This window comes from Spermophilus citellus (genome assembly GCF_964194105.1).
Source record: "Spermophilus citellus genome assembly, chromosome: 9".
Lineage (NCBI taxonomy): Eukaryota > Metazoa > Chordata > Mammalia > Rodentia > Sciuridae > Spermophilus > Spermophilus citellus.
The window spans coordinates 18,803,963-18,876,051 of record NC_138191.1 but is presented as its reverse complement, the minus strand read 5'-3'; the positions used below and the strand labels follow the sequence as shown (position 1 = coordinate 18,876,051).

Below are 72,089 nucleotides of genomic sequence, written 5' to 3'. Positions count from 1 at the left end.
GAACTCCAAATAGGATAAATCCCAAGGCCATGTCCAGATACATTGTAATCCAACTGCTGAAAACTAAGATGAAGAGAACCTTTGAAAGCATCCAGAAAGATACACAAAGGAGAACAATTCAAATGACTGTGGATTTCTTGTCAGAAATCAGGACCATGAAATTATGAATAAGTGGAAAAGGTTTTGTTTTCCAATTTTGCTCATCAAATTGGAAAGCAAAACGTTTAAAGTTACTATCTGGTGTTAGGATATGAGAAAATTAGTGAGAGGAAAAAAAAGAAAAACATTGGTGAAGGATAATTAAGCATAATATCTCAAAATCTTAAATCAACACACTTTTCATTCCTCAATTCGACATCTAGAAATTTATCCTACAGAAATATCTGTTCGTGTGCCAAAGGATGTATTGTGGCATTGTGTGTGATGGCAAATAAGGATATTAATTAACAAAATATTATAAATTAATACAGATGAAGTAATGCTTAAATAAATTAGACAACATCACATGTGGGGTATAATGTACTTTTTAAAACAATTATGTTGGAACCAAGTCTACTGGCATGGGCAGAAGTGAGGATGTACTGTAAAACAATAAAATGAAACTTGTTCAACAGTACACATACACATAAAGCAGGTTTTATAACTGTGTGTGAGATTATAATTGACTAGAAAAAGAACTGAGAAAATAAAGCCCAAACATCAGAGTTGCTCTTGAGGAGTCTGAGGGAAGGTTACTTGTTACTCTATCTTTACGTGCATATGTTTTACAAAGCCCATTATCCTGCAGTGTTCTGGTCCTTGACATTCACCAGTCATTCACTGCTTTCTAAGAATTTAACATTTTATTCACTTCTCTTAAGGAAATCTAATCATCTCGTTTAGCACTCCCTAGTCTATGAGTTATTTATTGCTGCATAACAAATTTCTTCAAATTTTACCAGCTCAAAAGAACCAAACTGTTTTATCTCATATATCCTCTGAGGATTGGGAAGCCAGGGTGACAAGGCTGGGTGCTCTGGTCAGGGTCTTTAATGAACTTGCTGTCAATATGTTGGCCAGTGCGATAGTCCTCTGCAGGCCTGACCTGGGTTGGAAGACCCATGTACAAGTCCCTCTCGTAGCTGTTGGAAAGATCTCCTGCTGGCTCATTGCCAGAGGCTTTGGTTCCTCCCTGCACAGGTCTCTCTATAGGATGCTCCCAGGGCAGCTGCCTTCCCTTCATTTGATTGGTCAAGGAAAGACAGAGAGAGCAACCAAGATGGAGCTGCAATGAGTTTTGTACCTAATCTGCACTTGAACTAGCATCACATCTTGTTATAATCTACTGTTCACAGAAATTACCCTTGGTACAATGTGGGAGGGGAATACAAAAAAGTGTGAATGCCAGAAGACAGGGGTCATTGAGGCCATCTTAAAGATACTGCGATAGCTCATTTTTCCTCACTCTCTTTCTCTTGTCCCCTTAATTCACAGACATTAGTTCACAGAACTTTTAAAGTACATTTCTCTTCTGATGCCATCACTGGTCCATTTAGGGGTTTGGGTGTATCTATTCTTTCATCAAAGGAAAACTTCTGAACTAAAAAACTCCAGTATATGGAGCCCCCATCTTTTCCTGTGAACAAGAGAATTCTGATTTTCCTAGAATGTGATGATTAAGGAGAGTTGGAAAACTGCAAGTATGAAAGAATTGATCAAGGAGAAAAAAATCGTACATAGAACCAAACTCCTCAGTGAGAATCTCTATCATGAGGGGACATATCATCTGCTTCCATCCTGCAGCCCAATCTTTAATCCTCACAAGTCAGGACAGTCATCTCTTTTCCCAAGTGGAAATTCCCATCAGCCACAGAATGAGGAGGTAGAAATGCTTGCCACCTTAGAAATCAACAATAAGGGCCACTAAGATCCTCTGTTACTGAGAAAATATTAGAAGACAGTAGATAAAAGCTGGAAGTTAAAGGCTCCCCATGTCTCTGCACTAAAACCATATGCAGTCCTCCAAGACAGAGCACATCGGAGAATATGTAAGAAAATTTCCTGATGTGTGCAAAAGATATGTATTGTAAACCTGCGAGTATAATTAAATGGGGTTACACTGTGTAGCTGAGGTTCAGCCAAACATTTCATTAAGTCTTTCATAATATGCTTGTGTTAATAGGGAGAAATAAAAGTAAGAGCTGATTCATCACAGGTTGAGTAATCTTTATGCAAAGAGTGTTGATTAAATCATCGTTAACGTGAAACAAGTACCATGCCTCGGGGCTTTGAATTTGGCCCTGTCTCATTCAACACTTTTATGAACTATTTGGACAAAGACAAAGAAAATGTGCTTATTATATTTTGAAGTGTTACAGAGTTAGACTGGAGATCAAAGACATCGAATAATAAAATCAGAATTTCTGAAGGTCTCCAACAGGCTGAAATGACAGGTCAGAACCCTTGAAAATGAGTAGGAAGCAGCATATAATCCTGTCCAAGTAAAAATAGGACAGACTGGTACAACACAGTTAATGGAGAAAAGCTTCAAGTGAACCACGTATTTAATATGAGTCAGCAGTTTGCCAAGTCTGCCAAAAAAAGGTAGTGCAAAAAAAATCATTCTGCATTGTAAAGAATACAGTGCTGAGAACCAGGGAGATCTGGTCCAATTAACACCATGCTGGAAATATGTGGATTCTTGGAACGATTGAGAGATTCCTCTTTGACCGTTTATATGTACACTTTAACTCCAATATCATACCGTTCTCTGTTGGTAGCGTTGTTCTTAATGACTAGTCTAGTAATTCTATCCAAAAAGAAAAAAGAAAAGAGTTTGTTTTATTCCTTTAAGAAATATTTGTTAGGAAAAATAGATTTGGCAGATAATCTGCTAGAATCCAGAAACATAAAGATGCTTGGAACACAGACCCTGAGGATTAGAATCTAGGACATAGAGAGACTAGGGCCTGAATATTTGTATCCCTCCCAAATCTATGTTAAAACCTAATCCCTAATGTAGGAGTACAAGGGATTGGGTATTTGGGAGGTGGTTAGTTCTGAGAGCTATGCCCTCATTGGTGGGATTAGCGCTCTTATAAAGGAGGCCTGAGGGAGATCCTTCATTTCTTTTGCAGTGAAAAGACTCAGCAAGAAGGTGCCATCTATGAAGCAGAAAGTAAGGCCTAACCAGACTAAACTCTCCTGCTACCTTGACCTTAGACTTCCAGCCTCCAGAACTGTTTGGAGTGAAATCAGTTGTTTGTGAATTACCTACACTAAGGAGTTTTGTTCTTACAACCTGAATGAATTAGGATGGGGGTATGGAAGGTGGGGCAGGCAGAATTCTGAGATGACCTTCCAAGATTCTCATTCATATACCTTCTTCCAGGTCTTCAGCCAACATTAACACCTTCCCTTCTGTGAAGGGATTTTTATCAATGTGATTAAAGTTCTAGATCAGTTAAACTTAAGAAGATTATCCAGATGGGCCTCACCCAATCACATAAACTTTTTAAAAGGAGAGAGTTTTCTCGAGCTGGTGGCAGAAGTCGGAGGTTGAAAGCATTAAAGGATTCCATGTACCATTGCTGGCTTGAAGCAGGAAAAAGCCACCCAGAAAGGAAGACAGATACCTCTAGGAGCTGAGAATAATCACTAGCTGATAACTTTCAAAGAAACAGAGACCTTAGACCTACAACTAGAAGGAAATGAATCTGCAAATAACGAGAATGAGTTTGGAAGAAGACCTCCAAGCCCCAGATGAGATCAGTAGCCCCAGCCAATCTAGGCATTTCAATCTAGTGAAACCTTGAGCCGGGTATCTGGCTACACCATTTGCCATAATTAGGTGCCTTTTTGATACATTTTATTTGATGGTCTGTTATACACAAAAGAGTTTAAGTGACTTGTCCAATGTCATACAGTTTATCAAACAATCTAGATTTTACAAAAGTCTTTGCTTAACACAGCACTGAAGTTTCTACCTCTTCCACCCTTGCTGGCCAAAACTGAAAGCCTTTAAATAATGAGCTAAGGAAGTTGGCTTCTCCAGCCCCCACTCACCTGTCATACATGGCCTAAGGTCTCAGACATGCTGCATGTGATGCTACAAATAATCATTAGCATATACTGAGTGCTTACTATGTGTCCAGCACTATTCAAAGTATGTTGTATGATTAATGCTTCTAACCTGCAAAATGACACTGATGGAAACTACTACCACTACCATCCCCCCCATTTCATAGATGAAAAGACCATGCTAGCACTGAAAGTTTGAAGATCATGTGTATGGTCATACAACTAAGTGGTAGAACTGAGATGAGAACACCAGTAACCCAGAGCCTGGGCCTGTGCCACTGAGTTTTGAACATCTTCTGTTTTCTGGGTACTAGACTAGGTCCTCTGCTTATAGTTTCTCTAATCTTCACAGTATTCCTGTAAAAGATTTATGTTCCCAATTTTACCACCCAGGAACTTGAATGTTGAAGATATTAAATAAACTAGCTAAAGATCTTGCCTAGTAGGTATAAATGTCCAGTTTCTACCAGGTTTAGGCCATTCTGTAAAGTAACTTGCATTTCCGTGCACATGTTTTTTTCCTATAGCTCTAACCAGGTTTCCTATTCTATCCTCCCAAGACCTGTCTGAGATCTACAGCCCAGGTCTGTGTTCTAAGCAAGGTAGAGGGAGGAGACAGAAAGAAGAAGGTGGTGGCTGCCAGCTGCTGCTCCAAATAAAATATATCCCCATTTACAAAGGCACCGGGGACTGGTTGCCTAGCAACATCTTTCCGCCTCCCCAACCTGCTCCACTCCATCCCTACCCACTGCACATTATGCACACCCTTTGGCCTGCAAATGCCCTCTGGAGACATCCCCCTCAAGGCTGCCTTTGTTCATGTTAACCTGATTTGCTGGGCAAACACTTGCAGCTTGCAACTTGCAGGGGAGTCCAGGAAGCACACAATTTGTGCCACAGATGGCCCTGGGACGGGCGAAACAGAGCTATCCTCCCTGCATGGCCCATCCCTTGGCACTCACAGGGTAGCTAGCACTGCAGGAAGGAGGGGGTCTCATTTCAGGCTCTTTGTCATATCCCCAAAGGTTTAAAAAAAGAGTTTTGTTTTTTCACATATGTCAGGTCCTTTAAATAGTTCTTTGAAATAAAAGTTTGATTGGGATAGAATTAAAGCAGGCTGTCTGGATTTCTTTTTTCATCTTATCTCCCATGTTTGAAGTTAGAGCCTCTTAAATTTAAACTTATCTTCAGTTCAACCAGTCTAAAAGGCCTTGGGGCTATTCTTGTCCTAGAGTCTTAAAGAGAAGCAGGACGAGGTAGAGAATATGCTGTTCTCGGAGCTCTTCAAACACAAATGAAAAGTTGCAACAATAGTAGAGTCCCAAAAAGTCCAGAAGCTTCCAAATTCATGGTAAGAAGGGGATGCTAAACTGGGAGTCAGGGCTGCATTATTGCTTCCATGGGCTCTGGGCACCTGGGTCTCTATGAGCCCTTTTTCCATAAAAAGAAAGATAAAATATTAAAAAATGATATTTTATGACTAGCTGGTATAAAGACAAATATAATCCAGCTGGATTCATTTATACACACACACACATACACACACACACACACACACACAGAGTTATATATATAATTATGATATATACTCATGTATATATATATATATAGTTATGCTATACTTATATTTTACTGATTTTAAAAGAGATTAAAATATTTTTATGTCTCCTGAACGTAGTGTAGGCCCAAGCCACTGTTCCCACAGTGCCCAGTGACTAAGTGGCCCTGTTGAGAGCAGGTCAACACATGGCGACTATTGCTAAGGCTGGGTTCTCAGCTGCATGCCCGGAGCTGTGTGGTAGGAAAAGATGTAAGTGCTGCCTGCCCTCAAAGGCTTCCAGCCTAACTGGAGAGAAAAACAAATTTGATGGCCCCCCTCACCGAACCATTGAAACTCAAGTTGGCAATCACTAAGGAAGCCCTTAAGACCCCTTTCTGGCCTGTTTGTATTTCCATGTAAATAAATAATACATTTGCTTTAAAAGCAAAACTTATGGAGGAAAGTCCAGAGAGATGAGAAGTGACACTAGACAGTGTGGTGATAGATTAGTGGGAATGGGCTTCCCCTCCGGTGGAATGGGCTGGCTGAGAAATAAAAGTCAAGAGAAATAAAACATCGAAAAAAACACAGAACACAGAGAGTACGTCACGAGGGGGTAAAATTGCTACGTGTGCAGTCTAGGGGAGAAATAAAGAATGTCCACGTACTTCTGCCCCTTTCAACGTTTTATTCTCTCAAATTACTCAATGCAGTTTCACTCTATAGGTTCTTAATCAAGAAAACGACAATCCTTAATGCCAGGCACTGCAATAGACATAATCAATTCACAGCAAACAATTCTAGATTAATTCTAAGCACTGCAAACACACTTAATCATGACAGGCTCATGACAGACATTCCCTCTGCAGGCTAAGTTCAAAAGTCTTAAGCCTTAGGCTTTGAGTCCAGCAGATGCACACTCACTCAGACCGCAGTGACCAGGTCCCGAACCAAGGCAGGCTTTTCCTGGTGTGGAGTGGACGACTGGTTGAGGAGAGGGTCCTAGGGAGAAGTTGCGGCTCTCACCAAGGTCCAGAGGAGGCGGTAGAGTTGGAGAGTGATGAGGATCACGCAGAGGCTCAGGAAACGATGACAAGTGATGGGATGTCAGGTCCTCATCAGGCTCTGCAGCTGGAGGGCATCCTTGTTTCGGTTGGCTGAATCTCTGCTCATTTGCTCTATTATTTATACTAAACTTTGGGGTTTTTTTTTCACCCCCCTTTCAATCCTTATCAGCTACCACCGATTTCTAAGTGACATCATTTACCCTGGGGTCAGAAACATCTGGTCTGGTGGTCTCCACCCTGATCTTCTCCACTTTTCCTCTTATCAGGCGAGGACAGCCTGCCAGGGGCTTCACTCTGCTTATCAGGGTGAGGGGAGGAACTTGTCTGTGGCTACACTGGAGGGCTCTGTGGGTGTGCCTGGTGAGACTGCAGGTTTGTTTCATTAGGCTCAGGCCTAAGGCCATCCTCACAGTGTAGTTTCAAAAGTGGGTAGGAGGACGCGCAAGTTGATCAGCCCGATAGAGCTTCTGGACAAAATGGAGCCCACACCTGCTTAATTTATATCGGGAAACGTCAAAGAGATTCTATAGAATGTTCTTTTCCAAAAAAGGTTAAAGGTGGGCAGTTCGGTTCCTAACGGGTTAGGCCCATCTGGGAGATCCGTGCCTATCTCTCTCTGGCTTTTATGCTGAGGGAAGATTCTCATGAATTTCACATAGGGCTTCCCTCCGTGGAGCCCAGTGGGAGGTCACTGGGGGCATGCCCTCAAAAGAGATTGTGGAGCCCCAACAGTCCTCTCTCCCTCTGCTCCTTGTTCAAGATATGATCACTTGCTTGCTTCCAACCTGTACCCTTGTCATTGCCATCCACCAGATACCATAAGGTGATGTGGTCAAGAAGCAGCTCTCAGGAAGCCTATGCTCTGTCACTGGGACTCACGGAGCCTCCAAAACTATGACCTAAATAAACCTAAGTCAGCTGCCTCCGGTATTTACTGTGGTAACATAAAGCCAATTAATACAGCCGAAGACTAGGATGCTGTAGCAAATACTGACATCCCAAGGCTCCTTATGTAAACACCTGCAACTCCCTGGGTTTTTCCAGCTTCAAGAATAGGCTTAGCCTATATATAAGACAAGCAGGGATTTTCAGAGAGTTAATGCCCCAGAAGCAATCCTCAACCGTGATGGATAGGGAGTTAACATATAAATAACCCAGCTTCCTTATTCTTCATGAGGAATAACTCTGAGGCAGAGTCTATGAAATCTTACAGAATTTCCCTGTGATATTGGCCTTCTATGGTCCTGGGAGAGATCATAGTCATCCTGGCTATACCTTCTTTGAATGAGAGTCTTCTTTGGATGAAGGGACTATGTAGCTAGCTCCAAGACCACGGGCATCTTAATGGAAGGACTGACATTTCTTCACTTTCCTTTGTCCAGTACTGGGAATTGAACTCAGGGCCTCACACGAGCTAGGCAAATGCTCACTCATTGAGCTACTTCCTCAGCCAATTTGACTATATGGTAAGACAGGGTCTTGCTCAATTGCCATCTGGCCTTAAATTTGTAGTCCTTCTGCCTCAGCCTCCTGAGTAACTGGGATTACAAACACGCATCACCAGGCCCAGCTAAGGCTAACATTCTTAATAGATGATTATCAACTTTGTTATGATTCAAATTAGCCCACTGATGTGGGTTAACTAGGTGATAAGGTAGAGTGTGGTTGGAGGAGGAGGTGGGTCACTGGAAGTGTGACTTTGGGGTTTATATTTTGTCCCTGGTGAGTGGAGCTCTCTCTCTCTGCTTCCTGATTCCCATGTCCTGAGCCGCTTTTATCCTCCACAACCTTCTGCCATGAGATTCTGCCTCGTCTTAGGCTCAGAGCAATGGAGTCAGTTGTCTATGACTGAGAACCTCTGAAATTGTGAGCACCAAATAGACTTTTCCTCTTTTAAAATCGTTCTTATCAAGCCTTTTGGTCACAACAACCAAAAAAAGCTGACTAAAACATGTCTTTCTGATGGATTTACCTTTTTTTTCATCTTAAAATGTCCTTCTTTAATCACAGAGAAAATTAAAAAATACTTAGATATGAACCAAACTGAAAATATAGCATTCCAAAACTTTCAGGGGCATAGCGAAACCAGTGCCAAGGAAAATATATGTAGCTGTAAAAGCTTACAAGGAAAAACAAGAAATATATTAAATCAGCAACCTGACTTTAAAAATTTAAGGAAATAAACAAACAAAACCCCAAATCTAGCAGAAAAAAGAAAATGGAAATAATTAAGATTAGAGCAGAAAACAACAAAATAAAGTCTAGAAAAAACAAGAGGCAAAAATTATGAAAATGAAAATTGTTTCTCTAAAAGGGTCAACAAATAGATAAACCCTTAACTAAGTGGACCAAGAAAAAAGAGAGAAGCAGCCAGGCACAGTGGCACATGCCTATAATCCCAGCAGCTCTGGAGGCTAAGGCAGGAGGATCTCAAGTTCAAAGCCAGCCTCAGCAAAAGCAAGGTGCTAAGCAACTCAGTGAGACCCTGTCTCTAAATAAAATACAAAATAGGGCTGGGGATGTGGCTCAGTGGTTGAGTGGCCCTGAGTTCAATCCCTAGTACCACCCCTACCATCACCACAAAAAGAAAGAAAAAAGAGAGATACTACAATTACTAACACAAAAAATGAAAATAGGGAAATCACTACCAATTCTACAGAAACAAAAAGAGTTAAAAGAAAGTACTACGAGTAAATGTGTTCTAACAAATTGGTTAACCTTGATGAAATGGACAAATTCCAAAAAACAAAATCTATTGTCTCAGATCATGTATGCCTCTATAACCAAATATCTGAGACTGGGAATTTATGAAGTACAGAAATTTAATTCCTCACCATTCTGGAGACTGGAAAGTCCAACATGAAGGCAATAGCAGGTTCCATTTCTCTTAAGACCACTGGTCCTCTACTTCTGTGATGTCACCACGAGCAACGTCTTCACATGGTGGAAGTTACAAAAGGACAAAAAGGGAATGAACACTTGAGTTCTCACATGGCAAAAGAGAAGAGCATAAGGAGATGAAAGGGATAAGCTCTCTCTTTCAAGCTCTTTTATAAGATGCTGACCCCACCCCAGAGGCATAGCCCTCATGACCTAATCATCTCCTAAATCCCCCTCTTAGTACTGATCCATTGAGTATTTAAGTTTTAGGAAGGACACAAACACTTAATGATAGTGCCTACCAAGACTACATCACAAAAAAAAAAAAAAAAAGAGCCAGTCAGCACAGATCTACTACTAGTAAGGATGTTCAATTCATACTCAATTTTTTTCCAAAGAAAAGCCCTGGACTGCATGGTGAATTCTATCAAACATTTAAAGAACTAGTACCAATCCTCAAACTCTCCCAAGAAATGGAAGAAGAAAGGCTATTTCTTGAACTCATTCTTATGAGGCCATCATTACCCTGATATGAAAACCTGACAGACACTATAAGAAAACTGTAGACCAATGTCCCTGATGAATACTGATGCAAAAACTCTCAATAAAACTGAATTCATTGGGTTATTTGGTTTTTGATGTTTAGCTTTTTGAGTTCTTTATATACCCTAGAGATTAGTGCTCTATCTGATGGGTGAGGGGTAAAACTTTGCTCCCAAGATATAGGCTCTCTATTCACCTCTCAGATTGTTTCTTTTGCTGAGAAGAACCTTTTTAGTTTGAGTCTACCTCATTTATTGATTCTTGATTTTAATTCTTGTGCTATAGGAGTCTTATTAAGGAAGTTGGGGCCTAATCCCACATGATGGAGATTAGGGTCTACTTTTTCTTCTATTAGACATAGGATCTCTGGTTTCATTCCTAGGACCTTGATCCACCTTGAATTGAGTTTTGTGCATGGTGAGACATAGGGGTTTAATTTAGAATAGTGAATTTAGAATAGATGAACTCTTGATAGGGCAGAGGGGTGGGAGGGGTAGGGAGGGTGCAGGGGTTTAGAAATGATGGTGGAATGTGATGAACATCATTATCCAAAGTACATGTACGAAGACAAAAATTGGTGTGAATATACTTTGTATACAACCAGAGATATGAAAAATTGTGCTCTATATGTGTAATATGAATTGTAATGCATTCCACTGTCATATATAAATAAAAAAGAAAAAAATGCAAAACAAAATAAACTTGTGATAAATTAAAAAGAACTGAATTCCTCTGCATATTAAAATCAGATTATATACCATGTCCAAGTGGGATTTGTTTCTGGAATGCAAGGATGGTTCAGCATATGAAAACCAATCAATGTAATAATACCACATTGGCAGAATGAAAGGGGGAAAGCATGCAATGATTTTAATTAGGGCAGAAAAAGCATTAGACAAAATTCATGAAAAAAATACTCAAAAACCTAGGAATTGGAGGAGAGGACCTGAACATAATAAAAACCATATATGAAAACCCTACTCAGTGAAAATCACACTCAATGAAAGACTGAAAGCTCTTCCTCTAAAATCAGGAACAAGACAAAGATATTCACTTTTTGCCAGTTCTTTTCAATATATTACTTAAAGTTCTACAATTGCTCTTCATATTCCTAATTGCTCTTATAGTCAGAGCAATTAGGTAAGGGAAAAACAATGAAAGGCATCCAAACTGAGAAGGAAGGAGTAAAATAATATCTTTTCACAAATTACATGATCTCATATGTAGAAAACCCTAAAGATGTAAATAATGTTAGAGTTAATGAGAAAATTCAACAAGCAAGATACAAAGTTAATGCACACAAAAAATCCATTTGCCTTTCTGTACACAAACAATTAACATTATGAAAAGGAAATCACAAAACAATTCCATTTATAATAACACCACAAAGAATAAAATAGTTATGATTCACTTAAGCAAGGAGATAAAAGACTGGTACAATGAAAACTGCAAAACATGGCTTAAAATTTTAAAGTAGACATAAATAAATAAAAACACAGCCCATGTTCATGGATTGAAAGATATACTCTTAAAATGTCAATACTACCCAAAGCAATGTACGGATTCGGTGTAATTTCCATCAAAGTCCCGATGATTTTTTTTTCAATATTGGGAATTGAAACAAAGCATACAATGGGAGATGATGTGGCAGTTCCTCAAAAGACTAAAAATAGAATTTCTGTATGATTCAGCAATTCCACCTCTGGAATTAAAAAATGGTTTTTAATTAAAAGAAATAAACCATTCCAGTGACCATTAGCTATTCTTTGAATGATATTGTTATGGTTTCTCAAACTTATGAATGAGACAATAAAAGAAAGTTTAGAGGTGAAATGATTGGGTTATGAGAACCTTAACCCAATTAGTGAATTAATCCCCCAATAGGAATTAACTGAATTATAACTGTATGGAGTGAGACCTCTGAATCCACGAGCCCCCAAAATAAACTTTTTCCCTCTGTGTTGTTTTGCCAGGTATTTTGGTCACAGCATTGAAATACCTGACTAAAACACATGGTTTTAGGTTTTTTTATTATCCTGGACTTCCTCCTCTGCATGACTTAAAGATGTTGGAATCACTGTAAATCAGTATTAAATAATTAATCTAATGCTACTCTATTGCTAACTTCTCTACATAAATTATCTAAATGACCCTTAATAGAAACTGGGAGATAAGTGTGTAAATGAGGAGACCAAGGCACAAGGAAATTAAAGAACTTGATGGGATTTGGACAATGCAAGCCCAAATGATCTGATTCAGGAGCCTCATTTTTTAGTCGTCTCTTAAAACTATGACTCCTATTTCACTAAGTTGAAGCAAAATCTGATTTAATAATGTAATAGAAAACAAAATTGCATGAATGGTAATGTGCAAAATTATTTTTCTACAATTATCTGTCTCTCTTTCTGCCTGAATGTATGTATAAAGAAATACCCAGAATGTATTTCCCAAGGGCTGATCCTTCTTATTTATGGTGGTGGGTTTGGAGGATTTTGTTTTGTTTTCTTTACCTTTTTGTGGGGTCTTCTCCTAACTTTTTATGTTGTTTGGATTTTTATGGTGAATATGTATTATATTTGGTTTTTCTTCCTTCCAATGGCTTTATCAAGGTATAATTTATATACCATAAACTTCACTCAAGTGTATGCTTCAGTGAATTTCAGTGTATTCACAGAAATTTGCAATTATCACTACAATCTAATTTTAGGAGTAGAATAACTTAGTCATATGGTCTGTACTAATCTTTTTTAAAAAAACTGCTAGACTGTTTTTTCAAAGGGGTTGCACCATTTTATATTTCCAATCAGCAATGTGTCAACATTTCTCCACATTCTTACCAATACCTGTTTATGTCCTTTTTTATTATAGTTACTCTAGTGGGTGTAATTATGGCTTTGATTTGCATTTCTAATGACTAATGACACTGAGAATCTTTTGACATGTTTATTGGCTATCGGTATATCTTTTTTTCAAAATATATTATTTTTATAACAATCAAAATGATTAATTTTTAAAAAGATTTTTTTGACATTGATCATTGGGCATAATCACCCAGATGACATCTGCCCAGCACAGAGTACAATATGTCAGGTTGCCTGTGACATGCACTTGCCTATCTGCAAAGGCAGCCAGGACGCTGGGCCAACTGTCTCCGTAGACACATTACACCATTGACTCAAATGAAGCCTGTGATCCACTCAATACCCCAGATCCTGTTCACACCAACTATTGTGAAGCTGGTTTCTCTCATTATTTTTTAGACAAGTGATTTTATTGAAACTAAACACTGAAATTTATATTTATCCCTGTTGAATTTTATCTGGTCAGTTTAAATCCAATATTGTCCCCTATAAAAATAATATTTTATTTCAATTCTATCATCTCACTTTACCTATCTGGCATGTAAAAAATCCCTTATCTGGGGATGTAAAAATATCCAAAAAGGTGGATTTCTGATGATTACATTTTCTGAATCAAATTCCTACTTTTCCATAAGCAACTCAAGGACTCAGTTATGAGAAATAATTTTGTTAGAAGTAAACTTAGCTAGATACAATGACACATGTGCATAATCTCAGGTACTGTGGCAGGAAGATCACAAGTTTGAGGCCAATCAGGGCAACTTAGCCAGGCCCTGTCTCAAAATGAAAAGTGAAAGGGTCTAGAGATGTAGCTCCAAGGCAGAGTGCTTGCCTAACACATGTGAAACCCCAGTAATGGGCAAAATTTTTATATTAAAAGCAACCGTAAAGGGGCTGGGATGTAGCTTAAGCTCAGTGGTGGAGCTCTTGCCTAGCATGTGAAAGGCCCCGGGTTTGATCCTAAGCAACCCCCCCCCAAAAAAAAAAAGAAAGAAAAAAAAATATGACAGACCTATGAAACTCTATATTTTTATTTTTCATGATTATCATAGGGACATATCTTTGCTTTATGAGAAGCTTCTAAATGAGCTTTGTTAAAAATGACCATTTTTAACAGAGACTGAAAGAGATATAAAGTACATAAAATATATTTTAAAAGAAAGTATATAAAATGTCACTGATATGCAGATAGGTCCGATGTGGGGTTTTCTTTCACATTTTGATTCTAATTTCATTCTCAGTGGAAACTTTTTCTTGAAATTCTGGGTGACTTTTCACCATTAGGTACTACATTGTGTCACCCATTCATATCCGACTTCCTCCTGGAGACCAGTCCAATCCTTCCCCTTCTCTAAACTCCCTAGCAGATCCCTCTTATGTGTGAAACCCTCTCTGTTTCGTTTTCTCCAATTGCCTTCCATCCTCAATTCCCACTTCCCTCCCTTCTCTAGTCCAAGCCTAGAGCATTTAATCTTTCTAGTCCAACTTGCCTGTGTTCGTCTAGGTAAACAGGAATCCATTAGAAAGTGTTTAGGTGTCTGTGTTTTAAAATATTTAAATAATATTAGGCTGTATGTTATTAGATTTCCTACTTTAATGGGCCAATGTTATATTTTTGAGAGATATTCAGGTGTAATATGTAAATCTAATTTGGTATCTATCTGCTGCATGCTATTCTATTAAATGCACACCAAAGTACTTACTTACATGCTTCAAGGTGCACAGTCATCCTGAAAAACCTTTTTATGAGCATCCTTGTAAATTTCCTACATTTACACTGTTCTCTGTGCTGGTCAGAGATAAATACCCATAAAGAGAAATTTGCAGATTTGACTCACAGTTTCTCTGAGGCATGAAGAAGAAAATTGCTAAGTTATAGGCTCATGTATGCATAATTTCTATAAAAATTGCGATGTTGCTCCCCAGAAGAGCAGTAGTGTTTTACCCTCCCATAGTAGTAGTGCCAAGACTTTGTTTCAAATTATTCTCCCTGGCGCTTGGTGTTGTGTGACTTCATGGCTTTGCCAATCTGACAGAGGTGAAACACCATCTCAACAGTGCTCTACCAGCTCCTTTGTGACAACTGGTCAAGTTGAACATCTGTCTCCTCATATGACTATGGGAACTGTCTGTACATGTCCATTGTCCTTTTTTTTTCAATTATTTTTCTGTCTTTTTATTGCTGACTGGCATTAATCCCCCGTGCATAGTGGCTGTTAAAATCTTAAAGGCTTCAGACATTGCAAATATCTTCCAGACTGACACCAATCACTTGCCACTGTTAACCTTGTCTAGGATGTCTCATATCCAACTGTGTCTTTCATTTTTTATTATTGTGAAATTAATCCATTTACCTCTTGACAGCAGAAGCTTAGGGCTTTATTTAATAATTCCCTTACCACCAAAAGACAGATAGATATTCCCTACCTTATCCTCTGCTAGTTTTATAGTTTTCTTTTCACACTTTGTCATTAATCCATTTCGATTTTTTAATGGGTTAAGATAGGGATTCCACTGTATTTTCTGTATATAATAAGACTTTTCTCCACAGTATTTTCTACTTTGTCTATCCATTTGCTCCAGACTTGTTGAGTTATTCCTACCATATACTTGCTTTTCATAAATGTATAGTTTGTTTTGGGGACTTTCCATTCTTTTCACTGGTTTACCTGCTTGTTCTGCACCTAAACTTTGCAACTGCATATTTTTCTCAAATGTGTCATTTTTTAGTAGAGTGACCCCATCCTTATGTTCTTTTTTAGTTACTTAAGATTCTTGACTCTTTCATATAAAAGTTAAAATCAGTTTATTATAATTCTAGCAATTCTTGCTGATTTTCATTGGGATTATAATGATACGACATCAGTGCAATGCTAAATTGTTTCAGATATTTATTGAGGCCTTTCATTTTTCCTTTAATAAAACAACAGAGAAGATTTTTTTTTCAATAAAGTTCTGATACATTCTTTATCAATATAATATCAGATACCTTGTTGCTTTTGAAAATTACATATAAATAAAAAACATTCACATCTTTTATAACCATGTGTTTTATAAATTAATATTACATTTTCTAACATGGTCTTATAAATTAATATTTCATTTTCTATTTGTACTCCTGTGGTCTCTTTAGAGTTGCATTTGAAGAGAGGGGACCCACACCTCAGGGATTTACCCTATCGTATGCAACCATATTTAATACCTATATCCAGTCAATATCTTTATACTTATGCTTCATTTGTGACCAGTGGCCATCTTATGGTTTGGATCTGGAATGTTCCCCAAATTCTCATGTGTTGAGGCATGAAGTGGGGCTTTAAAAATGATTGGATCATGGGGGCTCTCAATTCATTCATCATTGGATTCATCCATTTGGTGGATTAATAATTTGAATCGACTACTAAAAAGTAGTGGTAACCGTAAGCAAGTAGGGCAAGATTAGAGGAAGCAGAGAGCAGGGGTTGTGCCCTTGGGAACTCTAGTTGTCCCCAGCCCTTTCTTCTGTTTCTTTCTCTGTCTCCACACTCCCCCTCTCTCCTGGCTGCCAAGAGCTGAGCGGCCTTCCCCTGCCGTGCCCTTCTGCCACGATTTTCCTCCTTAGCTCAGGCCCAAAGCAATGGCACCAACCAACCATGAACTGAAACCTCCAAAACTTCAGACCAAAATAAATCTCTCCTCCTCTGAGTTGTTCTTGTCAGGTATTTGAGTTACAGAAAAAACAAACAAACAAACAAACAAAACCGACCCACACAGGCTCCAGAGAGATCAGCATCTTCACTGAGATAGCTACTTGCACATTATGTTTTACATTACTTTCCTTGAGATGTAGCTCTGTGCTACGTGCGCACATACAGAAACAGAGAGCTGCTGTCTGCAGGGCCCTTGCTAAACTGGAATCTGAAGACGTGAGTGTAGTCCTTGCTCTACTTCTGACTTTGAACCAGTCCATAATCCCTCTGAGTACCACCTTACCCTTCATGAACGTTGACTAAGAAGTTGTCACAACAATTCAAAGAGGAAATAAATGTGTCTTGCACAGAATTTGGCATGTGGAGCCAATGCCTGCTATTGCAAGCTAAAGGCAATGAATACTTAAATCAGCAATGGCAAGAAAGGATCAAAGACAGAAAAGGATTATGAGCTTCAAAACCTCTTTCCAATGATTTATAATTATTACCAAATTTACTCCAGCCAAGAACATTAGAGATAACTATGTCTCCACATATCACGTGCATTCATCAGTCACTGCTGAAAGGAGAGGCCCCGCAACTTGAAGACTGTCACTGGCCCTGGGCTTCCTGAAGCAGTCCAAGGAACATTTTTTTTCTGGGAATCTGTTCTTTTGGGTGAAGGAGGAAGCTGCTGTGGGTGGTGAGATACTCTTCCTCTGCAAAGGGATAATTTCAGCAGAATCCCAAATAGTACAATCAAGTTAGCTGTATTGAAATGCAAATTTTGTGCATATTAAAAAGTACCTTTACAGCAGCCCCTCCTGATCTTAGGGGGATACATTCCAAGACCCTCAGAGAATGCTTGAAGCACAGATAGTATTGAAATATATATATATATATATATATATATATATATATATATATATATATATATTTGTTTTTACCTATATATGCATATTTACAATAAATTTTAATTTATAAATTAGGAATAGTTAGGTAATCATAATAACTAATAATAAATGCAACAATAACAACAATAGACTATAATAAAAGTTATTCAAAATTTACGAATTGTTTATTTTGCATTTAATATTTTTGCACTGCAATTGACCACAGGAAACTGAAATCTCAGAAAGTGAACCCTCAGATGACGGGGTGCTGCTGTGGTTGAAACAAGTAAGAATCCGTCTTATTTCCAGCTACAATGGAGATACTAGAATGAAAGATAATTTCACAGTGAGGATGGATTTGAAAGAGGCAGGATCTCATAAGCATTCTGTAGAAACCCCTATAAACCTTTCCCAGGGATCTATAGCTAAAAGGAGAGAGGGAATCATTGAAATTGTGATGAGGAGTGTAGCAGAAAGAGAAGGAGCAGGGAAAATTTGAAGAATAGGCGCTCAATACCTATGTGGGAAGACTCAAGCTCAAAGACTGGGCACCTCTGCAAAAGCGGCCCTCGGGGGGAACAAGGGAAGTATGAAAGAGGTTTAGATAGGGCAAAGGGGAGGGAGAAGAAGAGAGCGGGCATGGGGGAGGAAAGATGGTGAAACGAGATGGACATCATTATCCTAGGTACAAGTGTGAAGACACGAATGGTGTGATTCTACTTTGCGTATAACCAGAGAAATGAAAAATTCTGCTGTAATATGAATGCATTCTCCTGTCATGTATAACAAATCAGAACAAATTAATTAATTAATTAATTAATTAATTAATTAATTAATTAATTAATTAATTTTAAATGAAAGGGGAAAAAAAGCAGCCTTCCTGACCTTCCTAGCAAAATAGTATCCCCCACCCCAGGTCACTCCGTCATACCACCCTGCTTTAGGTCTCCTTTGAGCTACTCATTATCTTGCTTGTTTGTCTCTTTGTTATTTTTCATGTCATTCACTAGGCTGGAAACATTATGTTGAAAACTCCATAGGAACAGGGATGTGATCCGTCTTGTTCATGTAGCTTGATCAGTGCCAGAAAGAATGGACACTCAATAAATGTCACTTGAATGAATGAAGAGAGTCCAGGTCTAACAGAAATGGAGCAGTAGATGGGCATGGTGGCACACGCCCGTAATCCCAGAAGCTCTGGAAGCTGAGGCAGGAGAATCACAGGTTCAAAAGTCAGCCTCAGCAACAGTGAGGTGCTAAGCAACTCCGTGAGACCCTGTCTCTAAATAAAATACAAAATAGGGCTGAGGATGTGGCTCAGTGGTTGAGTGCCCCTGAGTTCAGTTCAATCCCCAGTAACCCACCCACCCCCCAAAAAGAAAAAGAAATAGTGTAGTAACTATTTCTTGTTTCCTCACGTCACATGAGGGCACTAATGGACCTTAGTGGTAGAAGGAAAATGAGGATGGAAAGTTGCCATAAAGCAATTTGGTGGAACAAGCAACTTCTCAGGTAAGTGCCACCCCAAGGAGCACTCTTGAGCCTATCTGCCAGCAATAAGAAAGATGAACACACATTGTCCCTGTTCTGACTTAACCCCTGTGTCCCTGTGGATCTATACATTCCTGGTTTATCTTGAGATAATTGTCAGGGAGTAATACAAGATATAGAGCCCGTGGCAATGACCTTGAATGAAGGAGTAATACAGCAAGTTACAAAGTTCTTAAAAGAAAGTTTGAGGTGATCTCATTCTCCTGAGCTTCTCTATTCTCTGATCATTGCACATAGTGGGTGGTGTCATGGGGGAATGATTTGGATAAAGAAATAATCAATTATTCTGGTTTTCTTTGTTTGTACCCCTCTCACTTTATTTTTTGAGAGAAAGAATAATGGAATGGGATTGGAAAGGTGGCAGACCTCTAATGAAATCACTTTTTTTTTTTAACAAAATGATAACACTAGAACCATAAGGCAAACCAGTAGGGGGTGTTAAAGATAAAATTCCCACTCAGAAGTCAATGGAAATGTAGTTACAGGCAATTATGGTGTGTTCTCTGTTTCCCTTGTAAGAGAATTGACCTTTAAAAATAAAATTGCTCTTGATTGTTTTTAAAATCTCATTATCTGTGCTTCAGAGATTGTTTCCAACTGTTGCCCATATATTTTTAAAATCTCCAAATGTCCTGTCGTAAATCACAGTAAGATTTCTTGGATTATTAACTTCCCCATGTATTTTAAATATTCATATTATATATTTCACAATGAACAGACATATGATATTATCTAAAAATTAAATACTATACAGTCATGAAGTAGTACATTTAAAGAACATTTTGTGACATGCAGAAAAAATTCCTTATATAATCTTATATATATAAAAACAGGATATAAAACTTCACATTGAGAATGCTCTTCATTTGTGTTTCATTACATTTAAAATAATGATTATGGGATAATGAGTGCAAATATAGGTGAGTTTTATTTCCTACTTTATGTTCTATAACAGTTTCTTTTTTCTTTTTTTATTTGTAGATGGACACAATACCTTTACCTTATTCGTTTATTTTCATGTGGTGCCATGGAACGAACCTAGCACCCTATGCATGCTGAGCCACAACACCAGTCCCTATAACAGTTTCTTTGTAATTCCTGAATCCTCTTTAACAAATATCACTCTTAAAATCAGAGGAAAATTTACAAAAAAAAAAAAACACTATCAGCTATCTGTTCAATGCAATTTAATTTGTCTTTAAGGTATCTTTTTGAGGTAGACAGGGAAATTGATTTTACTCTTGTATTTTAAGGTCAAAATAATGAGATCATGACTATAATCACATAGCTCATGGCAAAGAATTGGAATCTGAAAGGGAAACCAACCTCTTAGATTAATGGGGCCTCTTCCCCACCCCAGTTATGAGTCCCTGGGAGCCACGCACAGAGCTGATCTCTGCCCTGGTGACTGGCTCTCCAGCACTGACTTCCTCTTTGCACTGCTGTATTTGGAGGAGGCCCAGAACCTGAGTCAGTTCTCTAACTTTCTGCCTAGGGAAGCTGAGAATCTCAAAATGTATCTCTGGTTTTCACAATTTTCAAATAATTGAATCCATCCAGCTGAGATCATTTCAGGTACAAATGCTATTATTGCAAAGGGCACCATTAACATGTTTCTGAATTGCTAGAAGCCCAACTTAAGAATCAGCATGCCCAAGTCCCCTTGCTCACTTCTTGAGAACAAGGACTATATCCATTCTTTTCCAGATTCCTAAACAAATTCTCAGTACAAAGACTTATGTTTGTCACGGAATCTTCATCAACAGCCATTAACTTACTAGTCATCAGCCTTAGGACAATTGAGGCTACTAGTTCAAATCCAGAATTGGTCCACAGTGTATGCAAAAAGCAACATATCACTACCAGGTGAAACGATTTGTTCATCAAATGAGGGATCTCTAAATTTCCATTTAGAGAATCAAAAAAAAAAATCTTGTAACTTACTTGAAAGTGGCTGTTCTAATTGTTTTCAAATGACAAATGATAACCATTTCTTTCTTTTGGTCCCTGCTCTTGACAAACAAACAAAAATGTTGGTTACCTGGTTTCATACATAGAAATTTGACTTTAATTTGTACCAAGAGGAACCCAGGCATCAGTATTCTTTGAAAAATCTCGTTTGACAATTCTAATGCTCTGCTAGGTTTGAGAACTACTGATTTAAACTGTGAATCTTTGCCTCTATGACATATTTAGTATCTGTGACTTATCCGATGCCAAGTCTTTGGTCAAGAATGCAACATCCAATTATAACACAGATCCCACGGGTAAGATCGTTTTAGGATTTTCCATGTGGCTTCCAGAAATGTACTACAGTGAGAATCAAGTATTGTTGGATATTTTATATTTTTCCAATATCCAAATACCCACAAAAGAAGTACATACCATAAACCTATTTTCTAGATGTTCACAGAGGCTATTGGAACAACACCCTCAGAAAATCACAATATAGGTCTTCTACAAAAACCAAACCTTTTGCTCTCCATGGGATTCTATGAGAAGGATCCTTTAAAAAGCAAATGAGGCTAACACAGGAATCTCTGATACCTGTGTTGGAAAAGGAAGTTTTGCTGGTAAGCCTACAACAGCCCTTGTCCCCAGGATACTAGGACATACCGGTCCCTCCAGCCTCCCTGCATCCCTGACCAGGAACTGAATCTAGAATCAATACTCTGCCTCCATCTGCCCATGACCCCAGCTCTATTCCAAAGCATAAGGACCTATTTTTCTGATTTCCTGCACACTGAGTATGGATTACAGTGTGAGAAGATGAAGTCCTATCTGTTCAGAGCTCAGAGAAGAAAACATTTTGCATAAAGGCAGAGATGTGGTTAGCCAGATGCTGCAGCAGAGAGAGAAACAGGAGTAGGCAAAGGAACAGGGAGACTTGAGACACTGTCCATTTGGCAAGAACGAGGAGAGTAAATAGACAATAATATCTCATGGGCTTAGAATGTGATTGATTCTAGATCAATATCAAAAGAGCCTTATTGGACAGAAATTCGTTTTGAGAAGGAAATTCATGAACTTGAATGCTTGAGAACAGGATACTGTGGATAAAATAATATGGCATCTTTTCAAATTTGAGCAAGTGCCCCTTTATTGGATTAAGAAAAGAGATCATGAGGCAGAGGGAACATAAGGGAGCCTTCTGGGAGATGGTACTGGCCACGTGAGGCTCTCTGGCTACATCTGACTCCTTACTTTCTGCTTCCTGCATGTTAAGCTGGATATAAAATATCCAGCTCCATATCCAGGCCCTGTCTAAACTACTGCCCTCTACCTTCTCTTCAGGATTCTCTTCCTATTGTCTCCTCTTGTTCTCCCTGGCTCTGGTTGGAGAGCCTTGAAGTAGAACTGAGTGATGTCATCCAATAGCCTAAGGAGCCCCCACTCAGATGTGATGTGGGGGCCAGGGAACTGTCCTTGGAGAGAAAAGAGTCTTCCCAGAAAAGTAGTGAGGAGTCATCCTGAGTCCAGAAATCCTGCAAAATATTTTTAACTTAATTTCACCTTCACCTTAATTTCTCTGGTTGAAAAAAGAAAGCTGCTTCCTTGAATTATCACATATTGAAAACAGTAGTGTGTGTGTGTGTGTGTGTGTGTGTGTGTGTGTGTGTGCGCGCCTTTAAAATGCAGCCGTCTTAAGAAATGAGTAAAGTGAGGTTTTTAAGATGGGCTTATATAAGAATCCAGGGTATCATGGAAAATTATATTTAAGAGAACTGATCCTTTAAATTACATGTTTTGGATTTACTCCCTCCCCCTTTTTAAGAAGCAAAACATTTTGGTTCTTGAAGTTGACTCTTTGTAGTTGCCCTAAAGCTAAGAAAACATCATGGTGCAGTGGAAAGAGAAGGAGCTGTGGCTCTTGATTTGACATTAAGCAGCAGCTCTGTGACCCTAGAAAGCACTTGTACCCTCTCAGCCTCAATCCAATCCTGTAAGAAGAGGTTGGGCCAGGTTATTTCTGTTGCAGAATTCTTACTTCATAAGCTCAGTGCCCTTTCTAAAACCCAAAGTGCCTGTAAGCTAGAGTTTTATCCAAAGCTCAGCTTCCCTCCTAATTCAAGAATCAAATGCTGTCTGCATAAATCTCCTAATTGCACTCAGTTCTATTGTAGACATTTCAGATATGTAAGAAATGGACTCAAGAGAAGCACAAGAACTTGCTCAAGACCACCCAAGTTCAAAGCAGGTCTGTTTCTTGCTTTATCTTGTCCTAAGCAATAGGGCATCAGCTCTGACATCAGCTCTGTGAAGGTAAGTGAAAGATGCACTTAGCCCAGACAGGTCTGGCTGGAGAGCTATTTGCAGAGCTCCTGACTCCTGTTCTCTTGGTACATGGGAGTCTGAGGTGACTGAAACCCTCACATGCTGTTTATGCTGTACAAACATGCCTCCCATTGGGGAGCCGGAGTGACTGACAGTACCAATAGCAGCAGAGAACAGGAGGGCCTGATATTTCCCGCCAGGCTGCTCACCCTTGCCTCCATTATTTGAGTAACTGGAAACAGCCTCCTGCATCCTCGAAGAGAGCCAGGTGATTTAAGTCACACATATTTCTGTGACATGGATGTCTAAACAGGAAGCCAAAGAGAATTGGCCTTTCAGATTTTATGTTTTTTTTAAGACATGTGGCTAGAAATGAACAAGACCAACAATTCCTGCTGTAATTCTCAGTTTCTGCAGCCTGAGAAATCCAGCATGCATGGAGGTAACCTGATACAAAGTGGCTTTCACTACTTAGAAATTAAGGTTTCTCCACTGCTCATGGAATGCGAGCCTGTGTTTAGAAGTCAATGCAGGACCTTAGCTGACACTTCCATACCTGCCAAGAGCCACTGATGTGAACCAGGTGGCCTGCTTCAAGCAGAATTCAATTACCCAGATGGCAACTGTTTCTTAATTCAAAACTTTAACAGCACTTTTTTTTCCCATTATGAAAAATGAGAGAGAGAGAGAGAGAGAGAGAGAGAGAGAGAGAGAGAGAGAGAGAGAGAGAAGAGAAGAGAAGAGAAGAGAAGAGAAGAGAAGAGAAGAGAAGAGAAGAGAAGAGAAGACAAGACATTGAGTTTGAGCACTTCTGGTTTATGAGATTACAGCCATGGGAGGAAAGCATGTCCCTGGCCTCCCCCAGCTCTCTGCAGCTCCGGTCCCAAGCACAATGCCTGCTTGGATGCCTGTCTTATTCCTGGAACAGAAGTGACGGGCCTGAAATTCAGCCTCCTCTTGGGTCTGTTCTTCGGAAGCTAGAATAACTCTCCCTCTCTAATTAGCGATTGCATTAGCAGATGGTATCTTTTTTTTTTTTAAGTGAAAAGGAAAAATGAGAAAAGGTTTTAAAGGTTTTAAATTGCATTTGGAAACAATGCTTTCTTTTTCCTGGGAAGGTTCAGCATCAGCCCCTGAACTGCAGATCCTGGATTTTCAAGACTTCTTATTCTGCAGGTGAAAATCTCTGAGCTGGACTCCAGCTGCCATGTTGTAGTGGGCCTATTTCCCTGCTTCTCTCCTATGGTTTGGTATTCACAGGACCAGTTCAGACAGGTAGAGTGTTCAATGACCTCTACCTCCCAACTGGGTAGACCCAGCTGGCTATGTTTCAGTAGACAGATTTCTTTGTTGGACAGGAGATTGCTAGGGAAAGAGGAGAGCCAGCATAAAGTAGATTCTGTTCTCAGTCCTCCTCTAGACTGATTTTTGTGGATGCCTTCATTCTTGCTTGGCCTTTGAGTTTTCCAGGCTTAGGAGGGATTTGGAATCAAGACAAGATCATTCCTTACTTTTTCTGAACAGTTACTACCTGGTAGACAATGTTGATCCTGATAGCAGCATAGTGGTACAGTTACTATATAGTTTTTATAAATAAAAAGTATCATGTAGGTAAGGAAAATGGTATGGTTTGAAGAAGGTATTTGTTTGGGGATACTGTTATTTGACCAACAGTTTTGGATCCACCCACTACCACCAGTATCACTATCATCTTCTACTATTGCCTTCATCACCACTACCATCATCACCATCACCGACTCCACCAGGACCTCTACCACCATGTTCATAATCAGGTGTCAAATGTCAAGTTGGCAGGGACTTGTCAAAAAAGCAAAAAGCTGAGATTTGTTGGCACACAGACATCTTTAACATGAGCTATTTGGACAATTGAAGCTAAATTATTCATTAATTTGGCCTCTTCCTCCTTTTTCTTTATCCTCCATAATTCTAATCTTTATAGATGATATCCATTGCCAAGTGGCTTAAAAAATTTCTTTAGACAGTGGAATTGCACTAAGCTCTGGTCTCTGAGAGAAGCAGAAGCCAAAAAAAAAAAAAAAAAAAAAAAAAGCCCTTGGTCTATTTGGAATTATGTTTAGAAAAACAAAACACAGGGAACCCAGATAAAATCCCTGAATCTTTCCAAAAAATTAAACAATCTTTCAGGATTAGGGAATTGTATGTTAACTGATGGTTAAAATTATGTCTCAATTACAGTTTCTCATCATATCCAGCTATTTGAAAGCCTCCGTTTAGGGAAAAGTAGGGGATAACGTGGTAATAATGGGAATTAAGGCATGCTGCATTTAGGTCACACACACACACAAAAAAAAAAAAAAAAGAGAGAGAGAGAGAGAGAGAGAGAGAGAGAGAGAGAGAGAGGGGAAAATAAATTGAGAATGCTGTCACAAAAATATTCAGGAAGATATAGATGTCTTGAGATTCTGGATTCTATAATATGATCAGAAGAGCTTTGATAAATGAGCTGGTTGTGGAGTCCTATCCTAGCATTCTGGTGCTACCAAAGAAATCCTTCCAAAGCACAAATCTGATCATGCCACAACCCTGCTTAAAACCCTGCTATGAGGCTGAAGTCCTTCTAAGGCTTCTGGGTCCCCCCATAGACTCATCTTTTGAACCCTGCGGCTCTCCCTCTCTCAACATAAGCTTGAGCTATTTTGAACTGCTGACCAGTCCTCCAACAGACTGTTTATGTTCCAAAACTTTTGCCCATGTACTGTGTCTGACAGTGTCCCTTGGCTCCTCGCAAACACACACAGCCACTTAGTGACTTCCAATCCATCTTTCCAGGTCCAGCAAGGGAAGCTTTCTGATTCCAGGCAAAACTGGCCCCTTCCTCCTTCACATCTCTGAGATAACCATTTTAAGTACAGCTCCTCTCCCTGTGCTACTAACATCTCATTGTATGTCTTTCTTTTATGTCCAATTGGGAGCTTTATGAGAGTAGAGAGTACATCTTAGTACATCTTTATACACCAGCACCCAGCACAGGGCTAGGCTCAAAGTAGATACCAAATAATGGTTCCTCCATTCCCCCACCCATGAATCAACTCTTAATTTTGTTATATAGATAAGAATACCAGAGTTATGGGTTAGAGAAGGTTCTTTATGAGAGGGAAAGAAAGGGGTTTATTTGTAAGAGTTCCTACGTGGAGGTCATCCATCACTAAAATGGCAGCATCTTGAGTAAAACATAAGCTGTTAAAAATGAATTGAGCTGATTACTATTTTTGTACCTGACCTACTTTTTTGGTTACTTCTACGGCTGTTACAAAAGCCTCCAGAATTTTATAAATGAAACAAACCACTTTTTGATGGCCTCATATTCACTTCTGTTAAGGTAGTTCTTTACTGAGAAGAAAATCTGCACATTCTCTGATACCCCTCTTTAGTGCAAAAGCATTTATTGGCAGAGTATTTCTCTCAATAGGACCAACTTCCACAGAACATTCTCTATTGTTTTCCCATAGAGGAGTTTAAGGCCAAGAATAGCAAATCCATCCACCCTTGTGATGGCAACTTATTTCCTTAATGCCCATCTTCCAAAACAGGCAGAGTTGAATGACAGTCACCTCCTGCCATTTCTCTGTTTCCAGCGTGCCCATACTGGTTTGTAAGCATGCTCCAAACCACCTCCGTAGATGGATGAAGTTAGAACTCTGGTAGGAGGACAGTTTTTCACTTCAGACCTCTTCTTTGTTGTTATTTGATTTTTGTTTGTATTGCCCCCATAGTTGATGATTTGTAGAAAACAATTAGTTAGTTTTCAAATGCCAGAATATCATAACATTTTATAATGTTTTGAGTTGAAATGAGGAGAAAAGTGAGGTGTGTGTGTGTGTGTGTGTGTGTGTTTGTGTGTCCATGTCTGGGGCAAAAGTGCTACCAGACAGAATCCTATCTTAATTTTAAAATTCAATGTAAAACACCTGGGAAACAACTAAAGAATCCTTTATTGCTGTTTATTTATAAGAACTGTTCTTCATAAGAGCACTATAAGTAATAGTCATGTTAAGAGGATACTGAGTAAAAGTAATAAAATGTAATTCCATTCTGATTGATAGCATCTAGAAGGTATGACAGTTTTCAAGTAAATGCTGACACTTAAAATTTCCAGAGGCAACACTTACAGTCTTCTACAACCTTTAGCAGTAGAAAACACATTGGAAAGAATATTAAAGAGCTTTCAAAAGGAATGGAGAAGAAAATAGGGTTTGGGAGGAAAGTTAATGGGAGTCAGAATTATTTAACTGGCAGACCGTAATAAAGGTCAGCAACATGCCTAGAACTACGCTTTGAAAGCAGGAGGAACTAGATTTGCTTCTGAACAGGAGAAGGGAAATAAATTTGCACAGGACGGTAGAAATGGGCTAGGAAGAACTTGGGAGATGATGTGCAGAGCTGACTGTAGGGCAGGGAGAGTGGTTTTCTGGGGGAAACTGGGAAATGGGTAAATACCTGCTGATTGTTTTCATGCTAACTATTAGGGCAAGCTAGGCAAAACAAAACAAAACAACAACCAAAAAAAACCTTGTCATTCCAGATTCCTAGCTCATTGATTTCCTCCCTTTTTTTTTCCTTCCTATGGAAAATGCTAAACTTGGGGTGGGCTCCAACTCATATTCTAAAGTCCTTAATTGCAATGATGTGTTTATTCAATCCAGCAAGTACTTACCCAAAGTGCTAACATTCTTGGCTCAAAATACCGACTTGCATCATATTTTTCACACATCTGCTGACTCTATTCACAATGACTGGGTCAACCCTCCTTGGTTGTGATCAAATCCTCCTTAAAGCTATCCAGGCTTGGCAGCCTTGAGGTCTATAAATGCTGAGTCTCTGGGCCAATCTGTTTAATTGTGCTCCAAGCTAGGAGCTTAAAAAGAGCTGATAGGATAAGAAGCACATAGAATAGAGAAACATTACTTCCCCTGCCCCCTCTCTCTTCTAGAACCCATGTTTGTCCCTTGCACTGTCTGGGAGTTAGAAAAGGTACCTGGAAGTCCTGCCACTATGCTTGGAATATCCAATGTTAGTCACTCCCTGAGTCTGTTTCTTCATCATGAAATAAAGACAGTGTTACATTTTGAATCTCTAAGGTTTTATTCAGAAACCTTTCCTAAGACTAGAAAAGAAGACTTTTCCAAGAAATTGACTTTTCTACCTTTGGCCATTTAAGTTCAAAAGTGTCACTTTGACATCTGAGGATTCTGCACCTCAGTCTTGGCCATGCCTTCCCTTTTCTGGGTCCCATAGACATGACAAGGGATCCATATTTTAACCAGGTAGGGTTCTTTTCATCACTCTTTCCCATGGAACACTAGTACTATGCTCACAGACCCAACTTTAGAAGTCAGATGCTTTCCATTTTGCAATTTGGAGACAAATCTTCTTCAATAACAAGTGGCCTCATGAAGGCCCCTGAGCCTCTAGTCTCCCACTCTTTGCCTTGCTGACTTGGGAGAATTCAAGGACATATGAAAAACTACTATATGAAGCCAAAATCAAAATCCAGAATTTAGTTAACATTCCTTCTATTTTCACCCTTTCTGTACCCAAGAACCCAACTATAGATCTTTGTGGTCCTCCTGAGAAGACTTGAGCAACCTGCATCTACCAAAAAAAAAAAAAAAAAAAAAGGCTCTAGTAGAAAGGGAAATACTTTGGTTTATAAAGGTTGTTTTGTTAAATGAATGAGTGGTGATTTTACTTATGGAGGGAGAATAAGGCATCAGCTGGCAGGAGAAAGTTACATTGTTCAGACTTGTGCTTTCTACATTTTGTTGTTGCTGCATTCAGACCAGGGCCCAAGGGGTAATTAATCTTAAACAAGCTTAGAGATCTTTAGCAAGTAAAAGCCTGCTACAGAATAGCAGTAAAGGGGGGCTGTGAGGCATAGAAATGAGGATTTTTTTTTTAGAGCTTTGATAACATTGTAGCCTTTTATTAAATTAACAGGATTGGGAACTCTGTTCTGAATTTGGGGGCTCTTCCTCCAGCATCCCTGACTTGAATTTTGTTTACAATTCCGCCTTCCTGGGAGTGATCAAATCAAGTCTGTAGGACACAGAAGCCCTTAACCATGTATCTTTGGACAAGAGGAAGGGGACTCTTACCAGCAAAGTTTCTTTTATAAAGGGATGAAAATTTTACTAAGAATGTAAGGATAACACAATTGCTAGTTTTTTTCTCTTTTCCTTCCCCATTTTTTTCAAGCTTCATATTCTTGTTTGTTCATGTTGAATTAATTCTTGAAGTTGATAAGAGTTGCTTTAACTTGCTTAGTAAGTTAATATTTTCCTTGTTTTTCATAGAAATTTCCCAGAGATATGGAGTGACTTTCTCCTGTGAATCCTGTGGTTCCCCAGTGTACTTGACTTCCTGACAACTGTTGATAATATACTTTTTTTTTTTTTTTTTCTGTGTCAGAGAACTTCAGCCACTGTGGCCTCTGTTATGAAGCACTCAAGGTTGGGGGTGGAGTGTGGTCTGAGCCCCTCGCAAACCCAAGACTGCCCTAGAGGAGTTGATATCCCAAAGGTGGACAAAATGAAGAAGCAGATAAGACTTCAAACACCTCCCCTTTGCGCCACCCTTTCTTGCTAAAGATACACATTTTGGGGGGTTTCAGGTTTTTCTTCCCTAAAAAGAGAATCCCCCAAATCGACAACTAGGTTTCATTTGCACAGTGGTGTGAATGAATTCACTGGACGACCTTCGGATTGTCACTCGGGAGTCTTGAATGGAGTGAGACGTGTGAGTTGTGGCAAGGGGTGGTGTGCTCAAGTCCTCTGGCGAGGCCAGCTCAAACTCATTTTCTGATGGTGGAGTAAGAAGTGAATACGAGGACCCTAAGTCAGCAGCGGAGGCATCCGAAGAAAAGGCACTTAGAACCTAGGGATGCCATCCGCAGACGGGCGTGGGTCCTGGGTTATGCAGAGGCAAAGTACCTCAGATACAGGCCATCGAGACATCCGAGACCCCTGGGGCATCCCTTAGGCCCAGACGAACGCTCTGGAAAAGCAACTCCGTACTACGCTTTGGTGCCTAGTCTCTGGCAACCAGGGGAACAACCAGGGGAGCCCAGTGCCGAGACTTTACCGCATCCATTGCGAAACCTCAGTGCCCTACGCAGCAGACGGGTCACGCTGGGGCCGCGTCACGGAAGGAAGGGCGCGGAGGACCATGGACTCTTAAGTCTTTGCTGCCCAGTGGGGAAGCGCTCCCCACAACCCTCCCGGGACTTCGGCACGCGCACCAGTACCCGGGGCCCCGGCGCCCTCCAGCCTGGAGCCGGGACTGGCCGCAGCCAGCACGGTCCCGGCCCCGGGGGTGGGACTTGGGGCGGGGGCGGAGCCAGCCCCGAGGCCGGTGTCAGGTTGCTCCGGTAACGGTGACGTGTGAGGCGTGGGCGGGGCCAGCACGCAGGTTGCATATTTTAGGAAGTGAGGAGGAGGCGCGGGCTTGAGCTGCGGCGGGGTCTGGGGCGCAGAGCAACGGCGGGAGGAGACGGACACGTGGCAGCAGCAGCGGTAGCAGCCCCGGCGGCGGCGGCGGCAGCAACAGCGGCGGCGGCGGCGGCATCGACCCGAGCCGCCTGCCGCCCTCCCTCCCTCCCGCCCCGCGGCAGCCCTAGCTCCCTCCTCTAGGCTCCCCCGGCCCCGCTCGCTCGGCCGGGAGCTGCTCTCTTCTTTTTCTCTCTATTCTTAAGCGACCGGACCGGGCGCCAGGCACCGAGCATCGTCACCATGGGGAAGGGGGTAAGTGTCCGGTGATCCCGGGGAGGGGCGCGGGGAGCCCTGGAGGGGAAGAGAAGGAAGTCTGGAGGGCCACCGCAGCCAGCGGGAGGCCGCGGAGGAGGAAGCGGCGCGGCGCGCTGCGGCTTAAAAGACGACGCACTTTGGAAATGGAGGCAGCGCAGAGGCTGCGGGCCTCCCAGACCGTGCGCGCGGTGGCGGGGGAGGTTCTGGGGACCGCGCTCGGGAAGTGGCGCCAGGAGGAGGGCCAGAGATAGCGGGGCCGCCCCGGGACGGAGCGGGCCGCCGGTGGCATCCCCGAGCCCGGCTCCCCCCGCCCCGGCCGCCCTGGCCGCCCTCACCTCCCGTCTCTCCTCTTCCTTTTTCCCTCCTCCCTCCGTGCCCGGAGGAAAGGCGCGCCCCTCCCCTTCCCCTGGGGCGCTCCGCCGGGGCCCCCTCCCCGGCTGCCGTTCCCGCCGAGGCCCGGCGCCGGCGGGGGCAGCCTCCGGGTCGAGGCTCCTTCTTCTGGAAGCGCTGGGGCTTAGCCAGCTCCCCGCAGAGGCGGCCGCCCTCCCCCAAAGGAAAAAACTGGCTTCCCCTTACTGCGGAGCCAGTCGGGCGTGCTGGTGCCAGAAAGGGTGTGTCTTCACCGCCCTAAGATGGCCTTTAAGGTATACTTTTGAGAGCTTTATTGGGCCACTTTCCATAACAGGATGCGCCCGAGGTAATCCGAGTTGCCTTGACGGTGGGGAGAGGTGTGCATCCGGATTTATTCGAGGGATGGGCATTGAAGGAAGGCAGACTAACCAACCAGGGCCTCTGGGTACAATAAACCCCGAAAAAAAAAAAAAAAAGACTTGGGTAGCACACGGGGGGGGGGGGTAGGGATGACTTGCGGGTTTCCAGCACCCAAGAGGCATCTATGTGGAGGGCAGGAGAATGAGTAGCATCCAGCGCGAACAACATCGCTTTCTCACATTTCTGGAACCCTCTGTAGCCACTCCAGAACACCGAATTAAGGACCCAAAAGAGCTTGAGAAAAATTTACACAAAATGACCCTAAAAATTGTCCGTGGAATGAAAAAGCACTGAGTCATGAGACTCAGGTGGGAGAGAATCCACTCCTTTCTCTCCAGGGCTTAGCGCCTAACGCTCCCCCTAGATCTTTCCTGGTTCTAAGGCTCCTGGATGTGGACAGAGAGATGGGTGCAGAGGGAGGGCCCATTCATCATTGACTTTAAATGGATTTTGAAGAAGGTAATTGAAAGGCTTGGGCCTGGGAGGGAGAGTGGCATCTAGTGGGAATGCATACCATGTGTTGTTTTTAGAAGCATAAAATGTGGAGGTCTGGTCCTGGTCAGGTAGCATCAGAGCAAAGAGCTGAATGCCTACCCTCTTTTCCCCCTCCCCAGGATGGAAACTGGGTTAGTGGCCTGTATTGTGTACTACACCATCTAACCTTTCCCCATTCCTATAAATATTTCCTTCTTTAAAGCTCATTCTTTTTTTATCTCTTCTTCCCTTAAGAAACTTTTTGTTTCTTTCCCAAATGGAGATACATTACTGATTTTAAGGAGTGTAGAGATCACAGATGTGTACTGAGGCCTAGGAAGGTGAAGTGACTTGCTCAAGGTCAAATGGTTGGTCAGTGAAAGAACAGAAGTCCCCGATTCCTGAACAGCATGTGATCTCAAGCCTAAAGGTATACTTACTCCTTCACCATTGCCCTGTAGGCATGACTCTAAAGTTATTCTTCAAATGAAACTGAGGTATTTGTGGTATTGAATTCTAGGCCAAGCAGATGTTTAGGTAAGTAAGTTAATGTCCATATTACCTAGATGTCTCTTAAACACACACTCATGCCCAGTAGTGGTACAGTGTAGTAATAATATACCTTAGTAGTTAGTGGATGTTCAATCCACATGTCTTAATGATCAGGGCATTATCCAAATGTAGACATGACCCTGTTGTCTTCTGGTGTGCAAGCAGATTGTGGTTAACATAGGATTGCATAGTGCCTGTCTGCTGTGTAGTATTTAGTATTTGAAGTTCCCTGAAACATTGATCATTAGGTTGCAAGTGTGTGTGTGTGTGTGTGTGTGTGTACATGTGTCCAAGCGTGTGCTTGTCCCAGTGGTTTATTGTGATAATCCAAATGTTCAGAAGAATATTTCATACCGAAATGTTGGGATTTTTCCACATGGGGATTAGAATGTGGGTGGAGTGGTGACTAAAGCCCTGCTGATAATTGGTTAACCAGGAAGCCTGTGCCGCAGTTAATTTTTAAGGTCATTGTTAATTTCTTCCCCTCCTCTTCTCAGTACTGTTTAGGGTTTAGGTCTTGATGATATTTCAGGTAATTCTTATGTCCTTAAAAATCTAGTTCCTAGCATTTGGTAAGAAAACAAAGAATGGCTCTTGCTGAATCATTCCTGGATGAAATAGGATTTTGTCCTTTTTTTTTTTTTTTTTTCTTATTGGGTGTTTTTGCCAGTGACTTGGCCTAAGTCCTCAGCCATGCCTACCACCCACAATTGTTTAGCTAACCAAAGGTACACACCATAACTGTTCAGAACTGCAAGAAACTCTGTTCTTTCAAGTTTATTAAAGATGGGGGAGGGAGTTGTCACCATACTTTTCACTGTAGTTCTAGGTTTGGTTTGAATATTAACTTAGTCACCTGGAAAAAATGGGTAGTGATTTAAAGAGGGGCGAGGGAAAGGATCAAGTGAAGGCTGCACTGGGGTACACATGTCAGCAGAAATCCTGGTTGCATGGTGACATTATCAGCTGCCCTTTTGAAGCTCAACTTGAAAGTGTGACTAAATATTCTTTGGCTGCTATAAAGCTAGTACTTTAGACTCAAAACATGGTAAGCCAGAGTCCTCCAAATGGAAAGTTGGCTGGCCTGGCCAGGAGCAGGTGGAGGGGTTACCGGAGGAACTGCCCTGGGGGGTGGGGGGGGGCTAGAGAAGAGTTTGAGGTTGCCTTTCACCCTCCCTGCTAGTTGTTGTATGTTTAAGTGTAGCAGTTCCTTGCCTCTTGGGTTCTTTCTGTACCCTCTTATCTGGGTTGTATCCTCTTTTGGTAACTTTCTGTTTGTTAATTTGTAGTGTTCTCTGCCAGCAAGTTTGTAGCACTACAGTGACTCACCTTTGGGTGGGAGGGGAGGAAAGGGGGAGGCCTGCATCATAAACGTGAGAAGATGGGGAACAGCCAAAAAGCAAGCCTTTTTAAAAAAAAAAAAAAAACTAAGAAACTGCTTCAGAATATCCAGTAAGGTGTTTATGCAGGTGAGGGCTGAACTTTAAAAATGTAGACTGCTGGGAGTGTTAGTCCTAATTCACATTTACAAATAAGAAGTGAATTTCGACATCTGAAAGCACAATAGACCTGGCACTCGCCCATGTTCCATCTCGGAACTCTTCGAAATCATTGTCTGCTTATTATTTTAGCAAAAACTGCAATAAGTGGCTTTTTCTTCAGATCAGACTGTGCTCTTTTAAATAAACCTAAACTGAATGAAGAAGAGGCTTTAAATAGCTTTGAAAGATTCTGTTGGAAAAGTGAAATAATTGCTTCCTTGGAAAACAAGCAGGTGTTTAAAAGGGAGAAGAAGAAAAAATCCTGACGCTTCAGTTTCTGGTCTGGCCCAGGTGTAGAGTACTCACCCTGAGGATCAAGTGGAGTCATCTGTGTTGTTTATACAGCGAGCACAGGGCCAGTGTGTGCTAGGGCTTACAAAGTAATAGGAATTGAGAGAACATCAGATCTTGAACTGAGTTTGCTGTTTCTCAGTTAATTGTGAGCCCCTTCAAAGCTAGAGAACAATTTTTTCTTTCTCCTGAAAAAAAACATATTAAAGGTTGAAAATGTTGGGAAATACTGTGAGTCGCTCTTCAAAGGAAAAATCAAATGGAAGTGTCAATTGATATTGCTGAGAACTGTTATCTTTGCCCCCCAAAGAAAATATATTGAATAGCATCTTAAGAGTATTCATCTACTTTCACTTTTCAAGTAAAGGACTTTCATCATAATTGGTTATCATTTTTACATTTTTTTTAAATCTTGTAAAGCAAATCTGACTCTTCAGCTTTGCGATGGGAGCCTGGATACAGGTCTGTGCTGCTTTCTTCTAGCTGCCCAGGGCCTTGTGCCAGCTAGCAGGCCAGAAGGAGAAACACGAGTGTCAGATCAGATGGGCTCTTGGTAATCAGAGTGGCTGGGTTTGGACAGCAAAATACTGGGCAAAATGTTTCCCCATCCCTGCCAGCGCTGTCCAAATCTAGATCACTCTGGAAATAAGGTGTCCAGTACGTGATAATATGAAATGAAGAGGACTTTTAAGTCTTCTCCTTTTTTAAAACCCTTTTGTGAATGTGCTTTGGGGAAAGGAAACGTTAACCGAGTCTGGTCTGAACTTTCTCCCATTGCTATGAATTGAGTGTATGAAGGGAAGTGTGTTCTTTGGCCCAAGTCAGAGAGAGACTGTTCTTTGCATATGACTCACCTCATTAATTGTGCTGAAATCCGTTGTCAGGAATCCACAAGAAGTTCCTTGCATTTATCTGACCGACGTTTGGAGTAGCAGGTTATGTTGGTGAGAAAAGAGGTGCCCACCATCCCATACTTTCTCTCTGGTTTCACTGGGGTCTGGAGCCAAGGGATTTTTATCCAATAGGCCTCATTCTCTATTTGTGAGTTTACAATGAAATATATCTGGACTTTATCTCTTTATCTGGTTTTATTGAAACCCTATTTAGTAACAATGATCTGATCTTCTCTGTTGGTGATCTGAAAAGTTGATTCCTGGTGCCTTATGCTTTATCTTTGGGACTTGCATTGTTTGGGGGCCTGATAATCAGCCTAAGGTTTTGTGATCAGTGGGCTTTGGTGTTTATCTTCCTAGTCTGTAATCATGATGTTATCTGGGGCCCTGGGGCACTTTGGGGCTTACCCTCATGTTTTTCTTTTCCTCCATGTGATGCTTCCATAACACCATTTTTGTTTATTTCCTTGGATGCCTTTAACAGTCATTTTACTTCCCAATCTAGGCTTCAGGGTATCAGTTGAGGATGCAGGGTTGAATGGAAGGTGTGGCTCAGTGGTAGACCACTTTCCTAGCATGGACAAGATCCTGGGTTTCATCCCCAAAACACCCCCCCCCAAAAAAAAAAATACTTGGAATTGATTTGGCCCTCACTGTAACAGTTTTGCCAGTTATGAATCTGTTGTCTCTTAAACCAGATTGATCTGGCAAAAAAAAAAAGAAAGAAAGAAAGAAAGAAAGAAAAAGGTGGGGTGAGAGATGAAGAGGAAAGCAAATGGAGGATGTTAAGAAAGAAGCAGTGCCTAATGTAGAGGTAGAGTAAGTATCCCATTGAGAAACCTCAGAGGTATATATGTGTATGTTCATTTTTGTTATTCATTTTTTAATAAATAGAGAAAACTAAATATGTTTCTAAGAGAGAGCAACTTTAAAGTACACTTTTTAACATTTTTAGGATTTTCTTTTTTTAAGCAATTATAGATGCATGCTATTACAGTTAGGTAGGCTGGTAGGCTTGTTAAAATTTACATGCGGGCAGATGGGGGGGACAAAGGTTAAGTCGTGTGTGTTCCTCTTGGGATGATGGGGAACCCCATGGCTGGAAGTACAGCAGTTCTTTTTTGTCCCCTGCTGGCTGATGGGCTGCAGCCCAAGTTTAGTGATAGATAGTGAGCCAGACTCTCAAAGGGACCTCCAGCTTTGGCCATATTGGAGTATCTTTTCTCCAGCATGTGTGTCTGGGTAAGTGAGAGGAGGAGCAGGAAGGCATAGTAGTGTCTCAGGTATCTGGAGAGCAGCCACTGTATCATGACAATGTGTGTCCTTCCTCCCTCAGACCGGGCCATCTCAGTCTCAGGTCCCTGGCTAGAAAATGCTCTGTATGTAAACTATACTACTTAGTTTTAGGAACCAAAGGAGTTAAAATCATTTGTTGATTTGATATTTCCTTTAAGTTTTAATTGACAAGATGAAATTTTAAAATGCCCAAAGTCGTTTTTCTTTAAGGGTTTGAAGAGTTTCTTAGAAAGTGAGGAATAGCAGTAGTATATATTAATTGGAATGAAGTTAACATCATAATCTCTGTGTGGCACTGAGCAGAGTGCCTTCACATATACAACTGTATTTGCTGATGATTTAATATGTTACCCAGGAACATTGGACACACACACACAAACTCCACCACCTTTTATGTTAACCCAAAAATAGGCAGTTCCTCTGGGCAACCAGCCGGATTAGAGCTATCCCCTGGCTTCTCTGCCAAGGTAGAATTTGCCAAATTGAGTTCAAAGGTGCCATTTCTACAACTCTCAGCCAACCTTGAAGTGGGCTGCATATGGGGCTGTTACTTTTGCCCTCCTTGTACCCCTAGTCCAAAGCTTCTGTTTGTAGGTTTTGGAAACTGCGGTTTGTAGATGTGTCGTTTCCAGATTTGATGGCAGTTCCTTGACTAATCAAACTATCGGGATGCCTTCTGTAGGTTCTAATAGTTATGCCAAGTGCTGTTCTCATTTTGGGGAGGAGGATACTGAGGCTGACTGTTAAAGGTCATGTAGCTGGCAGGTGGCAGAACTAGAATGACTACAGGCGGAGTTCAAAGCATCATCAACAGGCTGTCTAAAGGAAGAGAGAACCTCGAGCTTCCTATTTTCCTCCAATCATTTTCAGCAGAAATTTCAGAAGTCTAAAATACTCCCAAGATCCCTCCTGGCCACAGGACTTAGGATGTCCTAGTGGGATTGTCCTTAATGCAAGGTGGACGAATCAATGAAGACTGGGGGCTGGGGCTGGCTGCTATTGGTGGCCACTGCGCTTAGGTAGACCTGAAGGGGTATGCTCTTTTTCTGATTTTGTTGCACTTTTGAGTGTGGCCTTTCCCCCGCCCCCTCACTGCTTATTTTTGGATAATTCTCTGTAGCTGTCATATGTGTTCCACACCCTTTCCCCCTTTAAGCAATTAATTACTGAAGAAGAGGAAGGAACATCTTCCTCTCTGAAGGTCTTGGGGCCATCTCCCTCACTCATTATGAGGATTGAAACTTGTTACATGGTTTAACTTTGGTTCTTGTCAAAAATTTCCTCTTCCTGGGCCTAATTACCTTTCTCTGTTCACGAATGAAATAGCAAAATTCCTAGCGAATCTTTGAGAAGACAGAAGAAAGTAATGGGAAGCACAGGATGAAACAGTGACACGGGCTGAAACTATGTCACACTGGGAGAGCCCCTGCCCTCTCTGTGACTTCCCAGTTCTTAAATTAGAATGGAAAAGCAACAACAGCAAAAAAAAAAAAAAAAACCCACAACCCACTGTAGTTTTACCGGTGGCCCTTATGAGGATAGTGTGGCCTGTTGAGTGTCCCTTGTACTCTTTCTCATAGACACTCAGCGGGGTGCCATGGTGCATGATGGGAGTGGGGAAGTTATCCCGACTTCCTGACTGGAGAAGGGTCTGCGCGCCCAGTACCCAAACTAGTGGGAGGTCGCTGAAGTCGACCTTATGGTGACCTTTGTTTTCCCAAAAAAAGCTTTTAAAAGAAATAATAAAGAAAATACTGTTGGATCCAGTTTTACCCATGTTACCTGTGTCACCCAGCACCCCAGACACACGCACACGCTCACTCAAGACCTTTTCAGGTTTGAAATTGTAGTAATTAAAACTGACAGGAACTTAAGTATTGCTTGATCCCTACTAGGATAAGGTAGTTTTAAATTATTGTTTTACTTTTGTGGAGAAGAACTAAATTGAATAAGCTGCTTAGTTTTGGACAAACATTGCCTGGTGGGGGAAAAAATTAAAAATTTGAAGAAAGACCAATTTCTTATGTTGATACTCTTTTCATGTGCCTTTTCACAGATGACTTCATTTAAAACTATTGCCTTATGTGGCATGATTTGATGAAGAAAAGGGAGTTTTTAGGGAATCTAGGTTCTCCCAACTAGCTCACCATTGATAGCTATGGAGCTGCAAGCAAGACATCTATTTTGTGAACGGTGATAAGACTTTGGAATGCATCCAAGGCCTTGCTGTTCCAAAAATTCTCTTCCCCTTTCTTTTGGAGTGGAAAATATTGTAAAACTGAGAGTAATCAAAGCATACAGATGGTGAGGATGAGGGGTTTGAACTCTGATTTCCATTTATTGAAATATGTTTTAATGGTACTCAGCTTCCTTAAAATTTTGTGAACTGGATTTTAAAAAATCAAAACAGGACTGGCCAGATAAAAGATCTTAGAGATGCCTGGTCAATGTCTTTAAAATGATTTTTTAAGTGTTGTGCTTTCCCATGAAGTATGTGATGGTAGTGGCACTTTAGACTGTGGACTCCTCTCTGGTAGAAGCCCTCCCTCTCTTTTCCTTTTGTTTAGTTTGCCTCTCTGCTTCCAATGTGTGTGACTATTTTTCATTTTAACTCTGGCACCAAGAGCTATACTCAAAAGAGGCACTCACCAATGTGGTTGCCGCACGGTGGAGAGAATGTCAAGAATGTTGACTATCTTTAGACCTGCTCCATTCTGAACAGATAAGATGAAAACTAAAGTACCCCACTCTCTCTTGGAAGAAGTTATTTGTCAAGTCACACTGCCAAGGACCACAGAAGTTGAACAATGTAACTGATATAAATATCTCCCACACCCACTAATGTGGAGCAGGATTTCTCTTTGGAGTCTTAAATTCAAGTGGGAATACTGTATTTTATTTGCAGCTTGATTACTTATGACTGAGACATACTTTTCAACTTCCATTTCAGCACAATAAAAATGTAATAATATGGACCCACGAGTTCCTGAATATTGGTTTGGTGACTGTTAATGGACTTCTGAAAGTTAGAAATGAGTAAGGGCAAGCCAGGAAATAACAGTAACTCCACTTATCCATTTTAAAGAAATTGCTAATTCCTACCTGGCCCCCTAACTTGTAGTTGTGGGAGGTAGACTGGGGAGTGGGTGTCTGGAATGGGGCCTCTTCTGGTCTGGGGACTGACTCCATAGCACCAAGTTGAGGCTTCGTGTAGATAAGCTCAGGGTTTTTAAATGGGTGGGGGAGTGGAACAATCTAAATTTAAACTATAGAATCAACATTTTCTTTAAAAAAAATATATATATATATTCTTCCAGTTTTCTAGAGGTGAAGGTGGGTCCTGTGAATTATGTGATAGTGCACACGGTTTTCCTACATGCTGCTTATGTCAAAACATTTCCAGTGACTTTGATTTGGGGGATTTCATTTTTAGGTGACAAAATGAGGTGGGGACTCCCTTGCGGGGGGGGGGGGTCTCAAAGAATTTTAGGGACTTTCAGACTGACTTTTTTTTCGAATGAAAGGATGAAAAGGTCATTGTCTTATGTGAGTAGTAACGATTTTTAAAGTCAATACATAATATGTCTTTGCAATGTAAAGAATTTAAACACAATGTAAAAGTAGCTAGCATTTAGATATGTCATTTAATCTTCTCAGAAACCCTAAATGAGGCTGGCACTGTTCTTATCTCCAAGCCATAGCGGAGGAAATTGAAATTTGAGCACTAGTGACTTGCCCAAGCACGCACGCGCGCGCGCGCACACACACACACACACACACACACACACGGGACTGCTAGAGCCCAGAACTTGCTCTCAGGCCTGTCCGAATCAGAAGGCAAACTCCGGAGTCCTGTGGTTTAAGTTAACAATGTAAAAGATGGTTCCATTGTTTCTGGGGGGAGGATGGAAGGCTGCTGGATAGGGATTTTGGTGGTGGCACAACTCTGCCTATTCACCCCAAATGGAAATTTCTCTGTCAAGGCCATTCTGAGGCTTGCCTGCTCTGACTTCCCTCCTGTTCCTCATGCCCTTGGGTGGAGAACATTGCTGTAGATGGTTGTCAGCGTAGTATAGTATGCGTACATTTTCAGGAATGTTACTCCAGTGACCATTCCAAATGATGAGGCCCAACTTAAAACTCCCAGCATGCCCTGCCGCAGACCTGTCAGTCTCCAGGTGCTGCGCATCGTTCATAACCACCCCTTTCCCACATTCTCCTGTAGGTTGGACGTGATAAGTATGAACCTGCAGCCGTTTCAGAACATGGCGACAAAAAGGGCAAAAAGGCCAAGAAGGAGAGGGATATGGATGAACTAAAGAAAGAAGTTTCTATGGTAAGTACTGGAGGAAGGCTGCTTTCTGTTCTCCTTAAAAATATACAGACCTCTGCCTCAATCCTTCAGTCAGGGAATTGTTTTTTATTTTAGAAGAGGTCATAGCATTTGGATAGCTCTTACCCAATTAATTATATGTTAAAATTCACACTTTAAAAGCTTTTAGAGTATCAGAAAACTTACTCGTTTTGGGCGCAGTTAGAAGTCCACAGAAGGGGGCTGCAGCTAATCTCATGGTTTTTGCTTTTCTCTGGCTTATTTTGAACATGGGGGACTTCTAATCTCTTCAGACGTCCACCAACACAACCTATCTAGACTCTAAAGAAGTCAAACAAAGCTTACTAGATCTCAAAGCTGCTGGGTCTCTCTGACTGGATGTGGCAGGCGATAATGGACCTCCATCACCTGGCATTGGCTAGCTTTTGCAATAGCTGTGTGGTTACCATGCCATTGGGCACTGGTACAGGCACACCCAACTGAAGAGACAAGCTGCAAGATAGGAATAAGTAATGATGCTCTTTTATGCGACAGTGTTTCATTCTTTTCTTTTTGTTTTCTCTTAGGATGACCATAAACTCAGCCTTGATGAACTTCATCGTAAATACGGAACAGACTTGAGCCGAGTATGTTTTGTTTGAAACTTGTGCAGAACCCTAGATCCCCTGTCACATTTTGCCTCATGTCATAGGTCTGACCTTGGGGGCTCTTGGAGGATGGGAGGAGGCCTTTTAAATTTTTGTAGACAGTGACTAAAAGGCTGAAATGTGTTGAATGCCTAATAGATATGTAGTCATTGTTTCAGTAAAGACTCCCTGGCCACCCTGAGCTCTGAGAGGAGCCTCAACTCAGTTGCTGACATGGTCACCTGCGCCACCCTATCTCTAAGCACCCTGCCCGTGTTATCTCACTAAGTCACTATTAGAGTCTACTGAAGAGTGCTGTGGCCTGAGTAGGTTACTGAAATGCTCTGGATCTATTTCCATGCTTTTTTTTTTGTTTTGTTTTTTGTTTTTTTTTGTTGTTGTTGTTGTTACTGGAGATTGAAACCAGAGGCACTTAACCACTGAGCCACATCCCCGGACCCTTTTATATTTTATTTAGGGACAGGGTCTTGCTAAGTTGCTGAGGCTGGCTTTGAACTTGTGATCCTCTTGCCTCAGCCTCCCAAGTTGCTGGGATTACCTGTGTGAGCCACCATAATTAGCGATTTCCTTACATCTAAAAGGGGTTTAATAGTAGTTTAAAAAGAATTGTCATGAAAATTAAACAGGTTGATTAAAGCACAACACAAAGTACCTGGTGCGTTGATAGTGCTTAGAAGTTTGGTTGTTGTTTTGATTATTCTTATTATAATTTTTGATTATTATTATTAATCCAGTATGGACTTGAGGCAGAGAGGGTCTTAAATATTTCCATGGTTTTTTTTTTCTCTGACTGCTTCATTTTTTATTTCTGCTTTCCCCAAACTCTTGAGTGGATTCTAATATTAAACATAATGGTGACACAGAATATGTATAAACTAATACTTTAGGCATAAATGTGTTTTATATTCTCTTTCTTGGCTTAGTATTTTGATAAGACCAAATAATCTTATTTTCCCAACTTGATGGGAGTCATATATCTGTATTGTCAGTGAACCTTGGCCCATGAGAAAATAGCAGGGCATCTGTACAGTGGACTTTCCCACTGATACTTTTCACCTGATAGGTTTACTGAGAGTTAGTTAAAATATGCACATTTATGAGCCTTTCCCCACCAGATGACTATCTTAATTGCCATCCCAAGAATAAAGTTCTATTCTTAAAACTTGGCTGTTAATCTGGTAAGAGGTTACATTTCTACAGAAAATTTTCCTTCTGAAATTTGCAGAGGGTTTTTTCCCCTTTCCCTGACAGAATCAATACATAGAACACTTGAAGTTTTTAATTTGCAAAACTAAACTGAGTAGTTAAAATAGATAATCTTTTTGGCAAAAATGCAATTTATCATGAATCCTTTGATCTGAAACTTAGGAAGAAAAACAGGCTGGATTCAGATGTGTCCTTGAATCATTTTTTTAAAGTTTTAATTGCAGTGTTCTGAGTTTGTCAGGAAACTTGGCCTTGTTCGTTTTCCCAAACCCTCAGAGTTAGTCATGGAGGGATCTGCCAGGTCCTACCTTGGCTCAGCAGATTGGGAAGCTTTTTCCTCCGTATATCCTTCATTGCAATCTCCCAGCTATCAGGGAAGCACATTAGCTTGCAGGTACTGGTGCCTGCCTTATCTTGCATTCCCCTTCTCCCCAGGGCTTGACAACTGCACGAGCTGCTGAGATCCTGGCCCGAGATGGTCCTAATGCACTCACACCCCCTCCCACGACCCCTGAATGGGTCAAGTTCTGCCGGCAGCTCTTTGGGGGATTCTCAATGTTGCTATGGATTGGAGCAATTCTTTGTTTCTTGGCTTATGGCATTCAAGCTGCCACAGAAGAGGAACCTCAAAACGATAATGTGAGTTCTGTAATTGTGCATGTGGATTAGAGGGGTACACAACAGTCTCCATCCCCCTACCTCCCCCCCCCCTTTTTTTTTTTAAGTTTACCACTAGTTACCTGATGGGTTTAAGCACACTTTCTTCCTAGTTTGTTCACTCTTCTCCCTCCACCTTGCACTCTTGGGTTCTCCTACTAGATGTGTACTCTATGCAGCTGCTATGGTCTAGCTGTGGTCCTTAGATGACAGAGAACAGCTTTCCTAGTTGCACATGACATGACACCTGTCCAGAAATGTTTGGTAGCTGTTCTTTCAGAAGTCACAAGTTGTTTGAAAAAAAAAAAACTCTTTTGTTTCAGTAACACAGGAGAAATGAATTCATATAGGATATTTCCAAAAGTCTAACATTAGTGAACAGGTGTGTCTGTGACTATTTCTGACCCTTCTGTATGGAGGATCTGGAGAGAAAAGTAGAAGAAATGAGTTTTGCATTTCTGAAGACTTTCTCTCTCTTGTTTAAATGTTTGCTTTTTATTCAGCCAAAAATGACCTGAATGTCCCCAGTTCTTTCCCCAGAGCCACTGTCCTAACTTGTCTTTGCCCTCCCAGCTCTACCTTGGTGTGGTGCTGTCAGCTGTCGTCATCATAACTGGTTGTTTCTCCTACTATCAAGAAGCTAAAAGTTCAAAGATCATGGAATCCTTCAAAAACATGGTCCCTCAGGTACCTCACGCTTTGTCCTTCCCCATTGGGTGACTTAGCCCCTAAAATGTGAACCAATGTCAAGTTAAGATTTTAAGTGACTCCATCCAAACATGAACTCTTAAAGCAAGCACAGTATCTAAAAAAAAAAAAAAAAATACCGCCTCTTAAGTGACTATTGAGCAACCTTTGGTATCTCGTATAAATCCAAAGATGAATAATATCTTTGTTTATTATTCAGATAATTAGAAGTATGGGGGTCATTTATAATTTCATTTTCTTGTTTTGGACACCACCCTTTTCTTGTCGATATCCATTTAACAATATAAACTGTTTTCCCCTTCCAAAGCAAGCCCTTGTGATTCGAAATGGTGAGAAAATGAGCATAAATGCGGAAGAAGTTGTAGTTGGGGATCTGGTGGAAGTGAAAGGAGGAGACCGAATCCCTGCCGATCTCAGAATCATATCTGCCAATGGCTGCAAGGTAGATTTTTCTAGGCAAAAACCTCTCGTAGCCGGATCTGCTTCTTGGGCAGATCCAGTTGGGGAGCGGAAGCCCCTGATGAGGACAGCGTATTCACACGGCACTCTTCATTGTTTTCACACACAGGTGGATAACTCCTCACTCACGGGTGAATCGGAACCCCAGACTAGGTCTCCAGATTTCACCAATGAAAACCCCCTGGAGACGAGGAACATTGCCTTTTTTTCAACCAACTGTGTTGAAGGTAAACCATTCTAAGGCGCTATTTGGCATGACATGCATTTACCTTGGGCACTAACAACACAGGAAAACCGTGGGGGCAATTGCTCTTCTTCCATTGGCTCCATTTCTGACAGCTTACATCAAGTGCAGAGCAGAGGAGGTTCCTTGCCGTCGGGAAACCTAGGTATCCTGGTTGACAGCACCAGTCCCGTATGAATATTGCAACTGCTGTCCTGCCAGTGGGTAGAAATCCCTTTGCCAAACTTAGGTTTAAAACAAAACAGCAAAAGCAACCAAAGAGCTTTAAAAACGTTTATCTTGCCCCTTTCTAAAACCAACCTATGTAATTGTGCAAATTCTGGACTGTCATTCCTGTTCCGTACACAGTTTGGTTCAGCTCTCCCTCCCTTTTCTCAGGCACTGCACGTGGTATTGTTGTGTACACCGGGGATCGCACTGTGATGGGAAGAATTGCCACCCTTGCTTCTGGGCTGGAAGGGGGCCAGACACCCATTGCGGCAGAAATTGAACATTTTATCCAACTCATCACGGGGGTGGCTGTGTTCCTGGGTGTGTCTTTCTTCATCCTTTCTCTGATCCTTGAGTACACCTGGCTTGAAGCAGTCATCTTCCTCATCGGTATCATTGTAGCCAACGTGCCCGAAGGTTTGCTGGCCACTGTCACGGTGAGAGGCTCGGGGAAGGCATGCAATGGTGCCAAATACACATGCTGGCTTCTTCTAAGGGGTTGCCCGCTTAGGTTTTATTCCTCGTGTTTGTATGTCATTTTTCTGCAGCACCCCGTCATGTAGTGAGCTTTGATAGTGAGAAAACCTCAGCATGTGTTTATTTAAAACCCAAATATTTACATTGTGTTCCTAAATTATCACATGATCTAGAACAGTGGAATGGAGAAATGAAGAACTTTGGGATTAGTGGCAGGGTTGGGAGCATACCGTGTGGCAAACTTTGGCCATTATTGTTTTTCTTAATATACTGCCTTTTTTTTTTGGTTGGGGGGAGAAAGCCCCACATACCTATTACCATCGTGTCTTCAGAATTCAGAAGACAGTTGAAAAGAATTTAATTTTCGACAAATTTCTTCCGTGTTAGGGGATAACAGGTATTTGTGTAGAATCCCAGCCTGGCTCAGTGAAGTCATCTTGTTCCTCACGCCACCCTAGGTGTGTCTGACGCTTACCGCCAAACGCATGGCAAGGAAAAACTGCTTAGTGAAGAACCTGGAGGCTGTGGAGACCTTGGGGTCCACATCCACCATCTGCTCTGATAAAACTGGAACTCTGACTCAGAACCGGATGACGGTAGCCCACATGTGGTTTGACAATCAAATCCACGAAGCTGATACAACAGAGAATCAGAGTGGTAAGACCTGCGGCTGCCTTGCACGGTAGCCACCTGCCAATGTTGAGCTTGCTTTTAGCTTTTTGATTTTGTTGTTGTTGTTGTTAGGCTGATGGCAGGTTTTTTTTTTTTTAATCATTTATAAAGAATCAAGTGTGTTTTGGGCATGTCGATAGATAAGTTAATGTACCCTGCACATGCCTGGAAAATGCCTAAAACCTGGTTTCGTTCATTAGGGAGCGAGACAGAACATTTCATACTTACAGAGGACTTTACTGGGATGACTTGAGAACGCAGCACTCTAAGTTAATGCATCATTTTCCTGCTTGTTTTCTTGCCTCTGATAGGTGTCTCTTTCGACAAGACTTCCGCCACCTGGCTCGCTCTGTCCAGGATCGCAGGTCTTTGTAACAGGGCAGTGTTTCAGGCTAACCAGGAAAACCTGCCTATTCTTAAGGTATGCTCAGGAGTTGCGGTTGGCCTGCGGTTGCTTCGGTGGGGGGCTGGGAACACCCCATGGGAACCGCCTCTCAGCAGTCCTGTTAAGAAGCAGCACTCTACCTTTGTGTGTGCCCAGTCACTTCACTGTAGAGGGCTTGAGGTGTCTGTGGGAGGCTTCATGTCCAGATTGTGTTGCCTGTAGCTCTGAAGGACTTTTAGTGCCCATGGTCCATGTTCTTTGGGAAAAAGGGGAAATATAGTAAAAATCTGACCCAGGTGGGAGACGGTCTTTCTTGGTAAAGAACTAATGATCCAGTTTTACTAGTCTTTGAGTTCATATGATATTACCTAACCTAGAGGACACTGAGGGCTACTTTAGTGACTTGGATAATTGTATTTTCATATTAGGATACACTAGATTCCAGTAAATCCCTTAAGCCATTTATTTTCTTAAAATAGCTCAGCTATTTCTCTTATCTTATTTGTTCCTAGCTTGTTAACTAATGATGCAAAAATAAGATCAAGACAAAAATAAGCTCAGCCTCATGGAATTCTCATGCAGTTTGGAATGACTGAGATTTTACTGTGTTGCCCAAGCAAAGACACAGGGTCAGAAGAATCAAGAGGTACACAGAGTCCTTGAGGAGTTCGGAGTGCTGTGCAAGGCTCCCTGGGCCCCTGTGTCCTCTAGTGCCATCTGTGGTAGTTCTCCATATGAACAGAGTTGCCAAAACAACTGTGGCCTAGCTGTAACTGAACTGGCTTCTATTGTGAAGATAGCACTTGCCTATTCTTTCTTTCTTTTTTTTTTTTAAAGAGAGAATTTTTTTAATATTTATTTTTCAGTTTTCGGTGGACACAACATCTTTATCTTATTTTTATGTGGTGCTGAGGATCGAACCCAGCGCCCTGCGCATGCCAGGCAAGCGCACTATCGCTTGAATCACATCTCCAGCCCCAACTTGCTTATTCTTTTTAGAGGCTTTCTTGCCGGGCATGGTAGTGCATGCCTGTAATCCAGTGGCTTGGGAGGCTGAGGCAGGAGGACTGTAAGTTCAAATCCACCCTCAGCAACTTAGCAAGGGCCTCAGCAACTTAGTGAGACCCTGTCTTAAAAACTAAAAAAGGGTTGGGGATTTGGCTCAGTGATAAAGCGCCCCTGGTTTAATTCCCAGTACCAAAACAAACAAAAAAATAAAAATTTTTTTGTTTCTTGGCATGAATTGATGCTAGTTTTAGAATAATATTTATTTTGTGCATAAAACTAGATGCCTGCTTCAAGTTTTTCCTTACCTCAAAGTGGAAATTTTCAAGACTGGAACATCAAAACTCACAAGAATCAAATCTTCCCTGATTAAAAAAGAAAAAGAACAGAAAAGTAACAGGAGATATATTCTAAGTATTTGGGGAATTGATCCATGTCATTGGCATTATTACCATTAACTTGTAGAGGGGTCAGCAGTAGCTTCACTCTGCTTAACAACTGACTTTTCTGAAGAATGATCCCTGCTTATTTTGTGTTTCTTACCAAACCCAGCCACATTCCTACTGTATTTGAAACCATTAATTTGTTCATCTGCATGTGCAGCCTTAAGGTCAGAGTCGGATGTTGCCCTGTGTAGAAGATATTTATAATTAGTGATGTTTACCTGAATAAAAGTTATTTGTATCGAGCAATGTTAAATTGTCTTAGTTAAGACAAAATATAAGGGTTTCACCAGTAAGTGTATCACACACAATAAGGTATGTGTATCCTGAAGTGGAGGCTGTAATGAAAGTGCTGGCTGAATATGTTTCTGTGAACTGACAACAGCCTGCAGTTTACAATCTTCGGGTCCAGATAATTTTGCACAGTTGAATTATGTTTAGAATATAAATTCCTTTGCTGTGGCTTTAACATAGTTTGTCTCCAGTTCTGAAACCACCCCCTTTCCCACGTCCATTTTTTACAAGTTGTAGGGCAATGAGACGCTATAAATGTTTACTTATTTCGTATTTTCAGATTCACAACCAGAAATATGTAATTGGGAATAGCATTGGCTTTGTGACTTTTCAGCAGGCCAGGGAAGTTAAAAATAGGCAAAGCAGGTTGGGAAGGTGTTTTGCTTCTTCAGGGTAGATGACACCTTCACCCAGCCTGCTGCCAGAAGCTGCTGTGGGTTGGGGAGGGAGGTTGGAGTTGGACTCTATGGGCTGGGTCCCTGGGTCCTAGTGATGCTGCTTTCTCATCACCTGTCTGGTCTCATCTGATAGGATTAGAATATGTCCAGAATTCTCTTTCATGTTTTCCAGTGATGCCTCAGTGAAGCGAGACTTTGGCGGGTAATTAACAGGTGATGTTTCGTTCACAGCGCGCAGTTGCGGGAGATGCCTCTGAGTCGGCACTCTTAAAATGCATCGAGCTCTGCTGCGGCTCTGTGAAGGAGATGAGAGATAGATACGCCAAAATCGTCGAGATACCCTTCAACTCCACCAATAAGTACCAGGTCTGGAGATCCAGGGAAGCATGAGTGGGCAAGGGCAGGCTGGGGACAAGGCAAGGGAGGAACGTGAGCCCAAAGAGGACATGTATAGAATATCAGTAGGATAAATGTAGTCTCTTCCAAAAGACTTGTTTGTGGGTGGGTGGGGTGGGGTGGGATGGGGAGAGGGGTCAGGGGGCACATGTGACACTCCCCTTGTTCCCTGATTTCCTTCAGGAGAATTTTATGAACATACCCATAAAAAATGACATGTGTTCTCATAAAAGCTCGTGAATGACCTACAGTATTAGTTTTCTCTGTAGCATTTAAAAGTTACGTCACCAGACATGAGCTACTTCAGAGTACAGAAAGGAATTCTGGGTTCATTTTGTGACGTAGACTAAGTCGGGAGTGAAGCCTGTTTTCCTCCTGGATGGCCACGCGCAGCCAACCCTGTTTCCATCTGAATATTCCCTCTCAGTTGTCCATTCATAAGAACCTCAACGCCGGTGAGCCCCGACACCTGTTGGTGATGAAGGGCGCTCCAGAAAGGATCCTGGACCGCTGCAGCTCGATCCTCCTCCACGGCAAGGAGCAGCCCCTGGACGAGGAGCTGAAAGACGCCTTTCAGAATGCCTACCTGGAGCTGGGCGGCCTCGGAGAGCGCGTGCTAGGTAGGCAGCCGAGCTGCCAGAAGCACCTGGGCGGGACCCTGTCCAGTGCTCTAGTCTCAGGCAGTCACAGGTGACCACCTTCACTCAGCCTGGGTTGGCCTGCCTTTGAGTTGTTCTGGGGCCGTCCTATTTCTTGATTCGCCCCCCTCTTGCTTTGAAAACAGTAAGTGCTAGGAGAGAATCGGCACAGTGGGCTGTGGGAAGGGGAATCCTCATGGTTTGCCTCTGGCTTGTGGGCTCATGTTTGTCAGTTCTATTGAGGACAGGAGAGAATTTTATTATCTCACCTTTGTTGCGATGGCCATGGTCTGCAAGTTTAATTTAGTTAAATTAATTAATTCTCAGTGCGCCTGGGGCGAAGCCTTTCCCAACTGCAGAGGGATAGTTGTGCTGCTCCAGGGGAGCTGGTGCACCCGCCCGGAACCTGGCAATGACCTGGTCGGGCGAGGCTGCTTCCTGTCCTCTCTATCCTGACAGCTACAGGGGCTTTGAAGTTCATTATGTGATTCTCAGTGTTCTCCTCAGCATGGCGAACTTACAACTAATTAGTTGGTTTCCTTCTCTGGTTCATACCCTTTGCTGCTGTCCAACCCAAAGATCACCATCTTCTCTTAAGTCACTGTGCGTCTCCGCCTTTACCACCCCCGAAGTAGCATTGGCCTCTCTGCTTGAGTCCAAATTGCCACCTTTTATCTCCTTGAAAGACTCTTGTGACCTTCCTACAGCATTCAAAGGAAGGTCTAGAACATCTTGTCTCTTGTAGCATCATAATATGGTAATATGAGTAATAAACCCCTTGGCAGAACATCTGATCTGCATTTAATCTCTAAGCAGCTAGTATGAGTCGCTGCTTTGGTGCTCAGTAATAATATTTTAGGTAAGTGAACAAGTGAGCAGATATGTGACCCCCACAGGAAGTAGCTGAGATGGAGAATTAAATATTTTTTGCCAAATCTAAACATCTTACTGTCGATGGCAGCTCTAGAACCCTGGTAGGCTGGTGCCCAAAATTCGTGTTAGCAATTCAGTCTTTTCTACACTAAACAGATCTTCTTTCTTGATAATGCTTGGTGATGGATTCTGTCTTTTTGGGTGTTTCTTTCTTTTCTCAACAATTCTGTATTCTTCTTCATGTTAAATAAAACCTTTCCTCTGTTATAAAACTGAGACCATTAAAAAACATTCCAGGCTAAACATGCAGCAGGGGACGGGCCCCGTGCAGTGGTCCTTCATACAGTGCTTCAGGTCCTCATGGGCTCCCTGCCTTCCTCGCAGGTTTCTGCCACCTCCTTCTGCCGGATGAGCAGTTTCCTGAAGGCTTCCAGTTCGACACTGATGAAGTGAACTTCCCTGTGGAAAACCTCTGCTTTGTTGGGCTCATCTCCATGATTGACCCTCCACGAGCTGCTGTTCCTGATGCCGTGGGCAAATGTCGAAGTGCTGGAATTAAGGTAGCACCAGCCCCCTTCCTTGGCCTGATCTCTCCGGGCTTTAGGATGGCCCTCCCTTGTGACTGTCACCTCAGGGGCAGGCCGTTGCTTCTCCCACCTGGAGTATTCATTATAAAATGTTGGTGTAAACATACAGATGAGCCATTAAAGGGGAGACCTGCTTTTGGATAAAAAAGTAAGCAACGTAAAAAGCAAAAGATGTGGAGCTTTAAATTTGGAAATGTTCGAATTGCTCTACATCAATATTCTAAGCATTATCATCGCATCAAAAAGAATGACAATTTTGAGTCCTTGTTACATGTTATTCTCTCTCAAAATTGGGCCAGTTCAAGAATGCCAGCTAGCAATGCAGAGCACCTTTACCAGCATCTGATTTTTTTAATCTTTTTCTTGCTGGGTTTGGTAAGTTTGCATTATTTTTATGTGACTGTATAAAAGGAAAAATAGGTACTGTGTGTGCATTGTGATGTGATCATGTACCGAGATAAAATCTGGGCATGGCTTTTTGTTTTCTTTCTGTGAATACAGTGTTTCAGCAAGTTGATGTTTATCAGCTTTATGTTTGCATTCTTTCCCTTTTGGCATTCCAGGCTAGATTATCCTAATTTCCTCTTGCCTACCTACATATAAGACTTTTTAAGGGCATTTGCCTGGCAGCCACAGTCAGTCGGTTATCCCATCTGTTATCACAGGTCATCATGGTCACAGGCGACCATCCAATCACAGCCAAAGCCATTGCCAAAGGTGTGGGCATCATCTCGGAAGGCAATGAGACTGTGGAAGACATCGCTGCCCGCCTCAACATCCCAGTGAACCAGGTGAACCCCAGGTAAGGTGGGAAGCTTGGTTCTGTAATGGTTTGCCTCTGGGTTGTCCCTGGGTAGGGAACCCGCCTGCACTGCCAGAGAGCTCATCACAATCGCCAACACTGAGATGCTGCTTCCTGTTCTGAGTGCTGTTTTTTTCTAGTGACATGGAGAGAGGGATGATTCCCACTGGGAAGCTGAAGCTTAGAAAGGTTCATAGCACCTCAGAACTGTTGAAGTCCTACAGTAAATCCCTACAGTCCCAATTTTGGGCTGTTAACCACTGAGCTATACTGTCTAACACTTAGTACCTTGTCAATCTCCAGGTCCATACTAACACAATAAAATGAGAACCAGGTAATTCAGGCCAAAGGGGGGTGGGGGTAGTTGGTAACAAAGTAAAATAGATAACGGAGACAAATTAGTTTTGTTTTGTTAAGGTTTAAGGCCTCCTCACTCAGTTTGGGCATTAGGGTAAGCTTTGGTCTTTTATGAGCTCTTCCACTTTCTAAAAGTTGGCCATTTTATTTCAATGTGTGTCTGATAAAGATGAGGGAAAGGAAGATAGTAGGCAGTCCCCCCAACCCCAACTAGTGGTTGTGAGACTTGAGCGTGGTAATGTACATGAAAATGCCCTGTAGCCTGTAAAGTTCTGCACAAGAAGTAGCTCTGAGATGACGTTCTGTGCGTGCAGTGTTCTGCAGAGTTTAACAACATCCCCGCTGGAGGTGATGGGTATCGTGCTGGTGAAGTGACGGATGACCTTTTTTATTTCTTTCTGCTCCTGATTCTAGAGATGCCAAGGCCTGTGTAGTGCATGGCAGTGATTTGAAGGACATGACACCCGAGCAGCTGGATGACATTTTGAAGTACCACACTGAGATTGTGTTTGCCAGGACCTCCCCTCAGCAGAAGCTTATCATCGTGGAAGGCTGCCAGAGACAGGTCAGTGGGCTGCCTCAGGCACGCACCCTTGGACTGATGTAGGCAATGTTAGTGAGCGGAGTTCCAGTAAGAACTCAGCACGGTGGGGGGAGCCTGCCCGCTTGGCCAGACTGACGGTATTCATTGCCTCTCAGGAGTTCCCAGATAAAGGATGGGGGCGTATATGAACTGTTAAGCCGTGACAGAAGGACTTGCCAGTACAGGTCCCCACTGTGGCTAAAATCCTGATCCTCAGTGGCATCATCTGCATTAGCAGTATGAAGTCTTAGAAACTTAGTATACATGGAAATGGCTTGGAGACTCTGGTCTCCAACCTCCAATAGGAATGAGACTTCCAAGAGTTCCATTCACCAAAGCCATTCCTAGGTAGCCCTAGTTAACACAGGGAGAATAGTTTATGGTCATTTCTCCCTTCCGGCATGTGGTCTGTCTAGTCTCAGTGGGAGGGGAGCAGTGGCTGTAATCGTACTTCGTGCATCACCCTCGTTCCACCCCTGGAACTGGTAAGTTTTATTAACCCATCTCCCTTCTTGTTCTGAGTAGGGGGCTATCGTGGCTGTCACTGGTGATGGCGTTAATGACTCTCCAGCTCTGAAGAAAGCAGACATTGGGGTTGCTATGGGGATCGCCGGTTCAGATGTGTCTAAGCAAGCTGCTGACATGATTCTTTTGGATGACAACTTTGCCTCAATTGTGACTGGAGTAGAGGAAGGTGAGTGCCGTGCTTGAGGATATTCACCATCCAGATACTGCAGTTGGCATCCGTGTCTGCACTTGGTGGATATGTTCAGTTTCTAGTCTGCCTGTCTCTTTACACCAGACAGTAAAAGTCTTGCTTTCCTAGGTCGTCTGATCTTTGACAACTTGAAGAAATCCATTGCTTATACCCTAACCAGTAACATTCCGGAAATCACCCCCTTCCTGATATTTATTATTGCAAACATTCCACTCCCACTGGGGACCGTCACCATCCTCTGCATTGACTTGGGCACTGACATGGTAAGTGAATGTCACAGCCACTCATCAGGTAGTAAAAACGTCTCCTCCAACACCAGCAGGAGCATTCACTCCTTGTTACTGGGACCCACAGGCTGGTGTTAGGAAAAGAGTTCTTAGGAGCAGAGTAGCCAGTGTGTGTCCCAACCTCAGCATCAAAGAATGAATATGAGCATTTTCCAGTCTACACTCACTTATCAGATAAGAATCTTCCCTTTTATGTGGTTTAGTCTTTAAAAAAAAAAAAAATGTGATCTATAATATTATTTCATGAGATTAAAAAAAAATTTTTTGCACACCTGTAATCCCAATGGCTCAGGAGACTGAGGCAGGAGGATCACAAGTTCAAAGCCAACCTCAGCAATGACAAGGTGCTAAACAACTCAATAAGACCCTGTCTCTAAAGTCAAATACAAAATAGGGATGGGAATGTGGCTCAGTGGTCAAGTGCCCCGAGTTCAATCCCTGGTACCATAAATAAATAAATAAAATTTTTAAAAAGGGAGAGTAAGAATTTTATAACCAGAGGCTCATAATACATCTTCCCTGTTTTTTGTGACTGTGAGTCCTTTCTCCCCTCCTGCAGGTTCCTGCCATCTCCCTGGCATATGAGCAAGCTGAGAGTGACATCATGAAGAGACAGCCCAGAAATCCCAAAACTGACAAACTTGTGAATGAGCGGCTGATTAGCATGGCCTACGGACAGATTGGTGAGCCACAGCACTGAGCAGGAAGCTGGCACATTGAAAGGATGTGTGGTGGCATGTCTGCCTCAGATCAGGACGGATTTCTGAGACTTCAAATCCAGTATGAGCCACATAATATAGGGTTTAGACTAGAGTTTTCTTCCATGTGAAGAGAAATAGAAATCTCTGGCTGCTTGCCCGGTGACTTTTGTGGAGACTCTGATTCTTTAGCCCTAGCACCCTGTAATTGGGCTTGACTTTGCCTGAGAACCAAGGAGGTGCTTCCTCACTGAGCCCTGCAGAACACCAGGTTCTGCTAAGGAACTGTGTGTCTCATTGACTCAAGGTCACCTTCCCTGGGGATGCACACTTAACTGTCACTCATTTGGATAGAGGGTGAAGAACTTTAGAAACGTATGGGTTTAACAGTGTGACCAACTGACAAGTGGTCTAGGTGGCATGCCTTTCATTTCTAAATCCTTTGTTTGGTTTCCTTCAGGGGAACCTGTTGAAGATACCCTGAGCGTCTTGTTCTAGATTAATGGGTGGCCTTGCTGTGAAAACCAAGGTGGAGTAGAACAGATTAGCACCTTATGCACATTATGACAAAAACTCATTAGACAGTGGCTGGCAGTAGAGTAATTGGATAGCAGCCCATGTCGAGCTCCAGGACAACCTGATTTTGAGAGGAAGACGGCCAGGTCTCTGGATGCATAGCATGAGTCCTATCCTAAGGAACTCGGGGTGTGAGGTGGTAAAGAAGTCATTGCTTTCCAGATTGAAAAGGGGGAAGTAGGTTTCCCCTTGGAGTCATTGCCCATATACAAGAAGATGATCAAGTAAGGGAAATGGCTGTTTTAAGAGCAAGACCCATCAATTAATTTTTTATACTCTAAAAAGAGACTCTAAAAGCAGAGAGGGCTTTATTTAGGTCAGTGCACCTGTGGTCCTCAAGTCCATCACTCCCGGGGCCCACAAGTGATCAGGCATCTCTCCTGTGCCTTCATCATCCAGCCATGAGGACCTCCCTTTGTGCTCCCTCGGGCAGCCACCACGATCAGATGAAGGCTGCGGAGATGAACTTCTTGTTTAAAGGTGGTTTTCCCAACTCCAGGTATGATCCAGGCCCTGGGGGGCTTCTTCACTTACTTTGTGATTCTGGCTGAGAATGGCTTCCTCCCGATTCACCTGCTGGGCATCCGAGTGGACTGGGATGACCGCTGGATCAATGATGTGGAAGACAGCTATGGGCAACAGTGGGTGAGTGCGGGCCGCTTACCTGACCAGCCTAGTAGCATGGTAGCTCCTCGAGCCCTGAAGGACTGTGGCCACACCGCCACCAGCCGTGTTGTTGAAGCACCAAGGCTTATGCTTTTGCCTTTGCGTTTCAGACCTATGAGCAGAGGAAAATCGTGGAGTTCACCTGCCACACAGCCTTCTTTGTCAGTATCGTGGTGGTGCAGTGGGCCGACTTGGTCATCTGTAAGACCCGGAGGAATTCTGTGTTCCAGCAGGGGATGAAGTGAGTAGCAAAGGGCACATCACGGGCTCTGGCGGCTTTTCATTCAGCCCTCTGCAAAAAGTCCAGCGTTTGGCACATATGGGCCAAATTTCTGGAATCTCTAGCCTTTGGAGCAAATTTAAGAAGCAAAATGGAATTTTCCAGTTGTTCTCATTTGGCCTCTGTGTGCTAATTACGTAGGTAGACATGGATCTGCCATTCAGTGCGTGGCATTGAAGGTAAACCTTTTTGTTCACATCTTTTAAGCTTTTCTTTTTCTCCCCTTGAATTTTAGGAACAAGATCTTAATATTTGGCCTCTTTGAAGAGACAGCCCTCGCTGCTTTCCTTTCCTACTGCCCTGGAATGGGTGTCGCCCTTAGGATGTATCCCCTCAAGTAAGTAGAGCCTCTCACATTCCAAAAAGTGTAGAAATAGCATGTGTGATGTGCGTGGCACCTCTTCAGGATTTTGGGTGGTGTGTATGAGAATTCCTATGGTTTGAAAAGTTAGGAAAGCTTGACTGAGCAGTAAATCGGGCTAGCAAATCCAGACTTGCATGGCTGCAGCTGGTGCCCGGGATTTGGCCCAGCGTGAGAATAGACAGGCTCAGGTTCCTTGCAGTTGCTCAGTAGCTAACTGTTAGGCCCTCAGGTCCCTTACAACTATAGTCCAGCTGTCTTTGGAGACCACCCAGAGCTGTCCTGGAGTTTAGGGACCCAGGCTCAAATCCTGATTTGCTTACCCTAGTCGCTGTGTCCTTCCTCACAAGCCCTCCTCCTTTTGAGGGCTCTGCTCCCGAAAGAAGATGGATGAAGAAGGAGCTCTGAGGCCCCTTTTAAGTTTATGATCTATCATAGTCGATCTGATGAGAGCCATCAGTCTGACTCCATGTCTTTGGTCAGAACCAGGCTGGCCTTAAAACACAGGGAATGATTTTTGCACTTCTGTTTAAACTTAAATTTTCACATTCAGTGTTGACCATCATCTCTGGTAGCTATTTGAAACCAAGTGTGTTTGGTGATGTTTCGTAACCGGTTAAGGTGAAGCAGCTATGACTTGATTAGAATATGTTAAGCCACAGAATTGGGCACCCAGAAGAGTCTTTGAGAAAGCTTTTGGTTTAAAGCATCAGTGTCTAGGAATTCCCACTCCCCCGGTCTTTGCTCAGATTCAACTGGACCCTCTCTGAGCTGGCCTATTGCCAGCACTACCATTCACCAGTCTCATCCTTACACTCATCAAAAACCACTGGCTTCATTCCCTGTTGTGTATGTGCAGGCATCTGTCTGTGGTGCAAGGTGAGACTGACATGCAGGGTCTATCTTACCATCCCAAACTGTTCTTTAGCCTTACCTTGCACCCCTGCAAGCCTATGGGAGGTGAGTTCAATATTCCCCTGTCCTCCGCCTGTGGGTTTGGTAAGGTCCCTCCCTTCTGTTCCCCATCAATCCTGATGGGCTGATTTCCTTGGAGCTTGTCTCTGAGTGATCTTGTCCTCTTTCTCCTGGACAGTGGCATCTCTTCTTTGGCATTCCTTGTCATTTCTGTTCCCCGGTAGGTAATAATCTTGAAAGCATGGTCCGTAGCGTCCTTTTTGTCTTTGTTTCCCCGATGCCCTGAACAGAGTTGGTGCACAGAGAGGCAAGACATGTCTCAGTTGAATTCTGTCAGCTTGAGCCAGTTTTTATCAGGAGAAGGTCAGAAAAGGTCACCAAGCTTTCTAAAAGGCTGAAGTGGAAAATCACACTAAAAGACAGTCGTCATGCCTCAGGACCTTGCCATTTTCTGGGCTTTCAACCCTTTACGACCACTAGAGAACTTGTTCTTTTTTTAAAAAACATTTTATTATTAGTTATTGGTGGACCTTTATTTATTTCTATGTGGTACTGAGGATCGAACCCACTGCCTCACACACGCTAGGCAAGCACTCTGCCACCGAGCCACAACCCCAGCCTCGAGAACTTGTTCTTGACGGGCTCTATCCAATTGTGGAAGGTGGTTTGGTTCCTCTGGTTTTCCCTGCTGTGGAAGACACACAGGAGGTGACTTCCAAGGGTCCTCCAGAGCCAGCCTTCCTCACATGGGAGCTGGTCGTCAAGAGAACAAGTGGAGGCTGCCCGGAGCCTGTCTCCAGCCTGGGGACCAGGTGGCAGCAGCCTCCAGGGCCCTTGAAGGCCTTTGTCATCTGTTAGAGCTCAGCTTTTTTTAGGTCTAGGACTCAGAACACACAGCTGGCTGTCCCAAATCTCATTGTCAGAGACCAAGTTTAGGGGATGAATAAACGGGTTTTGATCCACAATGGCAGTTCTTTGTCTTCAGATGTCAAGACTTGAGACAAATGTGTTCAAAACCCTCTTAAGCTCTTTAGATAGAAAAAAGAAGAAAGAAAATGTCCAGTTGCTCCAGGTTATTAACAGAAAGTGTACTTGGCTTGCCTGGTAAACCAGTTCTTCTGGAAAGGAAACGGAAGACGGTCAAGGCTTCCTTTAGGAAGCCTGCGGGCCGGCTTCTACATCTCCGGGCCCTGGGCACATGCAGCAGTAATCTGCTCCTGAGGAGTTTCATTTGCTCTGTGATGACTCAGGACTTACCTGTGACCGTTCTTCACTGATGGCTGCCTCATCACAGTGGTGGCGTGCGGTCTCTGTTCCTTTGAGTTGACCGTGTTTGTGTGTGTGTCTAACTGGAACCTGGTTCTCCTTCTAGGCCTACCTGGTGGTTCTGTGCCTTCCCCTACTCCCTTCTCATCTTCGTGTATGATGAAGTCAGGAAGCTCATCATCCGGCGACGCCCTGGCGGTAATTGGGGCATTTTCACTTTGTTTGGAAGGGGAGGGTGCTGTCCTTGGGGGGGGGGGGTCTCTGGGTTTCATCCTGATGGCTGAGGCCGTTACCCCAGCACACTGAGCTGAATGCAGTCACGTCTTCAGTTCCTGCATCTCCTTCGGCTTTGAGAACAGATGGCATTTTAGATTTTTCAAATATAATGCAGAGAATACTTGCCAGAAGCCCAGGCAGCCTTTCCAGATGACAGTATTCCTCAAGAATTCAGTGAGTACACTGAGCCAGGCATCGTGGTGCCTACGTGTAATCCCAGCTGCCTGGGAAGCTGAGGCAGGAGGATCAAACTCAAGGCCAGTCTCAGCAACTTAGGCACAATCTGTCCCAAAATAAAAAAAGGTCTAGGGATGTAGCTTAGTGGTAAAGTACCCTGGGTTCAATCCCAAGTACTGTAATAAATAAATATATAGATACCACACACATATACATTCAGTTGAGGTCCCGTGTTGAATTGGGGTTGTAACCTCACCCTACCTCCGTTGTTCTCTGGTCGATTCTCATGGGATTTCTCTTGGAATGCTGGAGCGAGGACTCACTTTAGTATCTTTTTCTCTGTTGCAGGCTGGGTGGAGAAGGAAACCTACTACTAGTCCCCTGTCCTGCACGCCGTGGAGCATCATTCCACACACTCTGCATCCATCACCCACCCCCTCTCTGTGTACTTCAGTCTTGGAACTCGGAATTCTACCCTGGTAGGAAAGCACCGAAGCATGTGGGGGAAGCCAGACGTCCTGGAATGAAGCATGTAGCTATACTGGGGGGTGGGGGGAGGGCTGCCTGAAAAACATCCATCTATAGAATGACATCGGGGAAGGTTTTTATGTGCCTTTTTGTTTTTGTAAAAAAGGAAAACCTGGAAAGACTGAAAGAATACATTTTATATCTGGATTTTTACAAATAAAGATGGCTATTATAATGGACTTTGTCTTGTGTCCGTGTCACTTCTTGGGTGTGTGTGTGTATGTGGGATCATCTGCGGTTCTCTGTGTGGGTCCCCAGGCCGGCAGCTTCCCCTGGGGCTTGTTAGGAAGGCCAGCCACTCGCACGGAGGCCAATCAGCGGTGCGTTTAATGTGCTCTCCAGGTGCCTGGTTCCCATTCAGGTTTGAGAAGCAGGGTTAAGAGGAAACCCTGTGCCCGTGCTTATTAGGAGTAGGTGAGGCTCCCTGGCCCATTTTTTCGGGTGCTGTGCTGTGACTCCACCTGCTGCCTGGGCTTCTGGCCCCTTGACAGAAAACTCTTCAGCTGAGGGACTTCCAGACGCACGCACGGCGTAATGAGCCTTAGCTCGGGCCTTCATGTGCGGGGCCCCTCAGGCCTTCCTGCTAGCTCTCTGAAGACCACCACAGCCTCCAGTGCCCCAGACTCAGGTTTGCCTGAGGCAGGAATCTGCACGCACTAGTCAGGCCTGGGTGCTCATCCAGTGCTTCTCTCCATCCGACTCGTTCTGAAGTTGGCACCAGCAGAACCATTTCAAGAAGTGGTCATGTGCCAGAGGCCCTGGTAAAAAAGTGAAGGGGATCAGTTGCTTCAGGGTTGCAGCAGAAAACACCTGCTTTTAGGGGTCCTGTAAGGCCCCTCGAGCTGTCTCTAGTCCCTCGGAGGACTGGTAACTGCCGAGCACTTCTGCTGGCGGTCATCGCCGATTTGTCCCCTTTGAGCAAGGAGCGAGTACGACAAGGAGTACTCTCACCTCGGGAACCAGTGATCATCCTCCACCAGAAGATCATCATATGTTTTTCTTCTGAAAAGTTTAATTCATTCCTTAGGCTTCTGTGATGCTCTGACAGAAGGAAGGGGAGGAAGGAGGGTGACCCACACACACTGCTGCTGCTGCCACTCCGGTGGCATGACCTGGAAGGGCAGGACTGTCCCTTCATCTGGGACACCTCTATGCTTGCAGGCAAGGCATCCTTAATGAGCCATGGTCCAGACCAACATAAGGACCCTTGAAGACCTCGTGATTAGAAGGCTGGAGACCAACGGTAATTAGGTCTTCTTGAGGTCATCTTGCACTGCAGGGACTCAGCTGCGATGGCAGGAGAGAGGCCACTCTGTGTGCCTAGACTGCCACTGGTTTTCTCAGGCTTGTCCCCACCCCCAGGCCCCATATGTCCTTTTTTTCTGCCCTTTTCTATTTGACAAAAAAAAAAAAAAAAAATAGGTGAGTAGATTAGTGAAGGTTTTCTATTTTTTTTGAGGGATGTTTGGGAAGATTTTTTTTGTGTGTGTGTGGTTGTATTTTAATACTAGGATTGAACCCAGAGGTACTTTACCACTGAGCTGCACCCCTAGCCCTTCTCATTTTTTATTTTGAGACAGGGTCTCACTAAGTTGCCCAGGCTGGCCTTGAACTTGTGATCCTCCTGGCTCAGCTTCCGGAGTCACTGGGATTCCAGGTGTGTGCCACTGTGCCCAGCTCCCACTCACCTTCTGGATAGCATTTAGGTCTTTCCTCTTGGGGAAACACTCAGTGGGCCCTAGTTTTTTAATAACTTGCTGTGGCGCTACACCCCTGTTTCTGTTCCCAAATGGACTGTGAGTTCTAAATTATTACAGACCAGATTGTACCCTCCCCAACATCAAGCACATTCAGTGTTTGCTAAGTGAATGAATGTTCATTCCCAGAATTTTTTTTTCTTTTTTGGATGTTGCTCAAGCAGCCATAATTTTAACATTGATTGTCCTCTCACCTGGAGTCTGTTTCTTGGCTCAGAGCTGACACTTCACCCAAGGGAAATCCGTGCCCAGGCTTGCCACCAGTCTGTTAGTTAGGGCCTCTCCTCCTCTCTCCAGGCTGAAGTTTCAAGACAGAGAGTTTACGAATGAATCATGCATGGAACTGGCTGTGATGGCGTTGAGTGGGGACCATGGCAAACAAAGGTCTTCAGTAAAAAGATGAGCTCAAAAAGAGACATGGGGACACCCAGGGGACACTTATCTCTGGACTTGCCTGGGCTCTAGAGCTTTTTAATCCTTGTCCTGGGCCTCAAGTGATCTCACAGGAAAACCCTCCTTATTCCCAGCTAATTTGGAATCCGCTATGAAGAGTGCTGACGAGTCCCCTACACCCAATTCTAACTATCTCTCAGCTTTGAAATCATTAACAGCCTTTCCCCCCTCTAACCTAGAGAGTCTGTGAGGTCCAAGAACCTGACTGCTCATTTCCATTTTTTCCCTAATGCCCAGGTCAGGGCCTCACACAGAAAACTCCTCATTAAGACAGTGGCCCAAGCTCTGTACTCAAAGAGAAGGGCCAAGGGCCAAAGAGCTTTGTCCATGCACCATGTGGTCAGAGGTGAAGGCAAGATTGAGACCCATGGGCCCACATGTGTCATGTCCCACCATGACTCTGTGCCACCTCTGAGGCAAACCCGCTGGGCAGGCGTTGAGAGTGGTCTCCACTGTAGTTGTTCCAGAAGCCTTATCCAGATTTTCAGGTGGGCAACGTGGGCACATCGCTTACCTCTCCAAAGCCTCTCTGTCTACAAATTGGAGAGGGCCACAGCCTCCCTCATGAGGCTGCCGTGGAGTTTAAATGAAATAAAATGTGGAAAGGGCTTGGCACAGAGCCCGATCCTCTGTAAAGTTTCAGAAAACATTTCCCCACCCCCACACACATCTCCACTGCGACTGTACTCCAGGAGTTCCCTGAAGATAAAGCCAGGCAGGGAGTTTGATTTCCCACGTAAGGGAACTACCTACTTAACTCTACAGTGATTGTCACGTGCCAAGCAATGTCTTGCATTATAACCATTTTACAAATGAGAAAACTGAGGCTCAGAGAGGCGAAGTAACTTGGCAGAAGTCCCACAGCTCATAAGTGGCAGAGGTGGGCAAGTCCGCCTCCAACCCAGTCAGATGTGGAGTCCAGGATCCTAACGCTTTGTACCTGGCACCTGTGCCTGCTAGGGAAGTGGATTGCGGTGTAAAGAGCTACAGCAAGGGCCAAGAACCTGGGAAGGGCAGCATTTTTATGAAAGTACAAAGAACAGGGAAGGTTAGAGTTGGTGTTCCAACATAAGATCATGGAAACTTTCTTGGAAATTAAACCCACGTTGCTGAACAGTTACTCAAATGAATTTGCCCCCAGGAGCTGCCGGGTGATCAAGCTGCGACTTGTGCAATGGGAAAGCAAGAGGGTGGTGGCGCTAATCCCGGGCAGGCTGGGCCTGCCTCTCCCATTGGGCTAAGGGCCACCTGCTTCCCAGGCTGTGGCCCCCTTGGGACAGGGCTTCCAGCTGAAGGGTGGCAGGTCCCTGACGTCCCACCGGCTGCAGAAACGCCCCTCTGCGTTAATGATTGCTTTCCAGGACTCAGAGGTCTTAACACTGTCTTTCCCAGACCCTGCCATCTATAAACAGCAGGGTCCCTTCCTATCGGCTCCCTGCTCTTCCCTCCTCTTCTCTTCCTTTCCCTTCCCTTCCCTCATCCAAGGTTCTGACTCAGTACAGTTAATTTGTGCGTAGGAAAGCAGAGCTGTTTAAAGACGTTGTTCAGTAATGTGAAGAATCCTTTTGTAGTTTGAATAATTGCTTCATTTGAAACTAGTTGCAAGCTCTTACATTCTTCCTAAAATGACAGGCATATAAGACGCTAATGCCAACTAATTTGTACCAGAGATGTACTTTCCCCCTTTACTGGTCTTCCCTGTGTGTTCTCCACGCCCAAGATGCCTTCAAGAACAATGAAGCTCAAGAAAGCAGACGGCCAACGTGCTCAAAGCTGGCTCTTCATCCCATATGGCTGTGCCAGGAGAGAAGCCCAGAGTTCCTGCAGGCCACCTGTTCTAGACCCCATCGTCCCTGGGGCCAGCAGGCAGGGTTTCCTAAGGAAAGGAGAACCAACATTCACTACTCGAACTACCGCCTGCCGCACTGTCTTTGGCACTTTGTTTATTTGATCCTATGAAGCAGACAGAGATGGACAGTATTGCCCTGTGCAGAGAGAAACTCAGAGAGTTTAGTAACTTTTACTGAGTGAGGGAGGAAGTGTTTGAGCACAGATTTATAAGCCTAGGGTCTTTCTACCATACCAAGGGCTGTGCTCTAGGGGGGCATAAAGGCCCCCCACATTGCCGTTGGCAGTTTTGACTTTGACATTTCACCCTAAAGCTGAGACCCAACACATCATCTCACACACATAAATGTGGGCTCACAGACGTGTGGGTCCACACACTAGGCCCTGCATCTACGTATGCTCATCCAAAAGTAGCAGTGAGGGCCAGAGCTCCCTGGTTCTTGAAGAAGCCCTGTGCCTTTTCTTCTTGGCCCCATTTTTCCAACATCCCTTATGGGAGGCACGCTCACCTGACCACTCTGGGCAGTGGAATGCTCGCTGACCTGATACATGCATCACTTCCAGGGCTGACCCCTAAATCCTTGCAGAGCAGATCATTCTCCTTCCAGCCGAATGGCGAAAGACAGGGTGAAGCCCTCCTTGGCTGCACACTAGCATCCCGTGGGGAACTTCAAACCTCTCCATGCCCAAGCTGCATTCAAGACCAATGAAGCCTGAATCTCTGGGAGTGGAACCCGGGCATGGAGATCTATTAAAACTCTCCAGGTGACTCTGACGTGCAGCCAAGGTTAAGAACCATGGCCTCAGAGCAAAGTGCGAGCCCAGTCCAGCAATATAAGCAACAGCTGGGAGCTTGCTAGAAAAATGGACATTCTCAGGCCCGACTCCAGTCCTACTGAATGAGAAACTCTGGGGTTGGGTTAAGCCCTCCAGGTGATTCTGTTGTACACTGCTCACTGCCCTGGAGAAAGGCCCTGGGTCCTGCACTGCTGCTTGGAGAAGGGCCCTGTGGACAGCCACCCTATCACAATACCCATGTTGGACTAGCGTGTGGGTGAAAAATAAACTTACTGAGTTAAGCCTCTGATTCCCTAGGTAAAGTGACCCTGTGGCTTCAGAGAGAACGTGGAAGAGTTGAAGGTGGGGAGTGAGCAGTGGTGTGCAGGAACGGCTCATTTGTTCAGTGTTTGGGAATGCAGCGAGCCTGCTAACTTCCCCCTGTTAACACAAAGTTGACCAAGGCTGGAATAATCACACCATGGAAATCATCAAATGCCACACACCAGGACTTCTTTTCCCGGGAGCTAGTGGTTGAACATTAACCAGCACACCACTGGACTCGGTGTCACAATGGCAGAGTGGCGCAAGGGCCCTGCACAGTAATGAACTATCAAAGGAAAGGCCATTACCTGAGGCTCCAAGCCCCAGCCAGCACTCAGGCTGCTCTCAACCACACCCTGTGGGTGCCAAGTCCTTGTACTTAGAGCTTCTGGAAGCTGAGCGAGGAGGACCACAGAAACATAGGAAGCAAGAAGTGCCTTGCAGGTTGAGAATCATGAGTGGCTGTAGAGTGGGTTTCTCAACCTTGGTGCTGTAAACCCTTTGGGTCAGATAGTTCTTTGTTGGGGGTGGTCCTCTTGTTTACGGTAGCATGTTCAGCAGTATCCGTGGCCTTCACCTGCTAGGTGCCATTAGCCATCTTTCTCCTCTAGGCTGTGCTACAGAAAAGGATCTCCAGGCATTTCTAAATGGCTGCTGGAGGGCAAAATCACCCCTAGTTGAGAACCACTGGTGAAGAACTCTGTAGATGGATCTGATATGCCGATGCTAACACTCAATAATAAGGTGAGGGAGAGGGGGGAGAATAGAAGTTCATTGGATTAGACAAAAGGGAATGAAGGCAGGGAGGGGGGCTGGGAACAGGAAAGACCGTGGAAGGAATTGGATGTAACTCTCCCGTGTTCATATATTATACACCACCAGTGAAACTTTGTGTACAGTCGCAAGAATCGGATCCTAATTAGGATGAATTATACTCCAAATAAATATCAAAATAAATTCTACTGGGGCAGGGGATGTGGCTCAAGCGGTAGCGCGCTCGCCTGGCATGCGTGCGGCCCGGGTTCGATCCTCAGCACCACATACCAACAAAGATGTTGTGTCCGCCGAAAACTAAAAAATAAATATTAAAAAATTCTCTCTCTCTCTCTCTCTCTCTCTCTCTCTCTCTCTCTCTCCTCTCTCACTCTCTCTTTTAAAAAATAAATAAATAAATAAATTCTACTGTCATGTAAATATATACAAAGAACAATAAGCCACTTGGAAGTCTGAGGCAGGAGGATGGCAAGTTTAAGGCCAGTCTCAGCTACTTAAAGAGACCCTGTCTCAAGGGGCTGGGGTTGTAGCTCAGCAGTAGAGTGCACACTTAGTACGCATGAGGCACTGGGTTCGATCTTCAGCAACACACAATAAAGATATTGTGTCCACCTACAACTAAAAAATAAATATTAAAAAAAAGAGATTCTGTCTCAAAATAAAAAATAAAAAGGGTCAGGATGCAGCTCAGTTGTAAAGCACCTCTGGATCCAATCCCTAGTACCTCCCCCGCAAAATATTAGATAGATAGGAAGAGACAGCTTCATGGGGGAGGGACAGATCCCATTACAATTTAGGGGAAAAGATCCTCGGGTTCAACCACAATCTCTGTGGACCTCCCCCATTTGTTTCGAATCAATCTTGACCCCTCTGTTCACTCTCTGATCACTCCATTCCCTTCTCAACCACACAGTTCCTGGAGACGATATCACTACATGTAATTTTTGGATTGGGAGTGTCCAATGGTGCTCCTAGAATGCTCCAGGTGTGTAGGCCTCTCCCTGGACACTATTGGTCTTCATTCCTCCCTCAAGAAAGTATGATTCAATGACTGAGAATACTAGTTCAAATGCCATCTTGTCTGATGGATCCTGGCTCTGCCACACTTCAGCTGTGTGACTTTAAGCAATTTTTTTTTTTTTTTTAAATCAGGGGTTGAACCCAGGGATGCTTAACCACTGAGCCACATCCCCCGCCCTTTTAAAATATTTTATTTGGAGACAGGGTCTCTCTAAGTTTCTTAGGGCCTCAATAAGTTCCTGAGGCTGGCTTTCAACTTGTGATCCTCCTGCCTCAGCCTCCTGAGCCACTGTGATGACAGGCATGCACCATGGCACCTGCTTAAGCAAATTTCTTGACCTCTCTGAGCCTCCATTTCCTTGTTGAGCAAATGGGGCTTTCTCCATTTGAAAATATTTTCTCCATGAAAAAATACTCAACAAATATTGGCTATTGTTTTTCACGAAACAGATTTTACAGGGTCTAACCAGTGTGAAGGACTCTGCACCACAATCTGGGGACAGAGTCTGGCTCTGCCTTTGCCTTGTGTTGAGCAAACACAACACAAAGTCTCAGCCCCTGCTACTCACAGTCCAGAAGACGGTGCAATGATCAGGGCTTAAGAAGATGTGTGGTAAGTGCCCGAATAAGAAAATGCCCTGGTATTTAAAACTCACTGGAGGAGGCTTGGAGACTGGGAGGAGGCTCCTTGAGAAATTAAAAGTGGGTACTGGGCAGACCTTCTTGTGCTCCAGTGGGGGTATCTCGATTTTTCTGGGCCCTCCTGATGGACCCCCAAATCTTATCTCTATTTCCTTTTCCCTTTTCTCAATCATGCCCAACCCCCATTCCTTTGTTCTGCCCATAGGTAACCATTTTAGTGTTCATCTTTTAATTTCAGTGTATTTTTGCAACCTGGGAATTGTGTGTGCGCGCGGGCGCGCGCGCGCGCGTGTGTGTGTGTGTGTGTGTGTGTGCGCGTGCGCGCATGCGCATCCATGCTTGTACACATGCTTTTTAACTTTTAACACGAACAATCTCTAAGGGACACAAAAGTAGAGATGATAATGCAGCAAACCTACACATAGCCATCACCTAACTTGAACAGTGGCCAACATTTTGTCAGTTTTGTGCCGTCTCTTTACTGCCTTCCATTCCCCATGCTTTCTTTGAGTATTTTAAGATCTATCCCACACGTCCTTTCACCCATAACCCTGCAGTATGCATCTTCAACAGAAAAATGACCTTTAGGAAACTCATAACCATCAAGCAGATTCTTTCTCCACCTCTGCCACTTTTCTTGCGAAATATCTTGTCCTTAAGATCCATCCGGGTTGCTCTGGGCACTCCTAATCCACTGCTTCTAATTGCTGAGTACTCTTTATTGAGTGCATCCACCACATTTGACCTCTTCTAAGTAATGGCCACCCAGGTGGTGTGCTGCTCCCCTCCAGTGCCAGTAAAGCAGAGTGAACACCCTCACACGTGGCTCCTTGTGGCTCAGTGGGAACTTCCCTGGAGGCAGAATGGTGGGTCACATGGTACATGCATTTACATAATCTGACCCAAAGGACCAGACTGCCCTTCAGCATGGCTGCACCAGTGCACACACCTCCCACCGTGCGTGAGGGTTCCCAATCCCCCTCCTCCTGCCAAACACTAGAAGTATCCAGCTTTCTAGCTGTTCTCAGCCTGGTGGATGTAAATTTCCATTGAAACTCATATTTCTTTGGTGATTTACAATGATTTGAGTATTTTGCCATATGTTTGCTAGATTTTTTTTTTTTTTTGCAGTATTAGGAAATGAACCCAGAGACTCTCTACAGAGACTGAGCTATATCTCCAGATCTTTTTTTATTTTTATTTTGACACAGGGTCTTCCTAGCCTGCCTAGACTGGCCTAGAACTTGTAATCCTTCTGCCTGAGCCTCTCAAATCACTGGGATGTACCATTGCACCCAGCCATTTGTTAGAATTTAGAGTTAACTTTTCTCTTCGTTGCTCGTTCATATCTTTTACTCTATTTGTCATTGGGATTGATGTCTTTTTCCTATTTGGAGGTGTTCCTGGTGTATTCTAGGTACTAGTCAGCTTTAGACCTTGCAAGCATCTCTCCATTCTGTCATTTGACCTTGGGCAGAACCCTTTTGACCCAGAATCCACCCTTCCCTCCCATTGCCAGATCAGGGAAGTCACCTGCCTGATCCCACCCATTTGTGGAACTCCATACACTTTGCCAGGGCTGGCTATAGGAGCAGTTATGACCTGTTCTCCACTGAGAGAGAAGTCCATCAGAGGGCTTCCTAGAAAAATGTCCTCACTTTCCAGAGGCACAGGAAGACCTAGTGTTTCTCCCCTCAGGTGTTCTTGGGCTGTGACCAGGAGCTTCTGCAGCCACCTTGCTTTTAGCCTGAGAATAAAACCCATCAGGAAGGCTCCAAATACTCAGTGGCACGATTGAGACACTGTATCAATGACCCTCAGGGCTGCCCAACCTCTGGACTTCCTTTTAAGTGAGATAATAGTTGTCCATTTTGTCTAACCTACATGGAGCCAGAGTTTCTGATACTTGCGGTGAGAAGGATATTGATAGACATCATGTCTAAACCAAAGATTTTCAAATATTCTGATCCCAAACCACCACTAAGAATGACTTTTTTTTATATGGCCATCCAGAATACATCTAACAGAAGCTTAACTTCATGATGTCCAGTGTGCACACATAAGCACTCTATCGTCCTATTTCTCACTGTAGTTTTTTTTTTTTTTAAATGATAAATGTGACCCACAAGCTACTAACAGGCCATGATCCACAGTTTGAGAACACTACTTTAAGTCTCAGATTTCTGAACTGGGGCTTGACGGGATAATAGGCTTTAGTCAAGTAAGGTGGGGGCAGGGAGGGAGGTGTGTGTGTGGGGCGTTCTACATAAAAGGCCTGCAGAGGCCTCAGTTGGACAAGCCAATCAGACACCTCCCTCCCCCAAGGGTGACCAGTGAGGGAGCCCTTGATAAGCTTTTGTGGATTGGCTGTGTCCCCTCCCATAGCTCTCCTCCCAGGATGCCTTTCTGCAGCCTTATTCTGGGAGTAGATAAGACTAGAGCTCTTATCTCACCTCTGCCTGGCCCTCAGGACACTGTGGGCCCTGAAGTCTGCTAATTAGAGATGGCTGGGAGGATTACCAGGCCCTGCTCTGGCAGCTGTGCCCAGCTCTGAATTCAATACCCAGTGCCACACAGGGTAAGGGCTCACCTTGATAAGCCCCCAAGACAAAGCAAGAAGACAGATAGGGTTTGTTCTCAACAAAGCAGTCACCCTCTGAATACAGTTTTTGTTTAAGCCCCAGGGCTGGGAACATTCCATGGCCTGGTAAACTCCCTGTCTGCTCAAGGTCAGGCCTTCCTCAGCATTCCTCTCTGGAAATGTCTCCCACGGCTGGCCCTGCTCCTGCCCCCTGCTCTGGGGGCAGTTATGTAACTCTTAGGAAGACCTAGAAATGCAAGCATATGGTGCCCTCAATTCCAGGCACAGCCTGCCTGCTTCACATTTTTAGCTGGTGCTGAGAGACTGGCTTTCACACACACAAGGGTGCACATGAGCGCACACACACGTACACGGCCCTGACTCACAACCACATTTCTGCTGCAGTATTTTAGACTTTTTGCAAGTTAAATACAACATCTGGAGCCTCGTAAAAGTGAAAGCATAGGATATTTGTCCCTGTAACTGCAAGGAAGGGGAAATGCATACATTAGAATAGAGAGCAGGAAAGGCCTCTGAGGCAGGATGCAGGAGACCATAAAATAGTGCCACTGTAGAGCCAGGGCTCCTTGAGGCCTGGGCTTTGGCTCCAAGGACAGTACGTGACTGACAGTTGAGTTCTGTGACCAAAGCCCACCAGGCTTGGTGCTGAGTGCACAATTTCAATGTGCACCAATTATATAATTGCAATAAGTAAAATGTTAAGGAAGAAAGCTAGATTTGGGGGGAGAAGGTATCTATAAAATATGTTCCACAAAATGTTTTACTAAAGACCCTGAAAATTAAGATTCAGAAAGCATTTTGCTTAAAGAAGAAAGTATGAGTAGATATTTACAGAGGAGTATAGTTGTTACAAACGCTATTTATGAAATTAGGGTCAACCCAGATTCTCATTCTGGCTCTACAACTTACTAGCTGAGACCTTCAATAAGTCTCTTTTAACCTCGAAGTCTTAGTTTCCCAATATGTAAAATGGACAAAACATTGTGAGAGTGTTTGTGAGGATTAAGTGAGATTACAGAGCATTTAGCACCATGACTACAGAGAAAGGACTTCTAAATGCAGCTGATAGTACAATTTACTTTAAATGCAACTAAAACGCCTTTCGATTGGATGATGGAACAGATTTTAGGTCAATTTTCTTTTCTCTCTTACTCTGTAAAGTCTGACCTACTGGAAAGAGGAGGAGTCCTGTGAGCTGGCTGCTTCCATAAGCTAACCCAGAGTGCCCTGCACACCTAGAAGCTGCAGGACCTTCGTCTGCCAGCAGGGCTGGCTCATAGGGGTGCCAATACTGGTTTGTGTTGCACTCGCTTTGCTTGATCAAGACACACACTATATATATGGCTTTCCAGGTGTGGCTACCAATGCGTACAGTAAATGCAAATGGCAAACAGAGCAGAGAGTAGATTCACTAAAGAGGGCCCTGATCCAGTCCTCAGAGGGTTTGCTGGCTGCCTAGGCACAGTTGGCTTCCCTCTGATGCTCTCTTCTTATACAGTACGTGCCCCTTCTCTTTACCTGTGTTCGTAATAAGCAGGTAGTAAGGATGGGTACCCATCACGGTGTGCAGCTTGTAGATCATTTTAGTGAAGAAGAAACTGCTACCATTTCCCAAGTTCTAGTTAAATGTCAGGATATATATTTCTCTTAATCCTCACAACAACCCTATTAATTCCTCTTTTCAAATGAGGAGAGGAGCCTCCCTCCGCCCCCATAGGCTGCTGAAATGTCCAGTTGTAAAGGGGCAGGGATGATGAAGAAAAGATTTATTTTAGCACCAACCACTATGAGATACCCTGTAAATATCATCTCATTTAATCCTTTTAACAAC

General features: G+C 43.2%; 1 protein-coding gene across 1 annotated transcript; it reads left to right on the top strand.

The window, feature by feature from the left end:
• Positions 1-30,777: 30,777 nt before the first annotated feature.
• ATP1A1 (ATPase Na+/K+ transporting subunit alpha 1) lies at positions 30,778-60,240 on the top strand. Its single transcript, XM_081308612.1, has 23 exons — positions 30,778-31,118; positions 41,165-41,275; positions 41,839-41,898; positions 43,561-43,764; positions 44,356-44,469; positions 44,798-44,932; positions 45,059-45,176; positions 45,572-45,840; positions 46,339-46,537; positions 46,864-46,973; positions 49,309-49,443; positions 49,901-50,093; positions 51,369-51,544; positions 52,237-52,373; positions 53,145-53,295; positions 53,839-54,007; positions 54,140-54,294; positions 54,878-55,001; positions 56,092-56,237; positions 56,369-56,499; positions 56,774-56,875; positions 59,187-59,278; positions 59,882-60,240. The coding sequence occupies exons 1-23, from the start codon at positions 31,107-31,109 to the stop codon at positions 59,908-59,910; spliced, it is 3,072 nt and encodes a 1,023-aa protein (XP_081164738.1). The 5' UTR covers positions 30,778-31,106; the 3' UTR covers positions 59,911-60,240.
• The last annotated feature ends 11,849 nt before the right edge of the window (positions 60,241-72,089 follow it).

Excerpts from the sequence above, each read along its gene's own strand:
- ATP1A1 (XM_081308612.1), top strand. Across the intron at positions 44,933-45,058 it reads TATCTGCCAATGGCTGCAAG|GTGGATAACTCCTCACTCAC; the intron begins GTAGATTTTTCT and ends TTTCACACACAG. Across the intron at positions 55,002-56,091 it reads CATGGCCTACGGACAGATTG|GTATGATCCAGGCCCTGGGG; the intron begins GTGAGCCACAGC and ends TCCCAACTCCAG.